The sequence below is a fragment of the Raphanus sativus genome, chromosome 5 (assembly GCF_000801105.2).
Source record: "Raphanus sativus cultivar WK10039 chromosome 5, ASM80110v3, whole genome shotgun sequence".
NCBI lineage: Eukaryota > Viridiplantae > Streptophyta > Magnoliopsida > Brassicales > Brassicaceae > Raphanus > Raphanus sativus.
In genome coordinates, this window is record NC_079515.1 from 18,183,854 (window position 1) to 18,244,801 (window position 60,948).

Sequence of the window (60,948 nt, forward strand, 5' to 3'; positions counted from 1 at the left end):
TTTGGGTCTCTTATATATAGTGTCAGATCTCAAAAACCCTAATGTATGTCATTTTTCTCTCAAGACTTTGCCTCATTTTGTAAAAGCTTGAACATTTTGATCATTTTAAGGAATTTCTTCATTTTAAATCTTGTTTCTCCTTCTCATAAACATGATTAGCCTTGAATCTCACATAGATTTAAGGTTTCTCATGGAGATTAGAAAGTAGACACACTTTGAATTCATGGACTAGGGTGATTAGGGTGATTAAGTGATCTAGGGTGTTTAGTGTTAGATCTATTGTTTCCTTGCTTGTCTACTATCATTAATGCTAGATTAAAGTTGGTCTTTTTGATCTAGAGCTCTAGACATTTCCCACCCACAAGGTGTTTGATGAAATGTCTGAACCAAGTAGAGCTTGCTCTAAACTTGCCTTACACAAAGACCATTGTGTTAAGGGAGTTTAGATAGTTAATAGACTCATCCATAATGATTGCTTAGATCTTTTAGGCTCAAAGACCTTTGGTGTCTAGTTGATTAAAGCAAATGAACATTCTTCTTGACCATAGAGTTTGTTTATCTTAGTGTTCTAGACTTAAAGAAGTCTTTGATTGTTAGTTTGTCACTCTAGCTTGGATCTTAGTCACCCAAAGTCAAGTTCCTAGTCCCATGGATTCTACCTTAGCATTTGATTGAAAGTTTAGTTCTTGCACTTATTTCTTGATAGGATTTGAGATCACCTTTGTCTATATTTGTAGGATCTTAGCTTGTTACCATCAATCATCTTTCTATTTGCTTAGATTAAGAAAGTTTGTGTATTCTTGGTGCTATAGATCACTAGTTCTCTGTGGTTCGACAACCTTTCTATACTATCATTTGACTTGGAAGCCTTGAAAATTTCCAATATCAGTATCAAAGTTATTCCACCTATTATATATCCTAGATCCTAGCATTACAAGCCATTCTGGTGTAGAAATCTATAAACAATCTTAGAAATCCTAATAAATAATCAGTTTGACATTAAGTTCAAGAATCTCTAAATTTAACAATATGATTACTCAGACATACAAATAGTAATATGAATCATAATCTGAATATAAATTATATATAAAGCTAATGGAGTTTCTGTTAATTTCTAAAAGAGATATGATATTTTCTCCAAATCTAAAAGAAGCAATGAATAAAGAATACAAAATATAACCGTCAATAAAGACTTAGAAAACTATATAAATTAGATATCAAGTTGTCCAGAGATATTCTGATAATTTGTAGTGATTTCAAAACGCAAGTCGGTCATAAAATAGACCCAGGCCATCTACACGAATCAGTGTCGTTCGAATCAGTGTTCGACACTAAGTTACTAATGTCGATCAACACTTCTTAACATTTTCAACAGTTTCCTTTCGAAAAGCAGACATACCATATTTTCGTAAACAATCATAATTTTAAATTTAACCATCAGATGGACTTCACACCGGTGGAATTAGAAAAGTAACTCAAATTTTTATCTTATGTCAAGGGATGAATTCAATCGCACTGCGAAAAAGTTTCTTTATAGATAACGCATCTGTACAGTTCTTCATCTCAAATATTTCCAAAATCACCAATTATCCAAAACGTACTTAAACCTGAAAATATCTCGCATCAAAAGTATATCATTTTTATATGTACTTTTGTTCTTTATTGAGTAGGTCAAGGTGGTTTATAAACGGAAGCGATTCTGGCATGTGAAAATGAGTAATTCAATACTAATAAAAAATCTCACCAAATCGTCAATACTAATAACAATGATTATACTATATATTATGTTCGTATTTAATATATTTTAATGTAGTTATGTAGTTATATTCTTATTTTCCTTTGTATTATATTTGTTAGGCACACATAATAAAAAACTTATACCCAGAATTAACTTCTTTTTCACATAATTAAATTGCGTTAAACATCCTTTACTCAATATTTTATAATTAACTCTCTAATAAAGATGATTACATACACGTATTCAAATCACTAATAAAGTTTTTTGTTCCTTTGCTATGATCTTATTTGATTTTTGGAACTCTTAAATATTCGACTTTCAATCCTTCGGTGCCAAGAACCTTTTCATTTTTATATGTCCTTTATAATTGTTATATGATTCATAGATTTAGAAATATGGACTAAATTTCACTAAATTGAGTTCCAAATGGAATTAGTAGAAAAATAGACAAGTACAATTTTATTGTTTTCTCTTTCTTGAGTTTTTATAGGAGAAGTTTTTTTTTTCCTGTAAACATGTTTCCAGCAACAAATATAATCAATAAGTTAGTTATTTCCATTTTTAGTCAGTAAAAACAAAATAGAAACAGAGTTAAATTAATTTTTTCTGGTACTAAACTCTAATATCATAATAGAATAGAGTAAAATATAACAATATATATATATATATATATATTATTTGATAAATCAGTTTTCTCACGATGGTTGAGTACGATGACACATTTAAAAATTAAAAATATTACATATAATTACTATATTAAATTTTATTTTCCTTTTGAAAATGATTTCTGTTAATTAGAAATTTCATTTTTAGTTAATATATAATTAAACATTTATAAATTAAAAACGAATTTACAATAAAAGAATATACTTGCATATAATGTAATTTTATAAAAAGTAATTTTTATATAAATAGTAATAAATATTTCCTTTAAAACATAATATTAAGCAATATAAATATATTCTCAAAGTAATAAAATATTTGCCTTCTATCTATATATTTTCTCAGATAATTACAGAAAAAAATTGATTAGATAAACCAAATTATAATATCTTTTGGCTAATAATATTTTATAATTAAAACAAAAATAAACATATCTATAAAAACAATTCACATATATAAAATAATTTCTCAAGAAAATAATTAAAGGACCTGGTATTTAGTTTTAAAACGTTAAATAGTATTTTTATGAAAACCAATTTTACCACAAACATATTTTGAACAAATAATTACAAAATTTTTTTTTTTAAAAATAATCCTATATATTTTTAATGAACTAAACATATTATATTTTACCACAATTAAAAATATATATTTTACTTAATATTTAGTTTGATTTGTTTTCCCCCTTTATATTTGTACAATCCAATATACCTATAAAGTACATAAGAAAATATGCATTATTATATCTAAGATTATTTAAAATAATTTTCAATTTACTTTTATAAATATAAGGTGTAATATTACTTAGAGCTTACAAAATATTGTAATTATTATAAATTTTATCAGCATACAAAATTTTATCAGTTATTTTTTGTTTTATGCAATTTTATACTGATCATACAAAAAGATTATATGTCACCCTTTCCACAAAATTAGTAGCTAGACTAGTAAATTTTACTATAGTAATGTTTATTTATTTTATACATATAAATTTTGTGATGCTTCAAACCATACCAATAAATAAAAGTAAAATACTAAGTAATTATTTCAATTTATTTCTTTTGTAAAACCTATATGCATGAAATTTCAAAATATTATCGTTATATTTATTTATATATTCTTTATCGATCAACACTTAAATTTATTTATCTATTTAATTTTCAAAACAATATATATAATATTATTACTAAAATATATTTACATATCTAAGAGAAAAACCAATCTAAATCAAAATCACAAACTATTCAAAATTTTATCTATTTAGAACAAAAAATACCATGGTTGAATTTGAAAAATTTGATGATGTCTAATATGTTAAAGTGACAATTAAACTAATCATATGTTACATATACAAAATCACATGTCTAACTAAAACAATATAATATTATTCATATAAATTATAAAATAATTGAAATTGAAAATAAACTATTAATAAATTATTACTAAATATACTTTATAAGTATTTACATATGTGCATAAACATGGAAAATCATCTAATATATATTTATATATTCGTGGTTCACAATAGAATAGAATAAAATGGAATAAGAAAAAGGCGGGTAAGACTTCTAAAGTAATAACTATTACTATAAACATAACATACGTGCTCAATGATTACTAGGGAGTTAGTTACCAAACATATTCTTTTGTAAGTGGAGGACAATATTATGATATAATTTTTGATATCATTGTGAAGTTGACTATCTTAGCATATCATATCATTGTATGAGTGCGATACACACAGACACATAAATAAAAAACCAATCTCGGTTTTCAACTGGGATGATTTATTAGTAAGAGCAACTTTAATGGTAAGATACTCACTAAGTATCTTATCAATATAGTATTATTAATTTAAGTAAAAGTTAAATTGAGAAACTATATGTTTAGTTTTAATGGTAGATATTCATTAAGTCTTTTTATTATTGTAATAATATTATTATTATTTTATTTAATTTTTATTCTGATATAGTTTAGTTTAGGAAAAGTATTAAGAAAATCTAAAAAAATTGTAAAGTAAAATGAATAGATTGTTTGAATCTATAATGAAAAGAAAAAGATATAAAATGTTATGAAATTTGATAAGCTAAATATGAAGGATATAAAATGTTATGAGATTTGATAAGCTATGATCAAGCATTGTTTCAATCTTGCTCTCTTGAGTTTCTGGTGGCGGATTCTGTTACGAAGAAACTTCCATAAGCTATGTTGTTGTTGATGTAGGTGTTGATGTGGGTTTATGGTATTGTGAACTCTGGTTGTAGTTACTCATTTTTTCATTGGCATAGAAGTTTATGTTCCTCTCTAATTTCCAGACCTCTGAAAATGGGTACCACTGATGAAGTTCAAATCTTCCTAGTCATCTATGTCACTGTTGACATCTACATCTTTTACATCCTCTGCAAAGCTAACTTGCTTTCTGAGAAGCTTGTGAACACTGTCTAGTTTAGCTTTAACATCGTCCATCTGCTCCTTTCCAAGGGTAGTGGCTAATTTTCTCCTCTCAAGATCAGTGTTCTTGGTGATATTGCTAGACACCAAGTTCTCAATAAGTCTCACAGCCTCTTATAGATTCATATTGTTTACATTAGAATCCCTGTTCATTGGCATTGAGATAAAAAGGATTCAGAAAAGAGAGAAGATGGAGGGAAAGAGTAAAAAAAGACTAAATGTTGGTCCAGATACTTGCTTGAGTTGATTTCATGTATTCGGTGATTGATACTTCCAAGATGTAGCCTACACATCTATTTTATGCAGAAATGAGGTCAGTAGAAGAGTATGTCAGACACTATCAGTCGAGTTGTGTACCGTATGGTATGGTGACTAAGCTAGTGTATACTACATTGAAACATTCTAAGATTAGTAATGATTCACTTCAACCTATCATATTTGCAGAAGTGAAAATAGTGAATTTATAGACTACTCTTTGTTTTGCTTGAGGACAAGTTAAATGGTAAGACTCGGGGAGTGATATACCATGGACTTTTTTTCAATATTAGCCATGGTATATAAGTGTTTTCAGATGTATATATATATACACATTATGTTTTGGAGGCTTTTTAGCATATTTTTATGTTCATGTACGATTTGGAGTAAAGTGGTGATTTTGGATTATTTTAAAGATAAAATAGAAGAAACTCGTAGCTGACCATCGAACCAGCCGAAGAGGTCGACATTCAGAGTCAACCATCGATCGACGGACATCATCTCTCGTCGATCGATGACGTATCGCGCAAAACTCCACTTGGTTCTCAGCCGACTTAAAGCTCAAGTCGCCCATATTTACAAGAATACCATGGCCGACTTTAACCTAATATTTAAGTGCTCCGCCGGCAACGCACGCTTTCATACTTTCTTATTTTCACAGCAAACATGTCCAAGGTTTTTAGTAGTTTGGAGAGAAGATCCAAGACTCCTTAAGAGCTTTGTATTAGAACTCCAGTTAACTACATTATTTTATTTATAAAATTTATATTTATGATTATGATGTTATATGTTTCTATGCATGATTAAATCTCTTGTTGGATTTAGGGTTCAAATAAGTTATGAAAGATTAGCCCCAACTATAAAATTTCTAAGGTGATAAACATCCTTCAAATAATTGCTTGATGCTTGTGTTCTAAAGTAGCTAATTAGAATCCTGAACTTAGGATTGTGGACAACTATGACGGTAGGTTATGCACCAGAATAAATTTCCTTGAGTTATGATTGCTAGAAACAAGTGAAAACTTATTTTGTTAAGACTAGTGAACCTATCGATCAACTCGCTAAGAGACCACCGATCGACGCTCATACCATAGCATCGATCGACGTTTGATCCATATCAACAAGCGACAGCTGAGATATCAGACTTAGTCAATAAGATTGATTCGCATGTGAAAGCTGAAATAAATCATCTTTAGAATTCGAGTTTTAGGATTGACACCCTAAGTATTCTATATCATTAAAATCATGATTACATGAAAAGATGCCTTAGATTTAACATTTTATCATAACTGTTTACAACCTCAACCAATCAATTGAACAACTACCTTGTTCGCCCTGCTATTTACTATTCTAAATAACCTACCTAGCTTAACCGATATTGTTCTCTGACGGTGACCTCGACCCAGCTGAACCTCATATCTTGTCACTGCAACATCTGATGAGGCAGAGTCAGCAACTAATGGAGCTTGTTACGAGCTGTTATTCCTGACACTACAGCCTTTGTTGAAACTGAGTCAGAAACGAATGGAGTAGTAGTAGGTGCTGTTATCTCTGTCGTTTGTGGGATCAGAGGATCAGACACAGGTGCTTCAAAAGAAGTGTCAATACAACGAAGCTCATTTATTGTATAATATATTATCAGTTGGTAGCGAATCAGCTGATAATAACTATGATGAGACATGATATTCTGTGTCAGTAGGTGATACATGTTCAGGTTCAGTATCAGTATCAGGTGACATATCTAACTCAGATAAGGGAGCAATCTGTTCCATAGAATCATCAACCAAAAGAGGTACATTATTCATTCGGTGAGGAATCGTTGTGGTAACTTCATACAAGTGTGGCGCTAGTTTCTCAAAAGAGAAATCAGTCTTGAAAAATACCAGATCTCGAGAAATTTTTTTATCTTCTTTGTATCAAGATTGTAAATTCACCGACTGATATACAATAGGTTTTACCAGTTTTCAGTCATGATCATGGTTTAAAATAGCGCTCGCTTTGGTCGCCATGGCGCAAAGCGAGGTCTTGCCATGTCCTCATCGACTTGACACCTCAAGGCAAGGCAACATACACAAAGCGCTCGCCTTGAGCGCTTTTTTAGTAAACTCTATGGCGACAAAAGCGTTGCCTTATTGAATTTAAGCTAAACCAAGTTGGTTTGTGCACAATTAGGTTATTAAACCGATCTAAATTTGTGATTGAAGCTTCGGCATCATATAGAATTTATTTCAAACCCTAATCTGACCTTTTAAATAAGAGCTTAACAAGGTTTTTCATAACCGTTTTTGATATTTGAACATTGCGTGTAGTAAAATGATGTTAGTTACTGTTATTGGCTTCATACACAAAGCGATCGCTTTGTGTCGCCATGGCGCAAGGCGAGAGGCGAGACCCTCATTGCCTTACCTCGCCATGCGCCATTTCAAACCAAGGTCATGATATATGATCTTTTTAGGGTTTATTATATATGTTTGGAATCTATTTAAGAAACTTTTAAGGTTCAGGTATGTTTTGGAGTTTTGTGGAAATTATGAAGCATTTTGGAGCCAAAGAAACTCGTAACTGTTCAAGAAACCAACCAGAATTGACATTCAAAAGGAGTGTCGATCCACACTGGCCCCTTAGTGTTGCTTGACACTGATGAGAGTAGACGTGCCGAATTTTTGTGACTGACTTGAAACCCAGAAGATCCCATAATTACAAGATTACCTATGCCGACCTAATACCTACTATTTATGTGTTTGCCAGTGTTTATACAATAAGACAATCTTACAAAAAAAATACCACAACATATCATTCTAGGGTTTTTAACAGATTTGGAGAGAAGATCAAAGAGTCCTTCAGAAATTTGTATTGGAAATCTATTTTTTCTTACCTTATCTATTTTATGCATGATATTCAAACAATTGTTATGTTCTGCTTGATTAGGTCTGAGTAGTTCACCATGTTAGATTTAAGGTTAGTTAGGGTTTTGATGGATAGTAAACCATAGAACTTCTAGGGTTAATTATTAGGCTTCCTTCATCAGAATTTTGTTTACTTCTTGTGTTCTAAAGTAGTTAAGTAGAACACCAATTTAAGGACTATAGACAACTATGAAAGTAGGATCATTACTTGAATTAATTCTACTTAGCTAGGTTGTTAGATACATGCGAGAACTGGTCTAGGAATCTAGTGAACATATCGATTAGGAAAATAACACTTTCTAAGGGAGTATTTATAGATAAAGAGTCAATATTATCGATCGACACTCGATCCTTGTTCACATGTGAGAGAAGGAGCATAGGACTTAGACTCGCATCGAGAGCTGGATATCTTTGCATTAGAATTCGAGTTCAACGATGGTTATTCACACACCCCTAGCATCTATAATATTATAATCATGAATACCTAAAACCCTAAGTCTAGCTATTTTCTCTTATACTCTCAAAACCAATCAATCAATTGTTTGCTCTTATTAATTGCTTTTTAACTATTTTTTTACTTTAACCATGATTTTTTGAGTCTATTGTGTACCCACATTCCATGAAGATTTGATCCCTAAATACTACAACTGAACCTCTTATTTGATAGAGAAATTTTTTCATAGGTTAATTTGAGTGATAAGAAATTTGGCATTGTTGCCGGGAAGCATTGGATCACCATTAGACTTGCTATAGTCTGGGTTATTTTCTGTGTTTAGTTACTTACAAAAAAATTAAAGTACACGTCCAGCAATATCAGAAGCAATAAAGAGAAAGCGCTTTTATTATCGACCAAGCATGTTTGGAAGGTTTGATCCGCAAAGAGAGATGTGCAGCATCGATCGACACCAACTCTACTTCGTCAATTGACAATTGTGAGCGAGCACCGATTGATACTTCTCAACCAGAATCAATCGATATCAACCGGCGAGCAGACATGGTTACGAATCTTGTGCTAATACATGATGTGAATGGAAACCTGCATGACCACGAAGGTCATCTGCATAATGCAGCAAGTCAGAGGATAGATGATCAGGAGACTGTAATTTATGATCCTGAAGCAGCTGTCCAACAGGCTGCTAATGCTAAGAATGTTGCAGCCAGTACTCAGGCTGTAACTGATGAGAATTAGAGCTGGGAATTTGATTCATTATATGCGGACCCTGCCTTGTTTGACCACGGGTCAAGTGATTTGAAAAAAATGATTTGCGGGTGCGGATCAGCCAAATTTCAACCACGGATACCCGTTAACCCGCAAATTTAAAACAAAATATATTTTTAAAAACAAAAAACTGTTTTCTTAAAAAATATAAAATACTATAAATTTTTATATAATTTTATTTATAATTATATTATTTAAATTTTTTTTAAAATTAGTATATAATTAAAATAATTATTTTTAATATAATTAATAGTACCAGCAGGTTTGGCGGATTATCCGCGGGTTTTAGTGGGGCGGATGCGGGTACACGATTTTCGTTTGCAGGTCATGCGGGTCAGTTATTTGAATCAAAAACTTGAATCGACCCACGGTGGGGCGCGCGGGGCAGGTTGACCCGAAAATCCAGCACTAATGATAATGTACATGCCATTCGACCCAGAACTTTGGCTGCTTATAACCGTCTGAATCAATACTATGCCAACATATTTGTAATTTGTCCTCCTGCTTTCCAGAGTAACGATTTCAAGTTGAAGCCTGCATAATTTACACTAGTGGGACAAGCACCTTCATGGTCACCCATATGAGCATCCTATGGACCATTTAGAACGGTTCGATGATTTATTTTCTGCTATCCAAGCTAATGAAGTCCATGAGGACTATCTTCTTTGGAAGATCTTCAAGTACTCACTTTTGGAGATGCTTCACATTGGGTTAAGCAGTTACCACCAGGATCTCTTCCATCTTGGACTGGCATCAAGAACGCCTTCCTCTGTAATTCTTTTGATGACGCGCGTGCTAAAAACTTGAGGAGCAGGATTGCTAATTCACACAGGAGCCGGCAAAATCTTTCATAAGCTTTGGATCAGAATCAAGTCATATTAGAGAGACTGTCGACAACATGGATTCAATGAGGTTCAGCTGCAAAGTACCTTCTTCAAAGGCATTACTTTGGCTTACTAGATGGCCCTAGACACTGCTAGCAAAGGAAATTTCAACACTAAGAATCTAGAAGAGGCTATGAGACTTATTGAGAACTTGGCATTGAGTAATAGCACCGATAACACTGATTTCGAGAGAAAGAAATCTTCGGTCAGCTTAAAAAAAGAGCAGATAGATGAAGTTAAAGTCAAGTTGGACAGTGTTCATAGGCCTCTCAAGTAACATGTTACCTTTGTAGAGGATATAGAGGCTATAGATGTCGACAGTGACAAAAGAAACAAAGAGGATGTGAAATTCATAAATGGTACTAGTTTTAAGAATCAGAGGTCTGAGAATCAGGTTGGAAACATAAAGTTCAATTGCAATAGTTAGAGGAGTAACTAAAACCTGAGTTCGCATCAGAGACCCTACACCAACAACAACAGAAACATAACTTATGGGAGTTCTTCTCCGAAAGTAACTGGACATACATATGAATGAAATCTCTGTGTTTGTGAGACCTTTTGCTTAGTTGGTAACAAGTATAGCCACACACTTTTGCTGTAATCATCCACGAGTGTAAAAAAAGTAGAGCACTAATATGAGAGTATATTCTATAAGGTCCACACAAATGAATCAAATCAAATGAAGTTGTTATTATATTTGAACTAGTAAGAAAATCACAACGGGTTTACTTAGCGTGAACAAAAATCACACATTTAGTTTGCAACACCTTATTATAGATAAATCGGAAATAGATAGTAAATCTTGAACACTTGATGCATGATGGTCTAAACGATGATGCCAAACATCTCTAGATACTGGTTCCATACGATGCACAGCTCCAGCAAAGTCCATCCCACACAAAAAAAATACAGTCCATTAACTCAGCCACACCAGTCAGCAACCTGGTAATATGGTCGTGGATAAAGAAAAGTTATCAGTAATATGAAACACACTCTAACTTTTTGGTTCAGTTGAGGGACAGATATCAAATGACATTCTAAGCCATCTACAAGCAGATCGTTGTGTAGTACAAGTGAATAACTTACAGCCACAGTTCTTTGCTTTTCTCATAGATGAATCTAGTTTTAGGAACCGGGGCTTCTAGCTTAGTTGGTAAAGGGTTCACAGCTGTGAGTTCCGCCATCTGGGTTCGAATCCCGGCCACTGGGGAATTAACATTTCGGCATCGCCAGGGACAGAGGACCGACATGTGGCAACACGTGACTAGTCTGGACCACTTCGGTGGGGCCAGGATACCTCTGTATAATTCAAAAAAAAAGAATCTAGTTTTAGGCAATTTCGAAGGCAGTGGTGGAATATCTCGAACATCAGGCAAAGAACCAAGAGAGTAAGTCATATGATTTGTTTCTCCTGACTCAACTATCCAAGAGGATGAGAAAGACGTAACATACTGTGTCGTTAAGCTTGGATGTTTATTGTGTTCATTCAGGAGTTTGACCAGTGTGTGCATTTGTTCATCATTCAATCCGGTGATGCCCACACGACTGTGTGATGTGATCAGGTTCGCTACCAGTGCCGAAATATAGATAGGAACATGCACTGCATTCACTCTAGGTGCTTCACTGCGAGTCTGTGTTGCTCTTGTTCCACACCCACATACAGTGCTCAAACGCCCCTTTGGACGTCTCCCCACAATTTTTGGTATCCAAGGGCATGATTGAGTCCATTTTCTATTTACTGCAGTATTGTGAGGAATGGAGTCTAGAACACATGGTTAATGAATGTAACCAGGTTGCTCAGCTCATTGCAGTCATTGTTACTAGGGATCATCGTTACCAGTCGTATGTTGCTGCAAGAAATCCAGTGTTGCTAGATACTAACATTAGAGATAAGGCCTCCTCATAGTTATGTGGGGTGTACCTACATCTTTACCTAAAGTTGGTCTCCCAAAGAGCCCACCTACAAGTGTCTCAAAATTTTTTACTTAGTTTTCAGCTTCCTCCATTTTTTTACTGTCTCATCCTTCCAATCCTTTGTTTTGAAGTGTGTGCGGTTCTTTTTTTTTTTTTGATCAACTTTAATGGTCGACATTTATTAATATTTTGCGCAAGTTATGATTAATGAGATTAGCAATTAATGTAAATGGTCGACATTTATAAAGATTCTTGCACAAGTTATGATTAATGAGATTAACTGTGTGTGCGGTTCTCTTGGAGGTCTATTGTACTCTTTGAAATAAAATCAGCATAAAAATTGATATGTGAATAGATTTTAATAATCCTCAAACCTATAGCATTGGACTTTACTAAAATTTTAATAATTTATGTTCTAATAGCAATGGAATCTTAAAATTCTAGAAAAATATGATTTGATCAAATGTTATGTTTATTTGCAGGAAAGCGTGGATACTAAAACCCACACTATGTATTTTAGAATGTTTGATAAAAAGGAAAGAAAAATAAATGTACAAATTACAAAGAACAACAACGATGAAATGAATTCAGAGCCTTATAAAGTGAAGCCAATTTGTTTTAAGGAATCAGCTTTACTAAGCCCTCGACAAGTTTAGGTTCTGGGCTGAAATAAACATATAGCTTTTTCTGACAGAAACCGAGCAAGGGATCCTAAAGAGCTGCTGAGATAAAAAAAAAAAAAAGTTGGTAGCCCGCTTCATAGCTTCATTGCTAAAATAGAGTAATATCTTGTTTACAAGGTTTTGACTAAAATAAGAATCGGTATCTAGCTTTCAGGCATAAACAGAGCTAAATCTATCTCACAAATTGGTGACTCAAACTTTGGCCCATTAGCTCGTTTTTAGAATGAAACAGAGCTAGCTTTTGTCCACAAACAGGTGCATTAAGACGTGATCCGATGGCTCACTTACGGTCTAATACAGAGCAAGAGAACATGACTAAGAGATGATTTAAAAGTCATTCTCATATAGTTGTGGCTTTCCAGTAACATCAATTCAATATATGTTGCATCTTATTACCTCATTCAGATTTTATATTTCTAAGACGAACTGATTCAGACTCTCTTTCAAGCTGATAAAGAACCTTAGAAGTTTTTCTTGCAAATCAGTAAGGCATCAACATGTGGTTCGTCAAGGTCGATTGCTTTCGCCTACTCAGAAAATGATTTCGTGGTCAAGACCTTACAATTGTATTCTAGATGTTACATTGCTCATGACGTTCCCCTGATATGATTTTACTGAGTTAACAAAGTTCCAAATCTGGAGCTTTGATAGATAAAATATTTTTCGTTTTTTTTAGAGAATGGGATATATTGGCCCTCCAAGTAGGTCGAGATCGTTTGAGGTCAAGATACTTGTAAAATGGATATTTCTTATCATAATGAAATGGATAGATGGTCACTTAAGGAGTTTGGACAGCATACTTCTCTCTTGTATGAATCATGATGCTAGGTCAAATTACCCTAGATTTAATCTTCTCTCTCGTATGAGAGATCGGATTATAGTACCTAGGAATCGAATTCACGGGGAGTGTGGACACATAATAAACTATAAGAAATCAAGATTAAGCTAGGCAGGTAATCAATAAAGCAATAAATAGCAGTGAACAGTAAATAATGGGTTGCAAGATATATGGGAAAGAAGCTAGACTTAGGGTTTCAAGTGATAAGTATTATGAGTTATAGATGCTAAGAGTGTATGATGTACCGTCCTAGAACTTAAATGCAATAGTAAAATATCCGGCTCTCGTTGCGAGTTTAATCAGATGACTAAATCCTATGTTCCAGCTCTCGTATGCAAACAAGGAACGAGTGTTGATCGATACTATAACCAGCTCTCGCATGCGCATAACAACCTAGTTCAGAAGAATTATATTCAGGGGTTGAACCCACTTTCACGGTTGGCAATTATCATAAGTTCAGGGGAAGCTACTATAGAACACAAGTAGTTAAATCAATTTTGTGAATGATCCTAATTAAATCACCCTAACAGTTCTGTGTGTCAATAGTTCATCAAAATCCTAATAAAGCATAAACCTAACAAATTAACTACTCATACATGAGTTAAGTAAGACATAAAAATAAACTGAATGGACTACATAAATAGATTGAGTAAGAAATATTGGAGTTCCAATGCAAATATCTAAAGGAGTCTTTGATCTTCTCTCCAAAACTTCTAAGAATACTAAAAATCTATGTGAATGTGTAAATATGTAAGGCTGTGTTTTTCCTAAACAATGGCAAAAACTATAGATACTAGGTAAAAAGTCGTCCAAGGGCAATCTTGTGATATTTGGGAGTTTTGGGCTTGAGTCGGTCTTGAATTAAGTTGTCATGTTATTCGTGTGAGTTTAGAGCGACACCAAGGAAGAGGTGTTGATCGACACTTCTTCTGAATCTTGACTCTTACTTCTGATTTCTTGAACAACTGCGAGTTTCTTCATCCTTAAGCTCTCAAAGGCTCTATAATCTCTACATTGCTCCAAAACATGTCTGGACCTGAAAAAGACTCTAAAATAGACTTCAAACACATATAATAGACTCTAAAAAGACATACAGTATGGCTACAAACTTTTAAAATCCATAATTAGCATATTGGTAGTTAAAAAAGTTTAGGGGTCAGACTTGTCTTTTTGATACAATCAAGATGAGGTAACAAACTATTTAGTTGTTTGACATCAACCTCACTATATTTATGTAAGCATGATAAGAGCTTGTTAGAAAGATAACTAGCGATCTTGGAATGTAATTCTTTATTGCCTTCCCAAATTTAGCTCTTGAGGAATATCGCTACTGTGCTGGAAGCATCAAGTTTTATCCGTCCCTTAGCTGTTAAATCTCTTTGAGAAATATCTCATTGTTTTCAGAGAGCAAAATGTATTACCGGCTTCTCGAGCTGCTAGATCTCATTGGAGATCGAAATCCCCAATTTCTTGAGCTAAATGAGTTATCAATCTCTTGAAGATCGAGTTTATCTTAGATTGAAATCAATGCTTTTTAAGAGAGAACAATTATTTATCGACTTCTTTGAGATTGAGTTATTTGTAAATCCAGCTAGTTGTTTTTTGGGAGCAAGATTATTTATATGCTCGTCAAGTAGTTTGAGCTTGGAGATTGATCACAATCTTTTATGAGAACAAAGAACAAGCAATGTGGAGATCGAAATAGTTGGAGATTGAGGCTTTTTTACTGGGATAAAAATTCTTTGTCTGCTCCTCAAGTTGTCTAAGCTTGTCGAAAATCAAACTTGATGCCTTTATGAACCTTTGCATTTCTCGAGCTCTTTAGTGATCAAGCTCATGTTTTTATGGTTTAATTCAGACATGGGGTCTGTTTACTCCTAATGTCGGCATGCATGATTGATTGAATTTTCTGGACTTCGACATTATTTCTTTCCGCATAGTTTTGAAAGGCTTCAGCATTGGATTACTTTGCGGATCTTGGTGAGTCAAATTCGGGTTTTGGAATCTTCGTGTCTCTCATGGGATTCCCATCTTGCTTTCGAAATGTCTTAGTGTTCTGTACTGGAGTAATAATCGGAGTTGACTTGGGACCTCGCGACATTTCGTGATCACAATCATCATGAGATCGATGGTGAAGCCAGGTCTCACCGGGAATATGGTTAGATTATTCATCTTCAATCATAAGGTTCGGATGCCTGTCTAGATGTATCCCCGATGTCAAAATACACATATGGAGATATATGGAATCGGGTGTACTTAGTTCTTGTGAAAAAATACAAGGGTGCTCGAGGTATCATGTTTCGATCTCCCAAGATTATTCCTCGCTTATGATCCTTGATTGCTCGAGGATTTATGTTCGATGCCCAGAAAATCCATTTTCTTTGTTTTGCTCTAAGTTGCCGAAGATAGTATGGCCTTGTGATGTGTTCACTAGAACATTTAGACATTTAGCATCCTTTGGATTTATGCCATCTAGTGTTGATATTCGTTAGGATACATCAGTTTGGTTAGTGAATTTTCTTATTTTTTGGAAATCATTTAACTGGATCCAAACTTGGGAAGTCAGCGATTGGAACTCATCATAGGTCCACTATGGTTTGAGGGCGCTATCGGTGAGATTGGGCAAAGTGCATCACTTATATTCGTAACAGAGATTTTATTCGTAATAGGTTCATGTTTGAATCACATTTTTTATTTCTTGCTTCTGATCTCGTAAGATCAATGCCATTGTGGTGTGATGACACAATGTGAGATAGATCTATTTTCATGTATATAGGCTGTAGATCATGTTTTAGTAAAGATGTATTTTGTTTTCTTCCCCACCAAACCAAAATGTGAATGCTAAAATCCACACCATATATTTGAGAGTGTTTGATAAAGAAAATAAGTAAAACAAAAATCAAATTCTAAAGCACAACAAAAATGGACTCTATTTATATGTTTAAATAGCTTATGGATATCAGAGGTGAGAATGATTATGCTGAACTCAAATTCAAACTGCCTATATACTAGTCATGGGATCAAGTCTAAATGTTACTCAAAGCTATTTTTATCTCTAAAAGACATCTGATTTTGTCTATTGTCGTCTTGTATGAAAGGCCTTGAGGCACACAGATAACATAGCGGGCGATGTGAAAGTTTGTATTATCCTATCCATAAGACTGTACACGAGTATTTATAGGTAAAATGATATATATACTAGGTTTGGACAATGACTGTACAGTCCTTCGGCCTCGTGTTGGGAAGCGAAGGCTCTCTTCCGGAGTTCGAGCAGATACAGTCCCCAAACTCATGTCTGAAGCTTGTGTCAGGGTTGCTAAAACTCTAGCTGAACATCCACCGGATCAGATCCTAACCATTCTCGGTATATGAATCCAATCATTTCCTTCTCTCCTTATGTTTTTTAACAATCAATTTGTCTTTCACTTAAAATTATATCATCTTATATATATATATTTACATATCAAGCTCATCATTTTCTTTATCTAGTGTTTGTTATATATCTAAAGGTGGGCTTTGAGCTTGACTTCACTCAAGATTGTGTCCTGCACTGTTATACCAGTTGCTTTCATTTGATAGAGAAGCTTGATGGCTTCAATATAACACCCATTCTGCATATAAGCCGTGACCATAGCGTTCCAGCAACTAACACTCATCTCATCCTTTCTACTCATGAAAGCCTTCTCAGCATCTTTCACATTCCCATACTTCCCATACATTTCAATTAACCGACATCGGATCAGACCATCTGACTCAAACCCGAGCTTTATAGCATCAGCGTGCACTCCTCCCCCGCTTCTCCCACCGTCACTGACCCATGTGCTTGCTTTCAAAACGTTAGACAACACCGAGACGTTCTTCTTGATCCCGTGCTTACCCATTTCGACGAATCCGCGGATCACCTCTTGAAACTCCCCTTCTCTGTAGTCATTACTAACCTTGGCTGCCCAAGCAAGGGTGTCAGCACTAGAGAGCTGGTGCAGCACAAGATTAGCGTCTTCCAAACATCCCAACTCCCCGTAGAAACGTATCAACGAACCCGAGAGATAAGAGTCTTCTTCCTCTATAAACCCTAGCTTCTGACACAAGCCATGCACCTGTTGCCCTAACCCCAAATCCCTGATCACACCAGACGCTTTTAGAACGCAACCCATGATCCAAGGCGCGATCTCGGAAGCACCATTCTGGTGTTTCAACATAGAAACAAAGAGCAAAGCAGCTTCTTCGTAATCACCCATCTCAATATAGCCGAGGACAACGATGGCCCAAGAATGAAAATCTCTGTGAGGCATTCTATCGAACACCTGGCGTGCCGTATCGAGACGGCCACACGACACGTGCATAAGGAGAAGACGGTTGAGGAACGTCGTTCTGGGTCTCACACTTGACTTCATTACATGAACCGTTAGTTCGTGAGCTCCACGTTGATCGCATTCGGTGGTTGATTCCTTGGCGAGACAGGAGTATAGATCTTCGTTTCCAGGTAGAGACAGAGAGTCCATGATCCGGAGAATGTCACAAGTCGAGCAACGAGGAATTGGAATTTGAGGTCTGTCGATCGGAGTCTGGGGTTGAAGGACGACGACGGGGTCTGGGTTTTGGTGTTTGGGTCTCCTTAGGAGAAGCTGAGTGTCAAAGGTGGTCTTGACATCAATTTCGATGCTTTGTGTTGTTGAATGGTTGAAGGAAGGAATCAAAGATGCTGGAGGTGGCGATAAAGCTAATTCCAGACTTCTCATTCTCAAATTTCTTTTGCAGAGCTCTCGTGGAAGAGGAAAAGAAGATGAACAAACAAGCTACGCCGGTTCGCTTCAGCGTGCAGTTATTTTATGTCCGGTTTGATTTGTAAGTAAACCGGCTCGATTGATAGATGAATCTGACATTATATATCAATTCATTGCTCGATAAATGACTCAAATTCCATGAAAATGACGTGAAGCATATTTTACCATACGCGCAGCTCTTGCGAGTCGATATCACTTCCCACTGTGGATTGAGGCGCGTGTGTTTTGTATGTGTAAAATATTAACTCTAGGAGTTTGATTAACAGCGACATTAAAAAAGATAATGCATGCGTATACGTTAATTTTTTTTTTTTGTTCAATTGCGTATACGTTAATAAAATGCACATTTATCAAGCATCTTCAAGAGATGCCCAAATCATGAGACCAAGGTCATAAATAGATTCATGACGATAGAAAACACACAAGTAGCAAAGAACAAGTCTTATTCTAAAAAGTTATTTGAAGCTTAGATAGAATTACTGCATTTAATAAAATCACCATCAAGATCAAGCTGAAGCCGAGGAAGCATCTGCTTCAAGGAGTTGCTTCGCCTTAGTGATGTAGTCACTCATGGCTTCGTCCGTCGATTTCCCTGACATCCACAACAATACCAAGACAATCACACGTCAGATAAGCTACAACAAACTAGTAGCAGCAACTGACTAAGAAAAGGTTTACCTTCAACGGCCTTCCAAGCATCCCACTTGGCTCTTTCCTTCATGCTAAACATTCCAGGACGACCTTTGAATCAATCGAACAAACAAAAAATGTCATCTTAAGGCGTGCAGGGAGAAAAAAAAAGAAAGAAAGAATGGTCACAAATTAACAATATTAACTGGTGGTCACTGGACCAACGGTGGCTTGTTTGTAGAGCCCGTAGAGGATGAGCAAGTCCTCGTTCGATGGGCTCGCGGTGAGCTTCTTGACTTTCTCAGCGTGCCCCTCAAAGTCCTCCTATAAATCAACAGAAACAGATCTTAATTGTCTACAACACCATCAGATCAAACTCAACAAAAGGCCTAAGCCTACTCAGATTCAATCTTTATTACACATATGCAAACCTAACACAAGCTTAGCCGGTGAGATGGATTACAAACTTGTCTGAATCACATATGAAATGATAAATCATGAGACACAATCTTAATTGTCTTACAACATCATCATCATATACAGTAAGTGAAAAGAGACTCCAAACCAAACTCAACACAAGGCATAAACCTAACTCAGATTCGAACTTCTATTACCCTATGCAAACCTAACACAAGCTTCGCAGGTAGATCGATCACAAACTTGTCTGAATTATATATGAAATTATAAACGAAATAATAGTTCTTGATATAAACCGAAACCAAGATTGAAATTGGTCCACTGGATCTGATCGCACCTTCAAACCCATAATGATTAGACGTCAGAAGTTCAGATAAATTGCGGAGATAAGATCAGACGGAGAAAACGAGGAGTACGTGTGTGCTATTTATAGGGGTGGGAAAAAAACTGAACCGAGTCAAACCGAACCAACCGAATTGACCCGAGTTAAGACCGAACCAAACTAGTTATGGTTTACTTCGGTTGGAAAAATTCTAGAACCGAATTAATGAAACTGAACCGAACCGAAACCGAATCCATAAAATAACCAAAGTGCTACTCATATTGTCTATAATATTTATACTAGATTTAAAAATAATAATCTAAAATAAGTAGATTACATTTTAATATTTGGTTTTACGTTTGGTTTTACATTTAAACAAAAAAAAAATTATTGATTTAATTTTATATTGGATTTAGTTCACATAATTTATTTTTTATTGTCACTAACATGATAATTTCATGACTATGCCTTAATGTTTCAAAACATGATTTCTCTTAAAAGAACTAAACTAAAATCTGATTAAACCGAACCGATACACAATCACCTTATCCCACAAGAGAGATTGTATCAGAACAAAATACTTAAAAAGTACAGTTGAAGGTTTCAATCATAGCTTTATCCCACCATTCTGAAGATGGTGTGGGACCTGCTACTGTGAATGTTCATGTTTGTCTCGCCAAAGTGCCTATTCACTTTCAATTAAAGAAGATCATGTCAATAAAAGTTATTACATAAATCAAAAAGCAGGAAAACAAAAAAGATTAGCTTTTTTTTTTTGGCTTATTACAACAACACAAAAAGATTAGCTTTGGCTTTGAAACCTTCTCCAGAATCTAAAAGTTTCTGAATCTGTTCAGCGTCATTAACTATTTCTTCCTTAAGGCAAGCAACAAAGACTCCACGCTATATATCAAAGAAGAAGGAAGTGTGTATAATCAAACTAAAAGATGAAAATATAACTTGTGATTATGATCTATTCACCTCCCAGTGTTCATGAATTTGCAGTCTCTGATTCTCAACAGCTAAGAGATCATTGATCTCTTCGTTATAAATCTCCATGTACGAAACCCGGATAAGAAATTCGCGATCCGATATCTAGAAACAAAGAACATAAAAAGACACAAAATTAAAAGCTGTCGGTAACTTCACGGTAGTTATGCTTACCATTTGTATCCTTTCAAATACATCTCTGACAGATCTTCGAATAATCCCTGGATCAGTCTCAGAACCCGTCCATAAGCAAACGCAGTACCTGAACAAAATCACATCAAAACTGTGAAACCGAAATTAAACTCAAACAACTGTTCAGGTTAGATTACCATTGAAACCCTCGACGGCGGCATGAATGATGTCTTTGGTAAGAAGCTCGTAGACGCACGCATTCGTCGAACACATGATCTGCAATAAGACAAACAACACCAAAATGACGAGATCTTGAAGCGCGAAAACTTATAATCATTGACAAGGTTTTGTACCGAAAGAGTAAGAAGCGACTGCGAGAGAGAGAGAGAGATACGATTGTCTTCCACTTTCCACACAGAAGACTTCCAATGAAGAATCCGGCGTCCGAGGCCTCACTCTCACTGCAACAGATATTTTCTCCATCTTCTTCCCTTACACTCCCCCTCTCCTCCTCAAGTATATAAGATTGTTTACCGATTCCAAAGCAAAATTAAACAATACTAGATTCTGACCCGCTGGGTATATTTTTTTAAAAGTTTAATTTTTATATTTGTGTTTTTTTAGTTTTATTTGTGTTTTCTTGTATAATATTTCTCTTAAATGATTAATTAGATATTTTAGTATATCTTATTCTATTAATTCTCCTGTATGACCAATTGATATATGTTAAGTCCAATTTTATTTCTTTTATTCAGAGATAAAGTAAAATGTATATATCAAGTTTACGTAACCGTTTGCTCCTAATTAACCGTTTGCTTCTATATGATAAAAAAATTTTGAACGTGGACGTATAATATGTTTAGTGGCCGCCATGCTTCCGTTGATAATTTTTAATACTAACCGCACATAACCCTAATATAACTGTCCTATTAATAATTAAGCATATGTTTACTGTCATATATACACTTTGTTTTTTCATATATTTATTGACTATTACTCTAACGTAACCATTTGTTATCAATATGTAGTTCACCAATAATATGTGTTTAGTTATGCAACATGACAAATTTAATATAATTACTAGATTCTGACATTTTTTTTAAAAATGGGTATATTTTTTATTTTACATTTAACAAAAATATGATTACAAAGAAAAACACAAATATCTATCAATAATATTAAAATTGAAGTATGTCCTATTGATATTAGTTTGGTTCAAAAAATGTTACTACATAATCAATATTACATTGGACTCATATATCAATATAAAACTAATTATATAAAATAACGACCTTTTACTATACATATATACACGTAACATTCACTGTAATCCCAAATTTTTAGAAGCCCACTTTTACAAATTTAGTTTTATTAGACAGTTATATTAATAACAAAGCAAAAGGAATAAATGATGATCGTATTTGATATTAACAACTGATAACAACATATACAGATATAATACAATTTTTGTAAGCGGTTTAGTTATTGTGTCTACTTTTTCTTTTGACTAAGGTTCTAATGGGTTGATATTAATAAGTTGTGTCCACCTAATTATTTTATAACTGTATCTAAATAATTATAATCACCTTCTAAATATTGATATATGTTATGTTTAATTATTTATTTATTCTATTAATAATAACTAACTTCTATTTATTTTTTATAACTGTACCTACTTTAATATTGTTACTAACCACTTTATATGTTTATTATTATTGAGTTTTGATGAACATTTAATTCTCTCAGAAATTATTCATGCTACAATTTCTCAAAAACAGTTATGTTTCTTGGTGATTTAACTCAGTTCCAAAGAAACCCAGGAAAAAACAATTATATTTCTCAACAGGTATTTGTGTTTGGAAAAATTTCTGAAAAAAATTTCATCAACACTATAAAAAACAGTTATATTCTCAACGGGTATTTATAATTTCTGAACTTTTATATTTCTCAATGTTTTCTTACATTGAAAAAATGAACATTGACAGAATTATTATATATTAAATAAGTGTGGATTGGTGGATTTCGGATCGTGGTTACCTGTCGATCCACATATTATTTAAAATTTTAAAATTAAAAAAATTAAAAAATACAGAAATTTTAAATAATAATTTAGAATTTAAATCATGTATGAATTTTTTTATTATAAATATATTTTAATAATAACTAAAGCGAAGCAGGTGCGAATACAAAATTATCTGTTTGCGAATTGTGTGGGTCATATTTTTTAACCAAAGAAAAACTGAAAATCCACGGTGGGTCAACGGGGCGAGTTCGACCCGAAACTCAGCCTTAACTGTGCGTATACCAGATCAATTTTAAATTGTTATTATTTAATAAAATATATTTTGATTAAAATTTATACACAAATATGATTAAAAATACAAATATAACCAGAAAGAAAAAAGAAATATCAAAAATTAAATTTAAAACAAAAAAATATATTGGTCCTTTTAAGGACGGGTCAAAATATATTTCTCAATGGGTTGACTAAACCCGCGGATTTCAATTTTCAATTTTCAACCCGCGGGTTTCAGTTTTAGACGAAACAAAATTGAAATCCGCGGGTTGGCGGGTTCGACTGCAATATACCTGATCAATTTTTAAATTGTTATTATTTAATAAAATATACTTTGGTTAAAATTTATACATAAATATGATTATAAAAAAATCATATATATAATCACAAGGAAAACATAAATATGAAAATTAAATTAAAACAAAAAATATACCCGCCCTTTAAAGGGCGGATCAGAATCTAGTATTTTATTAATACACAAGTATGACCAAATCTCTAATTTATTTATGTGATAATTAGAGATTTTAATATATTCTATTAAAATAGTTGGACAAAATATATATTAATAGATCATATATTTGTTTTAATAGATTTAGATTAAAATATGGTTAAAATAAAAACTTTTACTATATCATTAGATATAGTAAAATCTAAATTACCACATAAATTATCAAATTTATATTTGTTTTTCTAATATATTCTAATGATTTTTATATGAACATATTTTAACATTAGTTTCCTTAAAGTCTAGTATATATTTGTTTTAATTATTTTGAGAAATTTAATTCTATAGTTATATTTTCTGTAGTTATATTTGTAATTAATATTAATTTAATATAAATTTTTGGTAATTATATTAAATATGTCAAGTTACATAACTATATACTTGTGTCATATGCATTTCAGAAATTACTTTTAAACTTTATTTCTAAAGTTTGCAACATATTATATTTTTTTACTAGTTACTTAACATAATTAGTCAAGAATATTCGTAATAAAAACCGATTCAGAATAGACCAGAAAATCAAAGTCTCATACTCAGTGTTTTAAAAACCTATCCGGACCCGCAGTTGAACCGGTAAATCCGGTGACCCAAGAAATCCGGTTTAGGTTTTGTGAAAAACCTAATATTTAAAAACCTAGTGAACCCGCAAAAAATCACTAAAACCCGGTTGCCGGTTGAACCACTGGTTGAACTAAAAAATACTTTTTACTTCTTTTTTTAGTTTTTAATTATTTTTTGAAAATATATTTTATATAATTTTAATAAAGAAGTTAGGTTTTTTATTTTTGTTATCGACAATTTATTAATAACGTTTTACTTCTAGTTTACTTTGGATTTGAAATTTAATTTTATTATTCATATTACACATATAAATATTTATGAATTTTTAAGTTTTGATATTATTAGTTAGATGTCATAAATTAACTTGTTACAAAAAAAAAAAATCTAAACTATTTTTGATATTTTATCTATCATGAATATAAATGCTATTAATTGTTATTGGTAATATATATAAAGAATGGTATTAGACATGGAGAAATCAAAACATCTAATGTATGAATTGCTTGCTGTCACTGATTGTAGTTGAATATTCTTGCTTTGCTTATGGGCGGTAAATATATAAATATATATTCTTATTTTGTGTAAGTTATCTGAAAAACAATTTAATATATTTAAAACTAATTAAAAAGCAAAAACATAATCGTTTACTAAACTAATAAGGTAATTTAAAAGGATGAGTAGGACATTCATAATTTATCTGAAGCTATGTAAAAATATATGTATAGTCAAAACATGGTTGCATAGCAACTCTAACAATCATGTCCACCAACATGTTCTTCTTGGTAAATTACACATGCATTCTTCTTCTTTTTTATTATTTGTAGCTTTTGTGAAATTATACTTTACAAAGAATTAACTGCTTTCGAAGAATCATATATCGGTATAGCATTCCACAAAAACTGTAATGACTCATTACCAAATACTACAATCACTAACAATTACAGTGGTTCATCACTAGATATTGCAATGGTTTTATTTAATTAGTTGCAACTGTTTATCAAGAAACTTGCAAGAGTTCACTTACATGATTACAAAGATTTACTTAAATTTCTAACAATAATTTTCTAATTAAGTGTAATTAGAGATTTACTAAATAGATAATACATATATCAAACTCATGTATAAATGAAAAAGTGCACATATAAAAAAATTGTCTTGGTTTACATTTTTTATAGTTATCTACTAATAAAAAATATTGTCAAAATAGGTTAGAATATTTTAGTTGAAACAGAATAAAGGAAACCAAATCATAATAAAAAAACCTACACAAAAGAGGTATTATTATCCATAAAATTTAATTTAAAACCTTAATTTAATATAATATTATAAATAATTAATTTATAATTAATTTACTCAACAAGCCGAATTACCTCAGCATTTTTAGATAATTTGTAAGATTTTTAAAACATATACAAAAATAGATATGAAAAATGACTAAAATACAATTAATTAAAATATTTACAAGTTTTAGAATGACAAGATATATTTTTAGACAATTTGATAACCTCTTCAAAACTAGGTAATTTTTATAGTGAAAAACATCTTTGCATATTTTTATAATTTTAATAAACCATTGCATATTAGAATGAAAACATATATTATGAAAAAAGTACATCTTTAGATATTTTGATAACGTTTTAAACTAATTCAATTTTCAGGGATAAAAGACACATATTTTGACATAGCTTGAGCAACAATTGCAGCAATTTCAGCATCAGTATCAGGGATTGCCGCCCCATGATCATATATCCTCATGACCTGCTTCATTACGCAGATAACCATCCTGGTCATAGAGGTCTCCATTTTCGTCCCTCACAAGAATAAGAGTCGCAACCATATCTCACGGATGAATGTCGATTGTTGCTCGTTGAAAAGTGTTGATCGATGTTCGTTGAGAAGCGTCGGTCGACAGACCAGTTGTATCGGTCAACGTTTGATGGCGAGTGTCGGTCGACAGACTGAGGTTGTTGTCAATCAATGTGGAGCGTGCAGATTGAGCATTCTAAGCGTGCAAAATCTGAGAAAAGTAATAGTTGTTCCTTGTTGCTTATGGTACTGCTGGGCATGCACCTGAAAGACAGAAAAATTTTATGAAAAAAATAACCTAGACTAAATCTAACTAGATAAGATCTAATGGCAATCAAAGCTCCTCGGCAACAGCAAAAAATTTGATACCACTCAAATTACCCTAAGGAGTGAATTTACTCTCTCAAATAAGAGGTTCAATTGTAGTACTTAAGCATCCACAGAGAAGTAGGGCGCACAATAGATCATAATTAGCAGTTATTAAGTTAGGTAAATCAATATTACAGTAAATAAACAAGGCAGTTGTTCAGTTGGTTAGTTTGCGGTTTGTAAACTTGAAAAGCGGTAGATCTATGGTATCATGCAATCATGATTATAGAGGTATAGAATGCTTAGGTTTATATTCCAAGAACTCGAAATATAAGAGAAAGAATTCCAATTTTCTCTGTTGAATCAGTCCTATTGACTAAGTCCAATACCTCAGGTGTCACGTTTTGATATGGATCAATCGTCAATCGATGCTATGAGATTAGCGTCGATTGATTGATGGTCTCTTAGGCAAGCTTTATCGAGTTATTCGATAAGTTCACTAGTTTATCGAGTTGTTCGATAAGTTCACTAGGGTTGTCTAAAGCCACTTTCGCATGTTTCTAGCAATCATAGTTTAAGAGAATCTATTCTGGTACATAACCTACTTTCATAGTTGTCCACAACCCTACGGTCAAGGTTCTAGTTAGCTACACTAGATTACATGCAGTAAGAAAAATTGTAGTGAAGGAATTCTATCACCTTAACAGTTCTATATTTTGGGCTAATCCCTCATGACAATTAAGAACTCTAAATCTAACAAAAAAATTACTCAGACATAATCAAAGAGAGCATGATAATAGTCTGAATAAACAGCATAACGAAAATATGTATAAAACTGGAGTTCCAATCACAAACTCTGGAAGAGTTTTGAATCTTCTCTCCAACTACTAAAACCCCTAAATATATTTGCTGTGAAAATAAGAATAAGAAAACGTGTGTTGCCTAGAATAATGGAAGAACACATTAATATTAGATCTAAACTCGGCAGGGGCAATCTCGTAATTAAGTGGAATCTGTGGCTTAGTCGGCTGAAAACCAAGTCGGGTCTTGCGCGCTTCGTTGTCCATCGATGGCACAGAGTGTGCATCGATCAATGATTGACTCTGAATGTCGACCTCTTGACTGTTCGATGGTCAGCTATGAGTCTTTTCTATCTTTATCTTCAAAATGCTCCAAAATCACCACTTTCCTCCAAGACACTCCTTAACCTGTAAAGATACTAAAAAGACTCCAAAACATAATAAATCTATCATAAAACACTTATATACCATGGATAAAAATAAGTAAAATCCATGGTATATCATTTTTGTATGCTGATTTTGTTGCGAAGGAGAGGTGGAGGAAGAAAGCTCTTGAGAAAAACAAATGATTTGATTAGGAAAAAGGTTTGAGAATCTGAATCCAAATGGTTCAGTTCCATGTTGTTGACGGTTTCGGGTTTTGTTCAGTTAGGTTAAATTGTGGTTCGATTAGGTATTCATTTTTTTGGGTTGACGTTGTTTGGTATATAGTCAACTTGGTTTCAGTTTGATTTGAGAAAAACTGAAATCAAACACACTTACAGATTTTAGTAATTTGGTTTGCTGTGGACAACGATAATATTCTTGTTCGCAGGTTTTCCAGAAGTTTTGCAGGTTTAAGAGCATCATTAGTTATTGGTTTATCTATTTTAATGAATTCAAAAAATTTAGTCAAAATTTGTATTTTACATTGCTATTAATGTGTATCGCATGTTGGCTGTTGCATACTACATGCATATACTTTCCAGAAAATGTCATTTAACATGGTAATTACTTGTGCCTTCTATGCGGCTTGGTTAGAGCTCATTGAATTCGTCTAATTATATCAAAACCGACTGTATGATTTTCTTGTTTCTTTTCTAAAAAAATTGAAGAACTTAATGGACCGAACTCATTGTATAAAAATATCGGAACATAAAAACATAAAGAAAGAAAGTAGAGCTTATTGCAAAAGTTGGATGTGAAAGTAACACTATCATTAAACAAAACAAAACTTGATCGAAAATTAATAAAACAAATATAATTAATTGGTAACAAAATAATAGTTATTCACCCTCCCCTCGTGGGACGCATAAGCAGAAAACTACCACAGCCACGGTCATCATGAATACCACAAAGAGCAAGCCGGTGAGTTTGAATAAAGTTGGATCCATTTTCTTCTTTTTCTTCGTTCACTTAACTTTTCTGTCTTTCTAAGTTTTCTTCTCTTCTTCTTTTAGCCTACCAATCGACTATACATACATCTATATATACTTGTGTTGTTAATACTTAATTTACATTTTTGTGGGTAAGTAATAGAATTTTGGAAAGTTTAGTTTTTCATATTAAGAACTAGTAAAACTTGGAAATGTTTTTTTAGAAAAGAGAGTATTTGGAAAGTATTTTCTATATTGATTTCTTAGGTTCAAGACTTTAGATTTATACAAAGATTTATATCCTAAAATATTGATATACATATCCAATCTTAATTAATGTAGATATGTACATGTACTAGAGAAATACTTGGGTAAACCAACCAATAGGATTTCATTATTTCATATTAAGTATCTTTTAAAAAAAGAAACAAAATATTGACAAGTTTTATTATGTTTTTAAAATAAAAAAATATATAGAAAATAATTGTAGTCGCAAAAAAATTATATTTAAAATACCGTTAAAAAACACACCATAAACCCTATATCATAAACCTTAAACCCTTGGTAAACCCTAAGCCCTTGGATAAATCCTAAATCTTTTGATTTAAAAAAAAATATTTTTACACAATCAGCAAAACACTAAACCCTAAACACTAAATACTAAACTCTAAACCTTAAATACTAAACCCTAAATCCTTGGGTAAACCCTAAACCCGTGGATAAATCCTAAACCTTAGGATTTAGAATTCATACAAGTGTTTGGGATTTACCAAAAGTTTAGGGTTTACCCAAGAGTTTATTTTTATGATTTAGGGTTTAGGGTTTAAGGTTTGGCTGACGACATTAAAAATATTTTTTAAAATGTGTTTTTGTTTGCAATTAATATTTTTTTTTATTTTTTTTTTAGTTTAAAAATATAATATAACTTGACAATATTTTATTTCTTTTTTTAAAGATATTGAATATGAAATAATGAAATCATATTGGTTGGATGAATCTACAGGTTCACTCTAGGGTGAACCCAATAATTTCTCCATGTATTAATACTTCTCTGGATGGAAAGTGTCGGTTTCGAATTTTCAAGTTAATTAGAAACACTGCAAAATCTTTCTTATCAAGTGCCTTCGTCAAAATATCAGCAAGTTGCAACTTTGTCGAAACATGTTTTGTTGTAACAAACCTTCTCACAATCTTATCTCTTATGAAATGGTAATTAATTCCAAAATATTTCGTCTTTTTATGGAAAATGGTATTAGCTACCATATGAATAGCTGAATTGTTATCACAATGAACCAGAATTTGTTTGTCAAAGCAGACATGAAATATAGTCAGTACATTTTTTTAACCAAATCCGCTCTTAAACATTATCCAAAATGCCTTGTATTCTGCCTCCGTTGACGAGTGAGAGACTGTGTTGTGTTTTAATGATTTCCAAGATACCGGTGACCCACCTAACTGAATAAACTAGGCCTCTAAAGATCTTCGCTATAAAAAGATACCTTAGCAATTAAAAAAAAAATCTGTATAGACAGATCCTTTCAAAAAAAACAACTTTATTATAGAAATACATCTTAGCCATTCTAAAAACTAATTTTACTTTTACAATGGAAAAACATGAATTTTCTTCTAATTAATACACAACTCTCAAATTAAACAAATAATTGTACAAAGACATTTTTGGGATATTTAATAACATTTGAAAACTAATATATCATTTTAGATGAAAAGACACAACTCTTAGATTTAATATTTTCTAGAATTGCATGTTGGAAACACACACACACACATATATATATACAATCTTTCAATTTAATAGGGATTCACAACCTTTGGAATAAATTGGAATTCTATAATTAATAGATACATTAAAGCAAAACTCATCTCTATAATGAGTGATTTACATCCAGAGGCAGTTTTTGTCTTTTTATTACAGTATAAAGGATTTTATTATACTGAGGTAGTTTTTGGTGTAAAATATTTAACTTGCCCTTAAAAAGCTTAACTAAATTCTTCTTTTCCAGTCAGACATATTTATGTAAGGTTTGGTTTTGAATTTTGTTTTAAAAGAGTGAGTGATGGACCCCAGACAAAAGGTAAACTGAATTAAATAACTATTTGAGCAAAAGTTCACGTGCCTCATAATTTCTATTCATTTGATATTACAAGTTTTTACTTTTTTTTTTGTTCCGGCCTCATAAAATTCTAAAATGTGCTATTTTCTATTCAATTGCGACCCAGATTTTTAAATTGTAAATTTTAACCTTTCGATGTGTTTTTTGGTTCTCCTCTGTGACTTTCTACTCACCGCCGACTCACATGCATGATTTTGATATTTGGATGTTTAGTCCTTCAAGATTTAATTTATTTTTCTTCAGATTTCAAAGTTGGAAAAGTGATTTTTTTGATTTCATCTCCAAATTTCTAATGTTCATTTTAATCCCATAGCATAGTGAAAACTAGAGAGAAAAAAATGTGAATCCTTTTGAATCATTTTTGTGCGTTATTACAATGATGCTAGTATGTAAACATATGTACACGACACTATGTACACAAAATTTACTATCCATGTGTACTTCAATCCATGTGTACACCATTCAACTTATACAATAATTCACATGCACACAGTCTAAAAATAAACTTGTACATATGTAGACATGTACATGTGTATACTGTTTATCCAAATGTGTGTATCACTCAATTTGTGTATCATGTACAAGTAAAACGGTATAGATGCGGAATCTTGAACATTCATGTACATTTGAATAAATAGTGTACACATGTACACTGTAATGATAGTGTACACATGTACATTGTGAAGGATAATGTACATTTTGATGATAGTGTACACATAAAATTATTTAAGGTGGACAAATTTCAAAAAATTTACAAATGTTGTTTTAATAATGTAGAAAACATTTTGAAATGCATTACATCTTGAAATATTACAAGTAGCTCAATAATGAACATATCTACATGCATACTATACCATGTACACAATACCATGTACACAAATTATAATATGAAACCGTTCCGTTATGTCCAAAATGCATAAAATGAAACCGTAAATTTAAAAGGCATGTGGGGTGTACACTATACCATTTACACGAATTATAATATCCAGATGTACAATGATTCATATTTACATCAATTAACGTGTACAGTAAATCATGGACATGTGTAGACATATGTACACGACATTGTAATGACACGAGACCATGTACACAAAATTTACTATCCATGTGTATTTAGGTTCATGTGTATACTATTCAACTTATACAATAATTCACATGTACACACTCTAAAAATAAACTTGCAAAACCATATATTGTATTTTTGGCCAGAACCATAAATCTTATTTTGCATCTTAACCATAAAATCAGTTTTGTGTGTAAAAAATGTTGTAGGTAAAATTAAAAAATTCTATATTTATCTTTTTAGGTTTTGGGTAAAAAATGTAGAACCATGTCAAATATTGTCAAATGTACACATATATATTACTGTCCACATGCACAAGTTTTTATAAGAAATCATATGTACAAGTTTTTATGGAAAAACACATTTACATTGGTACATGAGTAACTTGTTTTAGTTCATTTTTGAATGCATCTATTGGATTTGTTTTTTTTGTTTAACACTGAATAATTCATTAAGCCCAAACGAGGCAAGAAAATTAATATTTGAAAAGTCATGTGTACACATATATTATATTGCCCACAAGTGTAAACACATGCATTTTGCTATTCTTACTCAAAAACAAAAATTGGTTTTACATATATCTATGTATCGGTATACACGTGGACAATATTATACAAGTTAATAATTGTTCATGATAGTGAAATTTGTATGTACACATAGACATCATATGGTTATACATATATTATATCATTGTACACACATGCAGTTTGTTATTCTTGCTCATGCATACATATATGTTATCATTGTCATCTTCACTGTGGTTGTGTACATTAAAGTATAATAGCGTACATGTGTACAGTAAATATGGAAGTATACATGTATACAATAAATATGATAGTGTACATATGTAAAATAACCAGAAATTAATCAAGTTAAGAACTTCCATGAAGCTAGCATGAAAACACACACACTAATCAGAAGCTCTTAAACAAGGTGTGAAAAATGATATATTTTGATTCAGTCAAATTTCAAGGATGCCCTAACCATGCGTGTACATGGGATGAAGGAAAAAAATTCACATGTACATTGTTTTAATATTATGTGAGTTTATGAAATCACAGAGACTTAGTTATTTAGATAGAAAATCTACAAAAATGCCAAAAATGTGTACACAATCACTTTGATATATAATACAAAATTAGATGTACACATGTACAATTTGAATGTAATGTACACACGAATTTTGTTTTTCATTAATGTTACAAAATTACAAAAATAACTTCATCTTCTTCCTTAGCTATGGTCGACCAGAAACCCTAATCTTCGCCCATCTCTCCTAACTCACAGCTTTAATCTTAAAATTTCAAGCATAAGTGATCTTTTTTGTTTCTGATTTGTTGAATAATTCGTTCCAAATCGTCACGGCTGAGTGCCACCTTGTTAATAATGATGTCTGACTCGGGATAATAAAGACATACAACGACGATGTGGTTTTGAAGCAAGAACAGAGTATGGAGATGCGAAAAAACAAAAACGATTATACCACCATCTGAGATATAGCTTAACATATCTCAAAAGATAGATTGAATAATGAAGATACTGATTAAATACATGTTTTATTAAAAACAAGTTCTGGAAAAACACTATTTATTTTTCAAAAAAAGAAGAAAGTCAAGAAGAGAAAAAAGAAGAAGAGAAATATATGGGATCCATTTTATTTTGTTTGTTAGGAAGAGTTGTGATTAAATCATGTAGTTAGTCAGCGTGTAGTTAGAAAATATAACTAGTTAGTTTAGACAAAAGGAAGTTGTTAGGATAAACTGTCTTGGTAGAAGAAAGTATCTTATTTTGTTATAAAAAACTCAAAACTGTCTTAGAGTGTAATTATTTCTTAAAAGAGTATTCATCTAAACAAAGAAGTATATCAAACAAAGTATATTTTTTTTTTCAAATAATTCGGACAAATTACAAAGAACATACACAGAGAACATGTTCGTCTAATCAATGTTTTAGATTAGACTTTCAAACAAAGAGGTACAGCATCGACAGCATGACAGAACATATATAACAACAGAGAGGTAAGGCATGTGTTGTAGTCCATTTAACGTGTAAACTGCGACTGTAAGTGACAAAAACAAGAGATCCAGAAGGGCATTCACAGAAGCAGTCCAACACACAGCAATAGCACAAAGCAGCGAGACTGGAATAAAAGAAGAATATATTTAATGGAAACACAAGAGAATTAATTTAGTAAGCAAAAGAAGGAACAATCTTTGAGCGAATCACAACTCTGTTTAAGACGAAAGGTTTTCACTTTTCACTCGAGTTTAGCATTGTAAGATGAGCTAAACAAATCTGGAGTGACTTTTAACAGTAGATTGTCTAAATTCAACTCACATTATGATGACGTATCCATTAATCAACTCTCGATTAATCTGGTTCTGATCAGGATCGTTTGGATCAAGAAACCAAAACACTGAGTTCAATTAATGAAACCGAAACACATAGCTTCTAAAGGTTAAGTTCTCAAACATAGCTTTATACCAACACAATTAATGAGTTAACAAGTATGACCAAAAAGATGCAAGAAAGTTCACACGGAACAGTGATTCTGGTAGATAAAAATGGTAAAATTAATGGCGGGAAATGGAGAGACGAACCAGCCACGGAGGAAAGAGGAGCCACCAGAGTTAGAATCCTGGTAATGATCTTGCTGGTAGTGTTTGTAGAGTTTAAGCGGCTGTGTGGGAGGAGTCCGTCCCAGATAACGATAATTACCGACAAAGTAGAATTGATACTGGGCTTCATGATCACACGAAAGCGGCGGTGGTGGAGTATTTCCTTCTTGATGCGGCGGAGGCGCCCATGGATAACCCTGAGGCGGAGGATGATAGGATTCCGGTGGGATGTCGTGGCTCATTTCTCTTTCAAATCAACATCTCCTTCCGTCATCTGATGAGTTTTTGAAATATATATATTTATATTTACATTGTTTCTGGGACTGTCCAAGTCTCAGGCTGTCTTTTTTCAAGTCACGTCTAATCGTGTTGCTCACGATCATATTAGACTTGGGCCGCAAACAATATTTTATGTGGTTGTGTGAAGACTATTGGGCATGGCCACTAGGTACCCTGGAGTATGTGAGAGATGTGAGAACACAATTGCTATGTTTTTGTTCATGCTCTTTTTTTCTTGTAAACACATTGTTTTGAAAGTGTAACTCAAGTACCGAAGTACCCTGGTTGAAGCTATTACAATAGGGCTGATATTTTAGAGCTTCTTACATGAAATGTTGGGATCAACACAAAAAAAAGCGTTGTGGTAAGCTTCGTTTTCTAAAATCTTCATACTAATGAGTTATAAAACAGATAAAAAACACGTTTTTTTTCTCTTGCGAAAAATGTGCGATTAGGGTTTTCTTCCCTTACGCCGCCTTCACCAGACCTCTCGCCTGAAGATGAGAACTTTCCCTCCCCCCTTCTTCACTATGACCTCTTACGCTGCTATCGTTTCTTCGCCTCCAGCTCTTCAACCTCTGTCGGAAAAGGAAGTAAAGGCGATTTATTTTCAGATCGACACCAAGCTTCAAATTTTTCCGCCTCCAGCGGGGATCCCGTCTTCTTCAGCTCCGACGTAGGCCGAGAGGTTTAAGGCGTCTCTGAGAAACCTCCGAAAGATCTCAGACCCAACATATCTCGACGACGGCACGCCAGTCGTACAAGCTCCGCCGGCCGTTCTTCTGCAGGCTTCTGAAATGTGGAAAGACCACATTATAGCTCACTTCCATGGTCGACGACCTCACCCGACAAAAATCATTGCGGATTTAAACCCGGTGTGGGGCAAGTTTGGGAAGATTACGGTCAGAACAATCTCGCCAACTAGTTGTCTCATCTACGTTCCCTTAGTTCAAACTCGGGAGTGTGTGTTGCAAGTAGGATATTGGCAAGTAGATCATTGTGCATTCTCAGTATACCCTTGGTCTGCAGGAGGCAATTTTCAACAGCAGGGACTCCGGACAGCTCCAACCTGGGCTGTTCTCCGTAATGTTCCGCCTCAATTGTATTCGCTTGATGGGATCAGTGTGGTAGCTAGCGCGATTGGTGAGCCCCTGCATACTGAGAAGTCAAGACTGGATCCGTATCATTTTGGTGATACTAAGGTTAAGATAGAGATTAACTTAGATGTAGCTCCACCCAAGTTGGTGGAAGTTCGGGATGTTCAAGGTAATGCTGTCCGAATCAAAGTCGATTCTCCCAGCCTCCCTCCGCAGCCATTACCATCAGACCAACAGCGAGACGCCATGATCCATTCACAAATTGACTGAGCGGCACGTCTCGTCTAAGGGAGAATGACGTTATCAGTCGGGGAATCGGGAACCAGAATCGGGTATCCTTTCGGAAGTACGACTCGTATATGCATTGATACCCAACTAGAGAAGCCCACTGACATTGGTAGTCCCTCGGGACAAGAAACGTCACCCCGGAAGCCCCGAGCTCTTTCAGCAAGGCTTTGATCCGATCGACCGACGACCAGGACGGATCCATGCTAGGCAGAGACTTGTCCCCTGCAGACGTAGAGCGCTCCACCTCGGGAGCCAATGGAGGAAGTTCCTCGAATGACCCATCCGGACAGAAGCGGATCAGACAAAAGGGACCCCTCTTTTCTTCTTTTTGACTGCGTCCTAAAGGCTCTTTCCATCTTTTGGCCCCTTGCGTACGAGATTAGCGAACTCGAACGAGGTCAGCCTCATCCGGGTCTGTCCCCCGGGATATTCCCAAAGGCGCCGACGTCTTCTTCTGGGCGGGAGGAGAACGTCTCTCAGGGCTATCCATTAGCGCGTCTCGGCCAGTACTCTTGAAATAAAACAGAAAGCGCGGAAAGTAGAGAGAAGGGAGAGACTAGAGAGAGAAAGTACCTGAGCGAGCAAGGAATGGCACGGATCTCGAATAATGTCATAATTAGGTCTAAACAGGCCTACGAAAGCCCATGAGACCCCTCGAATGCGGGCCATTTCTCGCGTCGCTTCATCTTCCCGGGTTAACCGGTTTCTGGACTAACGTTAACCAACCCGGTTTAACAATGAAAATTCTACCAACGATCGGTCATCGGCCGGTTAAGACGAACCAACTCGACTGACGCCGAACTCTGTATAATCCCAAACCATCTCTGTATATTCATCAGCGAAGAGGCGCGTCTACGCAAATGAACTGGGGGGACTTATTGTAGATGCTAGGTTTCACTCACCTACAAGGCCCGAGATGATAAGGATTTTGGCCTATTAAGCCGGCCGGCAGCTCGGTTCGTTTCAACCGGTGCTCGGAAGAAGGAATGTTTTGGCGTCAGCAAGCGCAGCAGCCGAGAAGGAGCTGTTCGCTCGGCTGAGAAGATCCCGGCCCGTCTCGCGGTCTAACGAGCAAAGGCCCATTAGGTTAAACTCTGCAAGGAACCAAGGAACACCACCTACTTTAAGGGGAAAGAGAGACGAGAGAAGGGCATCCGAAATCACACACACTCACTTGGCGACTAGAACTAGGGTTTCCATTGCTCTTTTCTCTCCGACTTGTATTTTCACCGGGAAAGCTCCCCGAGCTCGGGCTTGTTTTCCGATCACTTTTCTCATTTGTAATCACCTATTTTCTTGATTTAGCAATAAAATGCCTTTGAATTGATCCACCGACAAGTTCCGTCATATTTACTAGTTTAGACCGAATTCGGTTCAAACACATTCAGTTCTTAAAAACATGTAAATGTTTAACAGTTTTCGAAACTGCCTCTATATATACATTTGTTTTGGTCATTTAACAAAGCTTATATATAAAATAGTGCGAGGAGTACTCTGAGAGGGATTATGAAGCTTATAATATTATTTGCTTAGACGTCAATTATGATTTATGAAATATGTGTCTTTCTACGATGCATGTGTATATAAATATGTAACCTGATGATATTTCTAAATATTACAATTCATAAGTGTTATCGAAAATAATATTTAATTTGTTAAATCAAAAGAAACCGACAACATTGATCTCACTGTCTTGAACTATATGTACGAAGATCTCAATCAATAAAAGGATGTTATTTCAAACTTCCTTGATAAATACCAAAGTTTGATTAGGCATTAAAAACATATAGTTAAGTAATGTAGATGCATTACTCAAAACCAAACAAACCAATCACAAGAATACGACAAATGATAGTCAATAACCATACAAAAATCAACGTATATTAATTACTCAACCGCTTTCATTACTATTACACATTTCACCTACCAACAATCTCTAAAGTTCAAATTCGACACTGAAACTAAAACACAGGAATTAAACAAAGTCCAATAATCACCAAAACATACAATGTTTAATACCGTTACACTCGCACATGCGGGCATAAATTTCTTATAAATATTTATTAGTTTATGTCTTATTAATCTAAAACTAGTATAATAAATTATTACTTATGTTTTTAAATAGTTAATCAAACATCAAAATATTTATATATGTCAAATATTTTTAATCAAAATATATACTTATTATTGTGTTAAGTTTTTTTCAAAACACTCATATCTTAGAGATAGTTTAGAAAATATATTTATATTTTTTGGTTGACTAATATTTAATAATAAATTGTTTTGTATCCTAATTTTTTTTAACTTCTATAATAAAAATATTGTTTTCAGATAGGCACAAAAAAGAATATATAGAAGAATTTTTTTTTGATAATTCTAAAATATTATTTTGTAATCAATTGTTTAATATAGTATATAACATATAAACTTTATATCATTAAAATAAATTAGTGAATAGTTAGAAACTAATAATAAATTAATAACCTATCTAAAAGTCTAAAACCTAATAAAAATATGATAAATAAGAAAAGCTAATATAACATATAAATTTAATATTAATAAAATAAAATTCGTTTTTATTTATATAGAATATTCATTAAGGTTATTATTTTAAATTAATGATTTAATGACTCAGCTCAAAATAAATAATACATCAATGACAATTTAGGTTAAACTTAATAAAAATATGAGAAATAAGCAGAATTAGCTAAAATCATGGTGAACATGACAACTAAGCAAAATTACTTCATAAATAATAGTATAGATATAACTTTTTAAACTATTTTATAATTCACATACCGTACGCAGGACGGACCGACTCTAATTTCTCTATATTTCTAACTTTATTATAAAGTAATTCTATTATAGAATCCACTATTAAATCAAATCAAACCGTAGAGTATAGTTATTATAAATAAGAGTGGAAAATGAAGGAGAAAATAATACTCTATTTGGAGTCTACATACTCTTTGAATCTCCCACTTGTTCAAGGATCCATGAAATAATTAATCACTAAAGACTAAAACTGTCCATCGCCAATGATTGCCTTGAGCAACTAGCTTAAGAGAGATATGAAGCTGAATCAGTCAGACTACAAGTACAAGACAGTGTTTAAGTACTCGTTCTCTACTTGTCGAAAAAAGTTATAATTTTCATACCGGACAGTCAACAGAACATGACAGTGAAAACTCAGGACCTCCGGTCCAGAAAAAAAAAACTTGTTCTCGACCGAATCATTTTCTTTTTCTTATGGTTTAGTTTTTTTTTTCTAACCTCAACGAAACAGTTTCGTCGTCGTCTCCTTCAGACGGTAGATCTGAAAAATGAACTCACTACAACTTATTGGGCTTTTCCTTTCAAACGCGCCTCTATAGCCCATAGACCCATTTATTTTAACGAGACGATAAATCCCAAAAAAAAAGAAAAGAATGCTTTACGAACACATTACAAGGATTTGAACAAAACCAGACGGAAAATACAGAGGACTGGAACGAAACAGATTAATACAATGGGAGGAACACCATCTAAACGGAACTAACAATGTTCATCCTCAAAACTCCGAAACAATTCCACCGCAGTAGGAGCAAATCCTCTGCAGCTTCATTCTCCTGAACTCTTAATTATAGGATACCTTTGTTAGGGAATCATAACAAAGCTTACTGCAGCGACTTTAAGAAAAAAAGAGTTCTACAACAGCACGGATCAGAATGGTTGGAGGAACACACATGAGGGCTGAGTCTACGGATTCAATTTGATAATCTTGTAAGGTCTCAATGCAGCCAGAACCCAGTAGAGCAGGTTGCCTGCAGCTACAAGTTCCAGTTTACATTCCCTAAGTCCATTGCAAGCACAGCAAGCCCAACCAACTATAGTTAGTCCCTTGTCGTTCAACACCAACATCGAGATTCCGGATTTCAAATAAACCGTTACGGATTTCAAATAAACAGATTCTGTATGTAAAAGGGTATGGATCTCCGTTAAGGTTTCACCGTTTCACAAACGGTTTACTCATCAACACCCAATAACACGTACCATGAAATTAACAGATACTAAACAACCCATAAGAGACTAAAAAGTAGCAAGAGAAACAAAAACATGGACTTAACTGACACTTAAAACATTTTGTTCAACAACCAACACTTCATCATTACAATTGATTCCCTAAAACCACTCTAACCATCTCAGAAGTATTCTCCATTAGTAAAAAAATTGGGACCGAAGCCTACCATAACAAAGTATAAGCTGTTTTGATGAAGAGAAAGACATTCAGGTCAACAAACTCATACACCCTATCAATTTTTTCAAAGCTACGGGGGACAATAAGATTTGCAGATCTGAATGTCTTTACTCTCCATCATCCCAACCGTGCATATCTGCAATGTCACGAACCAACACCCACAACTTGACTCTTTTGCTAAAGAACTCGGACATCTTACACGAACCAACCTCATGCGAAACATAACAACAAATGTACAAAAATTCACAAGGATCAAAAATTGTGGGATAGATTTAGTAGCTGAGAGCGGAGAGAGAAGCCGCATAACACCTGTGGATCTATCCCAACGGTTGTCTGGCCGCTTGCTGATTTAATAGCAATTCCTTTACGCATCCTCGAAAAATGGCCATGCCACCAGAACGGGGTATGACCTTCGATACAAAGGTGCAGAAAACTCATTAACTCGACACAATTAAGAAAGAAAAAAAAACAATAGTGTAAGATAGATTTAGTAGATGAAAACAGAGAAACATCTGTTTCACCTGTGGATCTATCCCGACGGTTGTCTGGCCGCTTGCTGATCTAACAGCTCTCAATTTATGCACTGTTTGCTCCAAGACTATGCCATTCAATTTGACAAAGCCTTCGAAGCATAGTGCATAAAAATTTATAAACACAAAACCACAATACGAATCAAATGTAATAAAATAAAACTACAGATTCATGATAAAATGTTAGCCGTCGATCAAAGCCTAAAGACCACTATTAAACGAAAGTTATGGATTAGAAGTCTCGACTCTGGTTTGCCTTCGGAGAACGACAGAGCGCTGCAATTTATACAAGAGAAACAAAATTTAGGGTTTTGAGACGGCTTCGATAAATAAACCAATGTTTGTTTATCATCGCTTTGATGGGCCGTCCCAATAAAGCCCACAGATTTTATTTATTCGGGCTGAGGTTAACTGTGCACGGCGCGGCAAATAATATGTAACGGGAGTGGACCAAGTATACCGGAAGATTTACTTGGTCACTAGATCATTGGATCGACAATGGTTGAATGGTAGGTTAATAAATGATTTAATTTTACTAAATAAAAATATATTAACTATGAAAATAGAAATATAAAAACTAAAGTTAATATTTTCTAAATAGTTTCTTTTTTAAAATAATAGTTTGGATATGTACATATTTTATGCTTAAAATATTTAGAAAATGCATAATTTTACTTTTTCTATTTTATTTCATGTGATATGAAAAATATCAAAAAAAAAATAGTTTAGACTATTAAAAAAATTGTAATTAATTAAGATTTATGACATCTAAAAAATCAAGAATAAAATTCAAAAGTAAAACATCATTTTAATAAATTGTCAATAACAAATATAAATTAACACTAAATCACCATAATTCGCTTCATTTTCTTCTGGTGGCATAGTGAAATCTTCATCAAAATCTAAAAATCAAAAATAAAATAGCCTAATTGGTATTATGTATGATTAAAAATCAGAAAATTTAATCTAAATTGTAAAAATGATCAACAAAACAATATACACAGGACTTAGAACTCGTAAAATCTAGTACTACAGATTTAGAATAACAAAATAATCAACAAAAAAAAAGATACAAAATCAGTAGAGGTTAGCTGAAGAAGAGAAATAGGACAAAAAAAATTGTAAGAAACCTATTTTTAATTGGAAAATTAGAATATAAAATAGAATCTAGAAACATAATTATCTTTTTTAAACATAAAAATTATCTATTGGTTCAACCATTGGTTCAACCGGTACCGAATTTCGGATTTTGGTGGGTTTTGCGGGTTTTTAAATTTTGGGTTTTTCACAAAACCGAAACCAAATTTATCTCGGGTCACCGGGTTTACCGGTTCAACTGCGGGTTCGGGTTGGGTTTCAAAAAACTGGGGCGAACCTATTTTAATTTGGATGTATGGACTGGACCAAGTTCTAAGTTTTTAACCAATCTTCCAAAAGAAACATAATCAAACATAACAAATAGTCCATTTCCAAAATTTCTAATGAGGTTTAAGACTGGGAATAAATTACAAAGCATATACTCACGACTATTAAACACGGAGTTCCACAAAAAGGGATCATATTCAAATGTTCGATTGTATTTGCTTAATCCTGGTTCTTGATAACTTTTTTTGGTCATTTAAATGTTAGTATAATTTTTTAGTATACAGTACCATTTACTCATAAACAATTTTTTGCCATTATAACAAAATACTAGATTTTGATCCGCGCGCCCGCGCGGAAATATTTTCAAAAAATATATTGCTATTTATTTTTATGTCACTATTATATATTATATATATCATCATATAATTAATTATATTTTATACGTATCATTTAGGGCTGAGCAAAAAAAAACTAAATCCGGAAGACTAAACTGAACCCGATCCAAAAAAGTAGTACCAAGTCTGAACCGAAATTGATTTTAAATATCCGAATGGGTTCATAATTTTTATATTTAAAAAACCAAAACCGACCCGATGCGAGCGGAATATTTTGGATACCCAAATGTATCTGAAATGAATTTATATACGTATATATATTAACTATTTAAGATTAAATGTTTATTAAAGACATCCAAAATATATATGATATAATTAAATATCCAAAATACTCGAGAATACATAAAAATAGTCAAAACTAAATATCTAAAATAGTTAAATTATACTCAAAACACCAAAATACTAAAATATTTATTGATTGTCTATCCAATTATTCAAATTAAACCAATTTATATGTTAAGTTTAAGTATTTGACATATATAATTCAAACTTATATGTAATATATTCTTTTGTTTATAGATGTTGAGAAATTTGCATATACACTGAATTATAAAAAAATTCGAATAATTTAAATGGGTTATCTGAACTCAAGTTGAACCCACAAAGATCTTAACCAAACTCAAACCAAAATTTAGAAATTTAGAAATATCTAAAGAGAGCTGAAATATTTGTACCCGAAAATATGAAACCCAAATAGATCCGAACGAAACCCGAACAGGTGTCTGAACGTCTATCTCTAGTACCATCATATAAGTAATCATATAATTAATAATAATTTATATGTATCATCATATACATAATTACATATATTATATTTTAAAAACTTAATGTAAAATATAAAAATCATAATTTAAGTTGGTGTTTGAAATTGAGCTTTATATTGTATTTTCTTATATATATGTTGAAACAATTTTTATAATAGTTTTTGGACAATATTTTAATAAAAATCAATTTTTGAATATATTAATATTTTGAATTAATTTTGATATAATTTAATTTAAAATTATTTGAAATATGTATATAAAGTTTAAATTTTATTTTATGATTATATTAGACAAAATATGTTTTTAGCTAGTTAGATTGAGTCATATTTTATATTTTAAAACTGGTCCAAATAAATAGTTTCTCGAATATAATAGACTTTCAATTTTTTATAATAATTTATAAAAGAATACCCCAATTGTGACTCAAAACTTGGAGTCAAACCCAAAAGAATACCCCAACTTGGGTCAAAGACAAAAGTAACCTAAAAGGCTATTGAAATTACAACTATCTCCTTGTGAGCAAACAAAAAAACGGATTTATTTTTACGTTTCTACCCCTCGCAAGTCGTCTGTAAACAGACGACTTGAAAATAAGTCGTCTAGACGACTTAACTTAAAGTCGTCTGTACAGTTATTCTTAAACATAATTTAAAAATTTTGTAAAAAATATTTTGATAAGTGAAAAATTGGAATTATGTAATTAACATATGTCTTAAGAGATATAAATTAATATATAACAAATTTCAATTGTTTTCAGCCCAGTTGAGTGAAAGTAGTGAGTCGTGATATTCTTTAGTTTATGTTTCATCAACATATGTTGTAGTATTGTATGTGTTCTTAGGGTTAGATTTTGGAAAGCATTAAAACCGTTTTTGAAATTTTTTAAAATTACCTAAGCGTGTTCATTTTTGTGTATAGTAAACACTATTGAAGTATAATTTGATTTTATAACGTGGTTAGTAAGTTAATTTAGTCATTTTAGTTTAGGGGTTCATTTTAGGGTCTAGGACGACTTAATATTTAGTCTTCTGTGCCCAGACGACTAAATATTAGGTCGTCTGATGTACATTATCAACTAGAATAAGTCGTCTAAACCGGACCAAACCTTAAAGTTTACCAATGTACTTTTAAAGCTAACCGGATCATTTACCCAATATATAAGGTGATTTTTTTTTTTTTCATTTTCCGCGAAATTCAGAAACCCTAACAGTTCTCTCTCACCGGCGATATCAAAGGCGATTCGAATTCCCACTATTTTCGAACAACCATCGTTCTCAACGTCGGCTATCTATCTCACTTCATCCTCACCGTTGTCGCCGCAGCTTCTTCTAACCCTAGCGCCGCCGATTCCTCTAAACCCTAGCGCCCCCGCTTCCACTATTTCCGAACAAGCCGTCGCCCTCGCCACCGTGCTCACCAACGTTCTCACCGCCGCTTCCTCTAAACACTAGCTAGAACCGCCGCTTCTTCTAAACCCTAGCGCCGCCGCTTCTTCTCTGTAAACCGTAGGGCCGTTTCTCTGTAAACCCTAACTCCGGTAAGTCATCAAACTCGAGGAAAAGATGAACATAAAACGTTGTCTCTTTCAATTTACTCATTCTCACCGTTTTACGTTTATTTTTTCAGATCTATAACCACAATGACGAGTACTCCAAATCCTTCTGCGACTAATCAGGTCCGCTTGAAATTTTTCTAATGGAAGACTTGTAAGTAAGTCGTCTGGAAAGTCTTCCAACTGGACGACTTAGTAGACGACTTAAATATAAGTCGTCCATTTGGAAGACTTTCCAGACGACTTAAATATAAGTCGTCAACTAAGTCGTCCAGTTGGACGACTTTCCAGATGACTTATATTAAAGGCGTGATTGATTTAGCTTGTGTTCTGACTTCTATTGTTGTCTTTGATTATTTTGCAGACAAAAAGGATGGATATTCCAGAACTCCCCCGTAGGTTATACACTTTAGGGGAAGAGCCAGAACCCCACAATAGCATTTCGTATCATACGGATAACAAGAAGTTGCATACTGCTCTTAGGGAAGCTCTCACTGATGCTGAATTTGAAGAGCTCAAGGAGTCGAGATTGGGAGTTTTCATCAAGTTCAAGGAGCAGGGATTTGGTTGGGCTTCAAGGCTGGTTCACCACTTGCTCAGTTTAAAGCTGGACATTAAGAAGAAGTACGAGATGTGGTGTCTCGTTGGTCCAGAACCTGCGAGGTTTTCACTGTTAGAGTTTGAAAACATCACTGGTCTAAACTGCGAGTACATCGAGGACCTTGAGACACCAGAATGTGAAGTTACCCCAGAGATGGTTTCTTTCTGGGGGATGATGGGAGTTCATCTGGAAGCTGGGCCAACTACTGATCAGATAATAGCAGCACTGAAGAGATGCGGGGATTGGTCCAGGGAAGATCGCAAGCGACTCGCGTACCTTTCCATCTTCACTGGATTCATTGAAGGGAGAAAGTTTTCAACCGCTACACGAGCTACTCTGGCAAGGCTAGTGATGGATTTAGAACGGTTTGAGAATTATCCATGGGGGAGAGTCGCGTTTAAGGTGCTGATGGACTCTTTGTGGAACAAAGATATTACTGGCTGTTACACCGTGGATGGGTTTATACAAGTTCTTCAGGTCTGGGCGTACACAGCTATTCCGGGATTGGGTGCTAGTATTGGTAGTCCCAGAGAAAACAGTTCGCTTCCACCGCCTCCACCGATTCTGGCTTACGATGGCAGCAGAGGCCGCAGATTCATGAAAGCTGCTATCTTGAGTCAGGTACCTTTCCATCTTCACTTAATTAAGTCGTCTGGAAGGTCTTCCAGCTGGACGACTTAGTAGACGACTTATTATAAGTCGTCTGGAATGTCTTCCAGTTGGACGACTTAGTAGACGACTTATTATAAGTCGTCTGGAAGGTCGTCCAGCTGGACGACTTAGCAGACGACTTATAATAAGTCGTCTGGAAGGTCGTCCAGCTGGACGACTTAGTAGATGACTTATAATTAAGTCGTCTATTTAGTATTTTGTTTCAAATATCTAACTCGATTCTTCTTCTATTTACTGCAGACCCGCGTGATCAACTTTGTTGAGAAGAAGGACATTAGTGAAATGTGGCCAAAATGGGACTCTGAGGTTGAGGACGTGCCCGCGGAGAACATCATTAAAGTCATGTATGATCGGAGACCGTGGAAGTGGACCAGAGCAGTATCTGTTCTTCAAAGCATCGGCACCTGATCACAAAGGTTTAGGAAGAATGCTACCTAGTGGGGCGGCGTTGTTTTATGACGGATCAATGCCTTCATTTTGCCAATCAAAGAAGAAGTGGGGGGAGGACATTGATGATATCTATGCGGCAGTGAACTTGAACAACAAACATTGGGTTGCTATCTGGATATCGATCCCTAAGAGGCACATAGTCGTCTGGGACAGCATACCTTCATCTAGCGTACCAGAAGCATGGGATGAGATAATGGAGCCTTTTCTCGAGATGGTCCCTTATATGCTTGTTGAGTGCGCAGCCACCGAGGAAGAACGGGTCAAATACGGCGGGTTGGAGCGATACACATATGAGAGACTGCTGAAAGATGTACCCACGGCCAACAATGGTGATTGTGGCGTGTACGCTCTAAAGTACATTGAATGTCATGCTCTTGGGGTCCCCTTTAGCGCTAAAGACTTTGCTAGGTCCAATGCGAAGACTATGAGGGATAATATGGCTGTGGTTATATGGACGGAGCTTGTTGATCAGCATTTGAAAGATAATGAGGATGGTGGTATGTTCGTGGGCATGTATGATTAGATACACAAATCTAACTTGTATAGATTTTCTAAAAATTGAACATGTCGTTGTATTTGTATTTGTATATTTGTGTATTAAAAATTGAACTTGTGTATGATTTATGACTTGTGTATGTGTAGATGCTTGTGTATGATTTATGACTTGTATATTTGTGTATTAAAAATTGAACACAAATCTAACTTGTATAGATGCTTTATTTGTGTATTTGTGTATGATTTATTGTTAAGTCGTCTGGAAGGTTTTCCAGCTGGACGACTTACAAATAAGTCGTCTGGAAGGTTTTCCAGCTGGACGACTTACAAATAAGTCGTCTGGAAGGTTTGGACGACTTACAAGTAAGGTAGTCTAAAAATAGTAGAAGGTAGTCTAAAAATAAAATACACTGGACGACTTCGTTAAAGGTCTTCTAAAAAAAATACAGTCGAATGGATAGTAGAAGGTAGTCTAAAAATAAAATACACTTGAAGGGATAGTAGAAGGTAGACGAAACACTGGACGACTTAAAAATAAGTCGTCTGGACGACTTAACGATAAGTCGTCTGGACGGGTAATCAAGACTGGACGACTTAAATTTAGGTCGTCTGGACAACTAGTCAACTGGTTGTGTACATTGTGGTAGTCTAAAAATAAAATACACTGGACGACTTCGTTAAAGGTCTTCTAAAAAAAATACACTCGAAGGAATAGTAGAAGGTAGTCTAAAAATAAAATACACTTGAAGGGATAGTAGAAGGTAGACGAAACACTGGACGACTTAAAAATAACGAAGTCTGGACGACTTAAAAGTAAGTCGTCTGGACGGGTAATCAAGACTGGACGACTTAAATTTAGGTCGTCTGGACAACTAGTCAACTGGTTGTGTACATTGTGGTTTCGTATGGCCAGTTTCCTTGCAGTTTGAGCATCTCCGTGCCCTGTGTTTCTTCCTGGGTTTGTGTCCTCTCATCCTAGATAGCTCCAACCAAGATTGCCATCTTGATTTCTTCTGTCTCCCCGGACCACGCTTTACGTTTGGAGGAAAGCATTCTCGTTCCTCAATATGTTGTGACACGATAGGATATATATTCTCTGAGTATCCTGCATACAGATGATTCTTTGAGTAAAGTGGACATACAAGTGTGTCGATATGCACACCAGCATGTGTTCCAGCTGCTATAGCATGAGAGCAAGGTATTTTCTCCACTCCATAGACACCACAATCACACTTTACATGTTCCAAATCAACCACACAGTCTATTGTGCCACCTTTGACAAAGAAACGCCATCCATCAATTGGTTCGACCGTCATCGTATCCGCTATCTCTGATCGAACAGCAAGCAAGTATTCAACACCCCGGCTATGTTCAGTTGGGAGACTCAAAGCATCTTGTCTCCTTTTCCAATACCATTTTCCTAACTTCTGCCTTATGAACTCCAGCAGGAACGGAATCGGAAATCCTCTTGCTCGCTTCAGTGCGGAATTAATAGATTCAGCGATGTTGCTTGTTTTTATGTTGAACCTGTTCCCCTTACAATAAACCCTTGACCATAGCCTGGCGTCGGCCTTCTCCAAATACGTTGCAAGTTCCGGGTTTGCACTCCGTATCTCAGCCATGTACCGGTCAAAATCGTAAACCGTGTGCGCATAAGCAGCCCCTTTCACCAAGTACATGAGATGTTTCCCTTTAAACTTTTTGACAATGTTATCTTGAAGGTGATAGTAACATATTCCTCGGGTTGCCCAAGGAAACACCTTCTCACACGCACTTTTAATGGCCGCGTGCCGGTCAGAGACTATCACCAGAGGCTTGTCATGAGATATACAACTAGCCAATTTTGTGAAAAACCATTCCCAAGAAGGTTCATCTTCAGCATCCACGATCCCAAAAGCCAATGGGAATATCTGAAAATTGCCATCTTGTGCGGCTGCAACTAACATAACACCTCCATACTTTCCACTTAGGTGAGTTCCATCCACCACAATGACCCTTCTCTGATACTTAAAACCTTTGATAGAAGCTCCAAAAGAGAGAAATAGATACTTAAATCTTTTCTTAGAATCAAGTTCTATAGCCGTGATAGAATCAGGATTTGCAATGGAGATTTGCTCGAGATATGAAGGCAGACGCGAATACCCTTCTTCTGCTGATCCTCTCACCAATTTTTGTGCATATAACAGTGCTCTGTATGAAGTGGTGTAATCAAGCGTCATGCCAAACATGTTCTTCATTGCATCAGTGATATGCTGTGGAGTTATCCCGTCAATGATCCCAACACGATCAATGAAAAGACTACCAACATACTTTGGAGTACAGTGTCTCCGCTGAGCGATTCGGTCTCCAATTGAGCATAAATGTTTTTCCACATACTTTGTTACCCAAAACGTGTTTGGCCCATGTTTCACACTCGCTCTGATCTTCCATCCACAACCGCTAACCCGACATATTGCCACAAGGAGAGTTTTTGTTGATTTGTATATTCTGAAAGAAAATTTACCCCTCACTGCTGTCAACCGCAGCTCTGAAAGCAGTGCATCCTTGCTAACAAAACTCTGGTTGACATAGATGCTGGTACAATCCGATTTTCCTCCTTCAATAGCATTTGTCTTAGCATATGTCTTTTCAATTTCTTCAAAACAAATATTATCATCATCTTCCTCGTCCTCATCTAGAACCTTTCCATAAAGACTGTAATCCCCACCATTCTGATCCGTTTCACCAACAATAGTGTTATCAGCATCCTCCTCCCCATTTTCCTCCTCCCCATTTTCCTCCTCCCCATCTTGATTTTCATCTTCAACAGACTCATTATCACCAACATCTTCAGAACATTCATCAGCTTCATCATTATCACCAACATCTTCTTCCCATTCACCAGCTTCATTATTATCACCAACATCTTCTTCCCATTCACCAGCTTCTTCTCTTTTCTCTGAAACCGTTTCCACCTTGCTGCGGCTTGATACACAAAGACATACTCTATGCGTTTTGAGTATCTCGAGCAAGTTTCGAACTTGTCTATCACTTGTAACATGAATGGGAGGACTGCCTGGAGTCATCATCATTTCTGCTGGTAATGAGTAACTAATCACCACAGTCACTGATCTCATGTCCAGGTTATAATCTTCTTGAGCCATTGCAACAAGTTCAGCATGTGTTGAATCTTCATTCAATAAAAACAATCTTGCTCCTTTGAGATCATCAACCACAAAATCCCAACGGAAATCTCTCAACAACCATTGTCCATACACTGCATGTAACTTAAAAAGCATCTGCAAATATTCAAAATAAAACACATTAGTAAACATAGAGAAAATGAAGAAGTTCAATAAACATTATCGCAGACGACTTATAATTAAGTCGTCCAGAAGACTTAAAGGTAAGTCGTCTAAAGAGGTCACTTTTGCAATTGAAAATTAAAAGGGACGACTTAATTCTAAGTCGTCCGGCTTTGTTTGTTAAAAAAAAAATTTCAGACGACTTATATATAAGTCGTCTACGAGAAACGGGCTAGTTTTGCATTTGACCGAATCGTGTCAGATCTTTGACTATTTCTGGACGACTTATAATTCAGTCGTCTCTGGAAAGTAAAAATTTCAATATTTTATTCAAACTAGACGACTTACATGTAAGTCGTCCTAGGTTAGTTTTGTAATTGAAAAATAAAACTTGAAATTTAACTTTCTCCAGACGACTTAACTAAAAGTCGTCCAACTAGACGACTTAATTTAAGGTCGTCCGGGATAAGCAAGGTTTGACCAGAAAATTGGGAAAAATTCTGGACGACTTTGCTTTCCCTGGACGACTTTAAATTAAGTCTTCTGACGGGACGACTTTATATTATGTCGTCTGGTAAAAGTTAAATTATGAAGTTTTATTTTTCAACTACAAAACTAACCTAAGACGACTTACACGTAAGTCGTCTAGTTTAATAAAATATTGAAATTTTAACTTTCCCAGAGACGACTGAATTATAAGTCGTCCAGAAATAGTCAAAGATCTGACACGATTCGGTCAAATGCAAAACTAGCCTGTTTCTCATAGACGACTTATATATAAGTCGTCTGGAGTTTTTATTTTCAACAAACAAAGCTGGACGACTTAGTTTAAGTCGTCCGTTTGACCAGAAGACTCAGCAGTAAGTCTTCTACATACAGAAGACTTACAAGTAAGTCTTCTACGCGAACAGATTTTGAAAAAAATTCAAATTCGTACCTTAAACTAGGTGAGATGACTTCGTTTGCACACAGGGTCTTCTCCAACCACCCAGAACCTCAAACGAAAGCAACCGTAAGTCAAAACGAAAGAAATATGGCTCTGTCAACCATCGCCCATATTTTGAATCAAAAGCTTGAGTTTTTTGGATGAATATGGAGAGAAAGTGAAAGAAATGTTGTTTTTAGTTCATAACAATTGAAACAGAGAGAGTGTTAAGAGATTTACGTGCATTAAAGGGCATTAAAAGCTCCAAACAGTTCGTACAAGGTTGTTCCCACTATTCATGGCAGTGGCAATATTGTAAATACTTGAAGAAAATGTGGTTGAGAAAGTAAAGAAGCCATTTTCGAAAAAAAAATAAAATAAAAGGTTAATGGCATTTTCGTAGATAAAATGCAGATGTGGGGTTAAAAACTCAAAAAAAAAATGAGTCAAAAGAAAAGGTTAGTTTTGTGTTTGATTTCAAGTTTTGAGTCACTTTTGCAATAAGCCCTAATTTAAAACCCATTTTTTTAATATACTGCTATGTATGTTTCCAAATGACACTATATTCTTTTTCTATGTTTCCCAACTATTATCAAATATACTTTTACTTTAATAAGAAAAAATAAATAGATTACTTATTGTTTTTTTTTTGCTTAAACTTTAGATTCTTTTATTGTTAAGAGGTGAAAAGGAGTTTATTCCTTTTTAGGTAAGTTAAACATATCTATTTAAGGATTAATGTGTGTCAATGTGGCAATTTTGCGGATAGGAATCTTTAGGTAAAAGTATATTAATTTTCTTAGATAAATCAAACGTGATTTGCAAAGTTTCATAATAGAATATTAAGATATTTGTTACAATTTGATGATTGCTTTATAGTAGGAAAGGTTTTTGTAATTTATTAAATTAACCAAACGACTAAAATATTAGTTTAGATTTGATGGTCCGAAAATATCTTTTTATTTTATATATGGTTAGTTAAGATAATCGCTATTTATTTGTTTCTATTTAGGATGTTGTTTAAATAAGGATATTTGTATATGGAAATCGAAATCAATGATACTAACTCCGCGAATTTATGGCAATGTGAAGGGATTGTATTAGTGATTTTTTTGGGTCAGACAATTATAAAACGATGAGTTTAAGTCAATGGCATGGAATTGTAATTTTTGTGCAAAACTAAGGGGACAAAACTAATTGTACTTCAGTTTTAATAGTTTAGATTCACCATTAGTATTAGTCATCCATATTTATATATGTTGGCTTCAGACTTTTCATATTGAAATGTTGAATTCTTTGTTCTTTATATGCTACAGGATCCATATGTTATTATTGTCACCGACGTTATTATTTTGATATCTACGTTTTGACTAACTTCTCATGATGCAACATAATTGCAACTCCACCAAAAACTAAGTACATATAATTATTTACAAGTAGGAAATTAATGTGTGGTGGAGAGAGAGAGAGAGAGAGAGAGAGAGAGAGAGAGAGAGAGAGAGAGAGAGAGAGAGAGAGAGAGAGAGAGAGAGAGAGCCAAAATATTACTATTAATGTTTTGAGTTCCAAAGCAAAGAATAAAGACAGATCCATTCATCATTCATTTTCACTCGGACTATGTTTGCTCAAGCTAAATCAATAAAATAGACGTTATAAAAAAAATCAGATCCATTCATCATCTGTCGGCGAGCCTTTATTCCTCATCTGAAATTATTAAATATCTAATTATGGTTGTCTTTTTTATCATAGTTCTTTTACTGATTTAAAATTTCTAAACAACGTCGTTTTGAACTTAACGGAGATTAGAGACAGTATTTAATTCTGTTTAATCATTATGTTATCCGAGTTAACGTCGTACTTAATTTGGTTTAGTCAAACTAAATTGATGTTTAAAATGGCTAGTCAAATTAAATTGGTGTTTTAAATGGTCTAAGGGAAAGTTCAGGCTTTTTTAACCAAATTTGAAAGTTCGTGATTTAAAAGACAATTTTCCCAAATTCAATTTCTTATTCTTTATCTCCAAGTCTTGAAAAATACTAAAATTAGAGTTAGACGGACATTTTACCTAGATCCGAATGAACTGGAACCGACCCATAATACCTGATCTAAGGCCATGCGCATCGGAGTCTCGTGGGAGAAGTTCACGCGTTTTCCGAGGTGAAAAAATAATAAAATAAAAAAAAAAGACGAACCCGTCTCGTGCGAGATCACCACGGTGAACCCGTATCATAACTGTAGCGCGGGCCCCACGACACGTGGTGGCCCGCGATTAGTCTGTTTTTTGTTTTTTTGTTTTTTTTAATCAAACAGAAAAAGTTAAAAAAACTAATAAAAAAATCAACCCGTGAACTCGAGCGACGCATCGCTGATGCGCATGCCCTAAGATCGAATTGACATTTTACAAATATCTAATTGGATCTAAAGGTTTTATATCTAGTTGGATCTAAAAAAAATTATATCTAAAAGAATCAAAACCAAAAAGAACCGATTCAAATATATCTGGATTTAAAAATAACCAATCCAAATAAAACCAATCCGATAAGAATCGATTTATATCCGATTTTAAACATAAATATCCAAAATTATGATTTATGTGTTCTATTTTCTATATTTTAACTCATGACTTAGTTGAAATATTTTAACATTATTATCATTATTATTATTGTTTATAATATTCTAGATAATATGAAGCTTTAAATGTATAATTTAGAGTTTAAAATATATATATTAATTATTAATAGTTTATATTTAGTTATTTTTCAATATCTAAATAAATATGACAAATTTTAGATAAATCCGATGTGGCATGGATATCTCGTATCTTCTTCTGAGATCTTAAATAGATGTACTCGACGTAAGATTTGCTATAGACTCGGAAATTAAATATATATATAACATGTATTTAAATTATAGATTTGAATCGATACATATCCGAGAAGAATGATCTGGACTCAAACTAAAAGCTTTCAAATACTAAATTGGATCCAAATATCAAGAATAAGGAAGACTTGAATCTGAAAAAAAAAACAATTCAAACTCGATATGGACACCTGAATATCTAGACCTAATTAGAACAATGATCAAAGGCTACAATCAGGGACAGACTCAAGGCTAACAGTACAAGGTCCTGTGCCCCCCCCCCCCCCCCACGACTGATTTTATATTTCTTTGTAGTAATTAGTACAAATCTAAGGATTGTTCCTACTTAGAAATTATACATGATGTACCTCCATCAAAATGTTGTTCTACATCTGCCCATGGCTACAATTCATATAGTTATTAAAAGAGAAAAATGTTTATCAGTTAGTTTTCAAAAAAAAATGCATCGGTATCGGTAAAGAGTGTCAAACTTATAGATTGGGGCACATGTTAGTATGAATAATTTGTTGCTTGAGATAGTATCATAAACATCACATGCAAATCTTTCTCTAAAGTTAATTATCAAAATTTTCCAAATATTTTAAAATAAATTGTTTCATGTTCAGTTAACAGAGAATATATGTATAAGAGCATCTCCATCATATACTATTTTAATGTCAAAACTATATCATATCAATAAAATTTTAATATTAGTATTTTTGAGCCTCCGACGGAGTCCGACCACAACACTGAACACTAAAAGTTTTTTGATCATTATATTATTAATCATTTTTTAATTTTAGTAGTTTATTAAATACTAATTATTTTATAACTAAAATTTGTTAACTAATATTAAAACTACACTTAAAATAACATTTTTATTTCAAATATAAATATATATATTAAAGCATATTATAATATTATTATTATTAAAACATATTCTTACAACTAAATAACTAAAACACACGAACAAAAGTTAAATTACATTTTACTAAATTTAAAAATTAGTATATTTAGAAAATAAATATTCAGTCAATGTATTTTGAAATTTATGAGCTTTTCGTATCTTTGATTTGCTTGTGGCAAGTTATTTAAAAAGAAAAAAAATGCACATCGTCAACACTTGTCATTTCAAATTATTTCGCATTTAAACTCCAGTTTCTTCGATTGTTGTATTTATATCATATTTATCCTCTATTATCATATTTTTCATTATGATACAGGTTCGTCATTATATCAAATAACATTATCTTATTCCATAATTGTGTTGGTCTAGCTACAATTGAAAATCTTGATTGCGATATTCCAAAAACACATTTCACGTCTTTTCTGCATGATCCTTATTCACTATTCACTGCAACTCATATTTGATTCATATAGATTGTGGATTGTTTAAACAAAGAGCCATTTGCATGGAAAATAGTAAATAAGTTAATAATTTGCGAATATGGAAAACAGCAAAAAAATGGAGAGAGAAACAGATTAAAAAGACTTTGTTAGCCCTATGAGTGTTCAAAGAAAGAGAAACAAAAAACAATCACGATGTTTTTTCTAGAGTTTTCCTCTATTACTTTACCTTTTATTCTGAACTTCATCTCTTTTTAGAGAGAGAGAAAAAGATGGCAGAGAGATAAAAGAGCAAACTCTGGTTAATGAATTTCGAATTAAAGAAATACAAGCTCCGATTTGAACCAAGAAATATAAGCTGAGATTCATGGCAGACCGGTGATGAAAGGAAGATAGAGCTCTGGCGCAGTGGTGGTACACCACCTGAGGATTACAAGGTTCTGGAAACCAAAGTTAGTGGCGGTAATGGTTCACGTGAAGGAGTAATTTGGTTGTTGTAACCGGCGGTGAACAGTGACCAAAGAGTCGATTGAGACGAGTTAACTCTGCAAGATTCTCATCTTCGTCTTTCTTCTGTGGCTTTCGTGAAACAGATCTTCTGATACGGTGTCGTGTGTGTGATTGGAGTGAAAGAAGTTTTTTTTAACCATAAAGACAATACTCAACAAAGGAGTGAAGCAAGTTGGGTTTGTGTGCTAGTAAAAAGAGCTAAAGAAATCTGTCTTGTAATTCAGTAGATTCCATTTGATAATTCTTGTAATAGAAAAAATAAAAATATTGTATGTTTAGCCGGCTAAAAAAGATATATGTTTTGTATTTTTTAGATTTTTTTATAAATTAGCATGTTTATATTATCATTTAACTGGATCTTTTATATGTTAGCTGATATTTAGATTTAAAATCACAGTTATACATATAGCTTCTACGTATCATTTTTAAATCAATATTGTTATATTCTGATTTATCCGGATATTTTATATTTTAGCTGGTATTTAATTTATAGTTACCGGCTATATGATCAGTTGATGGTTGTTATTTTGTATCAATTCGGATAAAAAAATAATTAATTCTATAATAAATCACAAAACATATGATTGGATTTATATGTTCGGCTAAACATAGAATTAACTCATTAACCATTCACGATACATAAGATAAAAATGGTTGTTTAGCCGGTTAAGATTTTACTTGACTTTTTTTTATAGTTAGCCGGTAATATATATGAATTATCTCGACAATGTTATAGTTAGCCGGTAATATATACTAATTAATGATGTTGTTTGTGAAATAGCCGGTAATATATACTAATTACATTGACATTTTTATGGTTAGCCGATAATATATACTAATTATCTCGACATTTGAATATAACATGGTCTAGGTTGCACAATCAAAATTTTGAGGTGAAACTAAAGCGTTATTTCTGCAAATTAGAAAGTTTGGAGCCGAATTAAAAACATCTAAGACTCTGAACATTCGGGCAATTCTTAAAGGGGTTAAAATGTAGAATTTGAAAGTCTAGGGTCTATTTGTAAAGCTATTTGTACATTTGGAGATTGTGAGATCAACTTGAGAATACCCAAAGGTTGGAGGGTTTGTAATGCAAAAAATAAGAAATCACCATTGTTGCTCGATTTATTTTGCAACGAAACAGAGATGGCAAGACGATGAGGATGAACACGACGACAAAGTTTGAATCTGAATATGACAATGTCAGCAGAACAAAACAACAGAGATGGTTCAGTGACCTGATCCACAAAACCCACAAAAAAACATACCAAAAAAATATGAGATTTTAAACTGTCTCGAATGAAAAAAAGAAAGAAAAAAAGAAATTATTGGTTTTTTTTTTCCGGTCAAACAATACATTAAAGATGAACAATAAGCTTACAAAAACAAGCTGAGATAAAATCATGGATTTTTTTGAAAGTGAAAATTTGAGTTCTGGTAGAAATGAATTTAGAAAAGAGGAGAGAGATGTCGACAGATAGGAAGAAGAAAAATAAAAATATTAAATTAGTTTAGGTTTAGGGCTAGTATTGTCATTAATGAAAGTGAAAAGTTGAAGTTCCATTTTTGCAAATTACATGATTATTGGTGTATAGGAGTGCTAATTTCTCAAAAGTATATCATTTTGGATATATAGCATCAATTAGCTAATAAGCCATATTATTTTTTCCAATAACATTATTTGCAGGTGTAAAAATACCTTCAGCGAGATCAACAAAAAAGATGAGATGTCTCTAGCACATTAATTAATACCATCATTAGATCTTGGTAAACCAAAATAAGTATGTCAAATCCAAAAAAAACACAATCAACTACAGCCTTTAGAATAATGGCAAGAGAACTACTAGGACTAACATATTGTTTTCCTTCAAAAGTTGGACAATTTTTCCATTTCCATTACGTACAATCTAAATTACCTCAAAATTCTCTGGGTTCACCAATATGAAGTAACCGTGCAACAACATTAATGTCAGATGATTGAAGATAACAAACTTTAAATACATCAATAATTGCACGACAAAATCATTTTGAACTTTCCAACGAAGCATATTCACCTATTTGATATACTCAGTGGGATCCTCTGGTAAAATGTACCCCAACATCCAAAATGCATCATTTACTTTTGTTTTCAAACCTAACAAGCCAAGTCTACCAAGGCCATCTATTCGTTGGTCAAAATAATTATCATGTCTTTTTAATAGCTTCACAAATATGAAGAAACAAATTACGACCTATCCTAAATTTTCGTCGAAACATCATCTATGGAAACAAAGGATTTCCTGAGAAATAATCTTTGAAGAGATTCATGAAACATTATTCCGGTCATGGTTAATACCTATATGACCATGGATATATTCTCCATGAGATCTCCGGCTAAAAATATTTTGGATGATAATTGTTTGCAGTAATTTGACAAACTACTTGCTTTTCAAGATCATCGTAATAATAATAATCTCAAAATGAAGAAAAAGAAGAAATATATGAGATGAACTACCATATGTGAAATTTGTCTTCCATGAGAAGAAATTTAAGTGATGATCTTCTTTTTAAAGCAGAGAAATTCTTAGGTTCACCCCTAGAGTGAACCTTTAGGTTCACCCAACCAATATGATTTCGTTATTTCATATTCAGTATCTTTAAAAAGGGAAATAAAATATTGTCAAGTTATATTCTATTTTAAACTAAAAAATAAAAATAAATCAAAAATAATATTAATTGCAAACAAAAATACATTTAAAAAATATTTGTAATACCGTTAGCCAAACAGTAAACCCTAAACTCTAAACTCTTGGATAAATCCTAAACCCTTGGTAAATCCCAAACATTTGGATAAATTCTAAATCCTAGGGTTTAGGATTTATCCATGGGTTTAGAGTTTACCCAAAGGTTTAGGGTTAAGTATTTAGGGTTTAGGGTTTAGTATTTAGGATTTATGGTTTAGTGTTTTGCTGACTGTTTTAAAAATATTTTTTAAAAAGATCCAAAGATTTAGGACTTATCCAAGGGTTTAGGGTTTACCAAAGATTTACGGTTTATGATTTAAGGTTTAATGTTTAGTGTTTTGCTGACGGTATTTTAAATATAAAACTTTTTTTGCGACTACTATTATTTTCTATTTATTTTTATATTAAAAATATAATAAAACTTGACAATATTTTGTTTCCTTTTTAAAAAAAATAATGAATATGAAATAATGAAATCCTATTGGTTGGGTAAACCTAAAGATTCACTCTAGGGGTGAACCCAAATATTTCTCTTTAAAGCATATGATAGACATTGTATAAGCACTATTTAAAAGAGAAATAAATCAAACCTCTTTATTTTTTTTGCCAGATCTAGTCATTGTATTCACCAATCATCAATGCTATTAAAAAATAAACACAGCATATGGACCTAACTCAATTCTATGTAGAGTATTTTTTTTAAGATATATTATACAATTTTATCTAACCTGTAATATTACTAACTATATATCTTTCAATATATTTTAAATATTGTAAGATATCTTTAAGTATTATTTAATTATGGTAAGATTTAAAAAAGTAAATCTAAACAAATATCTCGGTAAATTATGTATTAATTGAGATCTTCCAAATCAAATTTCATTTAATGCAACTAGAATAAATTAGATTTTGAAATATTTCTGACATTTTAAAGTTTATTCTTCAAACAATATATAAAAAACAAATTAATGTTGTCATATCAATAAATTTTGATTTTTCTAATATCATTTTCTTCATTTTTCGAATAGTAATAATTCAAAAGTAAAAAAAAAATACAAATCAATTAGTTTTTTTCAATTTTATGTACAGTTTACAAGTATATAAAAATTAATTTTAGAAATATTATCACTTTTCTCAGGGTTTTTAATAAGTCGACCATGTTTAGGTCACGGGTTAATGCTATTTTTTAGATTTTATAGGGTTTTATCACATATTTAATTAACAAAATGTTCATTAAATTTTGAACCATATTATATACCATAACCGTGTTTATCGGTTCAATCGCGGGTCCGGAATTGGATATGAGAACACTGAATATCTATTTTAACATAAATATATAGATCAAAGTTCAAATATAATACTTAATATCAACTAGCATTTTTATCCAAAAATCAAATCGGCGATTTTGAAAGCTCAAATAAAGATCTAGTCTATATTATTAAAATATAAGTTTAAATATAAAATATCCCTTAATTTTGCAAGTTATTTACACTCCAATACCATTGAAATTATAAATAATCCTTACTTTAACTAATGATGTCTTTCTGATTAATAAATGCATTTTCCTAATTAAAATGTGTACTTACAAAAATGGAAACAATACTGAAAACTCAAAATCAAATTGCATTACATCAGAAAGGGAACAATGACAAATGAAAATCAAAACCAAAATTATTTTGCCCATGACTTAACTATAACTTGCAGCTTCCTTTCAATATAACCCGTTTGACAAATCTTCTTTACTTCTTCACCTAAAGATGATGTACCTATATACAAGACAATTGAGGATTAATTTAATTTCATATTTTTAAAAAATTTCAACCAGCCGGATTTATCAAAAAATCATATAATGGAGGTTTACTTTATTTTTTTATATTTGAATTCGAACCAATTATTGGTTTCAATATATTCATACCTATTATATTTGTTTGGTTACTATTAACTAAATTTTACCAAATTTCGATTTATATAACCTTTAGAAACAAAACAAAATAAATACATTATTCCTATATGGCAGATATTCATAGCATTAAGTGTAATGTTCAATGTAGTGTTGGTGAACATGGCTCTATCAGATTCCTTGAAACCCAACGATATTCCTATGAGCTTTGCTCTTGCAAACTGGATTATTTATTCTAAAGATTTTCTAAGAAATCTGACTTAACTAATTTTCCATAGATAATGTGGTATATTTGGAAGAACGTAAATGAGAAGGTCTATAACTAGGGGTGGATCCAGGTAAAGTGAGGGTGTGGCACGTGCTACACTCTATTTTTTTTGTAAAGATTTTTGTTCAAAATTATG

The 60,948-nt window shown here is 33.3% G+C and overlaps 2 protein-coding genes, 1 long non-coding RNA gene and 2 other non-coding genes across 11 annotated transcripts; all 5 read right to left on the reverse strand.

Annotated features, from left to right (window-relative positions):
• Positions 1–16,965: 16,965 nt before the first annotated feature.
• On the reverse strand, positions 16,966–18,587 carry LOC108861353 (pentatricopeptide repeat-containing protein At1g31790). The gene has a single exon (XM_018635192.2). The coding sequence runs from the start codon at positions 18,288–18,290 to the stop codon at positions 17,055–17,057; it is 1,236 nt and encodes a 411-aa protein (XP_018490694.1). The 5' UTR covers positions 18,291–18,587; the 3' UTR covers positions 16,966–17,054.
• A 127-nt stretch (positions 18,588–18,714) lies between these two features.
• LOC108857366 (acyl-CoA-binding protein) lies at positions 18,715–21,417 on the reverse strand. Of its 7 annotated transcripts, none has more exons than XM_018631345.2 (7): positions 21,180–21,347; positions 21,024–21,102; positions 20,869–20,956; positions 20,686–20,799; positions 19,172–19,289; positions 19,014–19,076; positions 18,715–18,927 (listed from the first exon to the last, which is right to left on the reverse strand). In XM_018631345.2, the coding sequence occupies exons 1-7, from the start codon at positions 21,307–21,309 to the stop codon at positions 18,842–18,844; spliced, it is 678 nt and encodes a 225-aa protein (XP_018486847.2). In that variant the 5' UTR covers positions 21,310–21,347; the 3' UTR covers positions 18,715–18,841. The 7 variants fall into 7 exon arrangements, with proteins under 7 accessions (XP_018486847.2, XP_018486848.2, XP_018486850.2 ...); XM_018631346.2 differs by having other exon boundaries at positions 20,890–20,956; positions 21,180–21,346; XM_056986356.1 differs by lacking the exons at positions 18,715–18,927; positions 19,014–19,076; positions 19,172–19,289 and adding an exon at positions 20,141–20,396 and having other exon boundaries at positions 20,890–20,956; positions 21,180–21,417.
• An 18,594-nt stretch (positions 21,418–40,011) lies between these two features.
• On the reverse strand, positions 40,012–41,004 carry LOC108859351 (uncharacterized). The gene is made up of 2 exons (XR_001950472.2): positions 40,694–41,004; positions 40,012–40,582 (listed from the first exon to the last, which is right to left on the reverse strand). It is a non-coding gene; the product is annotated as an uncharacterized LOC108859351 (long non-coding RNA).
• LOC130495389 (small nucleolar RNA snoR143) lies at positions 40,430–40,593 on the reverse strand. The gene has a single exon (XR_008934660.1). It is a non-coding gene; the product is annotated as a small nucleolar RNA snoR143 (small nucleolar RNA).
• Positions 40,645–40,812, reverse strand: LOC130495388 (small nucleolar RNA snoR143). The gene has a single exon (XR_008934659.1). It is a non-coding gene; the product is annotated as a small nucleolar RNA snoR143 (small nucleolar RNA).
• Positions 41,005–60,948: the final 19,944 nt, after the last annotated feature.

Bases quoted from the DNA above. Each gene is read 5' to 3' on its own strand.
- LOC108861353 (XM_018635192.2), bottom strand. From the start codon at position 18,290: ATGAGAAGTCTGGAATTAGCTTTATCGCCACCTCCAGCATCTTTGATT.
- LOC108857366 (XM_018631345.2), bottom strand. From the start codon at position 21,309: ATGGAGAAAATATCTGTTGCAGTGAGAGTGAGGCCTCGGACGCCGGAT. The intron at 21,103-21,179 runs GTACAAAACCTT...GTCTTATTGCAG, and splicing joins AGTCGCTTCTTACTCTTTCG to ATCATGTGTTCGACGAATGC. The intron at 20,957-21,023 runs GTAATCTAACCT...GATTTTGTTCAG, and splicing joins CGCCGTCGAGGGTTTCAATG to GTACTGCGTTTGCTTATGGA.